This window comes from Canis lupus, chromosome 27 (assembly GCF_003254725.2).
Source record: "Canis lupus dingo isolate Sandy chromosome 27, ASM325472v2, whole genome shotgun sequence".
In the NCBI taxonomy this organism is placed as follows: Eukaryota; Metazoa; Chordata; class Mammalia; order Carnivora; family Canidae; genus Canis; species Canis lupus.
The window spans coordinates 5619695-5689438 of record NC_064269.1 but is presented as its reverse complement, the minus strand read 5'-3'; the positions used below and the strand labels follow the sequence as shown (position 1 = coordinate 5689438).

General features: G+C 47.6%; 3 protein-coding genes and 1 long non-coding RNA gene across 9 annotated transcripts; 2 read left to right on the top strand and 2 right to left on the bottom strand.

Annotated features, from left to right (window-relative positions):
• The first annotated feature begins 28848 nt into the window (after positions 1 to 28848).
• CCDC65 (coiled-coil domain containing 65) lies at positions 28849 to 40381 on the top strand. Its single transcript, XM_025477475.3, has 8 exons — positions 28849 to 29197; positions 29773 to 29940; positions 34965 to 35134; positions 35661 to 35799; positions 36934 to 37128; positions 37735 to 37953; positions 38324 to 38476; positions 38587 to 40381. The coding sequence occupies exons 1-8, from the start codon at positions 29066 to 29068 to the stop codon at positions 38902 to 38904; spliced, it is 1494 nt and encodes a 497-aa protein (XP_025333260.1). The 5' UTR covers positions 28849 to 29065; the 3' UTR covers positions 38905 to 40381.
• FKBP11 (FKBP prolyl isomerase 11) lies at positions 39341 to 42285 on the bottom strand. The gene is made up of 6 exons (XM_025477476.2): positions 42061 to 42285; positions 41862 to 41927; positions 41560 to 41647; positions 41249 to 41282; positions 40819 to 40889; positions 39341 to 39579 (listed from the first exon to the last, which is right to left on the bottom strand). Exons 1-6 carry the CDS (start codon positions 42199 to 42201, stop codon positions 39362 to 39364), a joined length of 618 nt encoding a protein of 205 aa, XP_025333261.1. The 5' UTR covers positions 42202 to 42285; the 3' UTR covers positions 39341 to 39361.
• A 45-nt stretch (positions 42286 to 42330) lies between these two features.
• LOC112678277 (uncharacterized) lies at positions 42331 to 47127 on the top strand. Its single transcript, XR_003147484.3, has 4 exons — positions 42331 to 42504; positions 44112 to 44273; positions 46096 to 46188; positions 46782 to 47127. It is a non-coding gene; the product is annotated as an uncharacterized LOC112678277 (long non-coding RNA).
• A 2579-nt stretch (positions 47128 to 49706) lies between these two features.
• Positions 49707 to 69311, bottom strand: ARF3 (ADP ribosylation factor 3). 6 transcript variants are annotated; one of them, XM_025477478.3, is made up of 6 exons: positions 69005 to 69204; positions 68508 to 68613; positions 54670 to 54911; positions 53754 to 53864; positions 53397 to 53521; positions 49707 to 52649 (listed from the first exon to the last, which is right to left on the bottom strand). In XM_025477478.3, the coding sequence occupies exons 3-6, from the start codon at positions 54815 to 54817 to the stop codon at positions 52488 to 52490; spliced, it is 546 nt and encodes a 181-aa protein (XP_025333263.1). In that variant the 5' UTR covers positions 54818 to 54911; positions 68508 to 68613; positions 69005 to 69204; the 3' UTR covers positions 49707 to 52487. The 6 variants fall into 6 exon arrangements, with proteins under 6 accessions (XP_025333263.1, XP_025333262.1, XP_048958826.1 ...); XM_025477477.3 differs by lacking the exon at positions 68508 to 68613 and having other exon boundaries at positions 69005 to 69155; XM_049102869.1 differs by lacking the exons at positions 68508 to 68613; positions 69005 to 69204 and adding an exon at positions 65539 to 65595.
• Between the last annotated feature and the right edge of the window lie 433 nt (positions 69312 to 69744).

Below are 69744 nucleotides of genomic sequence, written 5' to 3'. Positions count from 1 at the left end.
AGAAAGGAACGAGTGAGTTGGCAACTGGGGTTGAGAGAAAAAGGAGAACAGAGCAAACAAAGTCCCTGTCTGTTTGGCCAGATAACTTCTCACCCCATGCCTGGCAGGAGCTGCTTAAGGGTGTTTGTTCTGCTGCCTGGGTTCAGCTTCCTGGGTGAATCAGGCACAGGTCCAGCTCCAGGCCGATACCTACTAATACCAACACACTCTGTGTGTCACCTGGTTAAAGTCCAGACTGGAAGACTGGGCCTGGGACTTTTGGGACTAGCAGGCTGGAGGGCAACCCAAGGTTGAGAGGAGCTACGTAACTGCCTCCCAGCCCTGTCCCTCAGAGCCCTTGCATGTTAAGGAGCCTCTCCAGTAGACAGAGCCATGGGATATACACAGCTTGAATAGCCCACTGATTGTTCAGAAATGAAGACAGTCTAAATCAGGCTTCCTGGGGATCAGGGATTGGAGTAAAGCTGATTTGGGGCATGAGAGCACCCCAGAGTTTATCTTTAGGTCTCTTCTCCTTGTCAAACTCCACACGTCTGGAGCATGCCCTGGGTCTTCTCCCATCCGAGCTTTACCTTCATTGCTGCCCCAGCCAGGGATATTTCCCTTGATATAAAGGATGTTTAAAAACCTTTCCCAGGGGATGCCTGGGTGGTTCAATGGGTTGGGCGTCTGCCTTCAGCTCAGGTCATGATCTCGGAATTCTGGGATTGAGCCCCACATCAGGCTCCCTGCTCAGTGGGGAGCCTGCTCCTCCTTCTTCCACTGCAGTTCCCCCTGCCTGTGCTCTAAACAAACTAATTAATTAATTAATATTAATTAAAAAACCTTTCCCAGACCCAAAGGGACAGGCCTCTAAGAATGAGATTCCCAATGCTCACTATAGACAGGACAATGGAAGGTATTTTGAGACTATCGCCCAGCCCATGTGCTTCTGGTCAAATCCTGTGGCCTCCAAGTCCAAGTTACTTGGCTGAGGGCTCTGGGACTAAGTGCACGGTCCTCTACCCATCTCCTGAGGTGCCCCTTTCAGGGATCAAGGATCACCTAAGCGAACCTCCAGAGTAGTTAAGAGTTATCCAGGTGCTATCATAGACTCTACTCCCAGGCTCTCTGGAACTTTTTTTCCCACTTCATCCCTGAGGCCTCATGCTCAGCCTTCAGATGATATTCTCTCTGTAGAGTTTGTCCTCTTCTTGTCCTTTGTCAGCAGGCTGACAGCCTCTCCAAACTGTCCATACGCATGGTTTGGGAGAGTTCCAGGAACAGCTGTATGATCATAGACTGCCTCAACCTGGAGTCCTTTCCCTCAGCCTGACCTTTTCCTCCTCTTCTTCACCTTCAGTCTTATCTGGACTCCGTTCTGGAGGGCTCCGTGGGGTTCCTATACATCCTTTTAACCTTTAACTTGGTTCCCTCCAATGGCAGCCCCAAAGGCTTTAGCCCTCTCTCTCTCCCATGTTCCCACCAGCCTCCCCCCCATAAACTCTCTCCACCAGCCACCCCAAAGAAACTGGTCCTGCTATTCCAACAGCTTCCTTTGGCTTCTAACAAGATTGCTATTCTTGAGCTCCTCTGAGATAGAAGTTCTGGGAGCAGGTGCTAACACTGGCTCTTCTTCCCTGGGTGGCTGCATCTCAGGACAGGGCAGCAGAAACCCTAGCTGGGAGACAAAGCAGCCCCCATCATGGCTGATGCTCAAGATGTGCCCAAAGAGATTTTATGGGTCATGTGATTAGGAGTTGTGGTGGAGAAAGTGATGTGTGTGAGTGTTAGGTCAGAAGGCAGCGTGGCAACCTGAACAGAGGATGGAGCCAAAGTTCAGCAGGTGTGGATGTTGGACCCTGCTCTGCCCTTAACAAGCTGCTAGGACCATTTGTATAAGTCACTTCCCTCTCCTGGATCATTCCTTGAATGCAATGTGAGGAGTCTGGACTAGAGGAGGGGTTCTTAGCCTTTATCTTTCTTTCTTTCTTCCTTTCTTTCTTTCTTTCTTTCTTTCTTTCTTTCTTTCTTTCTTTCTTTCTTTCTGTCAGATTCCCTGCACTAAGTTTGTTTAAACCTCTTCCAAGGGTCTGTATTTAAAAATCCATAGACAGAATAATAAACTTACAAGGCAGCTCTTTCTTATCCGGGCCAGAAAAGTTTAAGACAAGCTTATATTTGAAAACTTTATCTTAAGGTGGAAGAAGCCAGGCACAAAGGACCGCATATTGTCTGATTCCATTTGTGTGAAATGTTCCGAATGGATGGACTGAAGAATCAGAAAGTAGGTAAGTGGCTGCCTGGGGCTGTCAGGACCGGGGGAATGGGGAGTGATCGCCAATGGATTCCAGGTTTCTTTGAGAGGTGATGAAAATCTTCTAAATCTGATCAGGTGACGGTTGTACAATTCTGTGAATATACTAAAACCCACTGAATTGTATAGTTTAACTTGGCGAATTATATGGCATGTGAATCATATCTCGATAAATCTGTTACTTTAAAAAAATAAAGTGGGACTCCTGGGTGGCTCAATGATTGAGCATCTGCCTTTGACTCAGGGCGGGATCCCCAGGTTCTAGGATCGAGTCCTACATCGGGCTCCCCGCAGGGAGTCTACTTCTCCCTCTGCCTGTCTCTGCCTCTCTCTCTGTGTCTCCCATGAGTAAATAAAATATATTTTTTGAATAAATAAAATCTTTAAAAAAATAAAAAAATAAAATCTTTAAAATAAATAAAGAAAGAAAGAAATAGGTTATAATTCCAAATCTTATTTCTATAGTCCCATTTAGCTTATTTTTTTTTAACTTTTTTTTGTGTCTGTGGAAATGTTCAAACACTTAAAAAGGGAGAAAGGATAATACAATGAACCTCTACGCACCTGTCACCCAGCATCAATAATTATCAACATACTCTTGCTCCATCTATGCCTCCCTACCCACTCCCGTTCCGTACACCTCTTGTACTGGATGATTTTCAAACATGTTAGACATTGTATCATTTAATTCAGTACTCACCTCTAAAGGGAGTGTATTAACATAACCATAATACCATGATCACAACCAAAAATAAATAATAACTCCTTAGTATCATCAAATATCCAGCCAGTGTTAACATTTTCCCAACTGCGTCATACATTGATATAATCTAAAACAAGGTCCACATGTTGAATTTGGTTGATATGGCTCTTAAATGTCTTTTATTTCATAGGTTCATCCTCCTTTTTTTCTTGTGACTTATTTGTTGAAGAAACCAAGTTTTTTTTTTAAGATTTTATTTTTTTTTAATTTTTATTTTTATTTATTTATGATAGTCACACACAGAGAGAGAGAGAGGCAGAGACATAGGCAGAGGGAGAAGCAGGCTCCATGCACCAGGAGCCCGACGTGGGATTCGATCCCGGGTCTCCAGGATCATGCCCTGGGCCAAAGGCAGGCGCTAAACCGCTGCGCCACCCAGGAATCCCCAGATTTTATTTATTTATACCCAAGAGACACACACAGAGAGGCAGAGACACAGACAGAGAAGCAGGCTCCCTGTGGGGAACCTGGTGTGGAACTCGATCCCAGGACCCCAGGATCAGGACCTGCACTGGAGGCAGACGCTCAATCACTGAGCCACCCAGGTGCCCCAAACCAAGTTGTTTATTCAACAGTGTCTTCCATATTTTGGATTTTGCTGACTGCATCTTCATGCTGTTTACATGTAGTAAAAGCTCCTTTACAAATTAAATCTTACGTAGAATCCCAAAACACACAAAAAAGACGAAAATTCAAAGTGCTCTGGTTGAATCAGAATGAAGGACTTGGAGTAGGGCTCAGTCAGCCTCCCCACCCCTCTTGGAGTATTTCCCAGGAGCAAACTACAGGGAACACAGTTTTAAAACCACTAGCCTGGATAGTGTGTGTGTGTGTGTGTGTGTGTGTGTGTGTGTGTGTGTACACCGTGTTGAAAGCTCGGAACTGCCCTATCTTTTTTTGGCTCTGATTACTCTGATAAATTCTTTATCTGGGACAGTGACATAATACACAAAGGTGTTTAGGGTGATGACAAATTCAAATTCACTCAGATCCCTACCAGAGGGTACACAAGCCCAATCTTTCTCTGCTCTAGGGATTGTTACAAAGAGCTCTCAGGCAACCTGCTCCCTGCATCCCCTACGAGTCTGGCAAGACAAGGCCCTTTCTCCCCTTCCCTTAATAGGACTCAGGTGCGGGGTGCCTGGGTGGCTCAGTGGTTGAGCATTTGCCTTTTGCTCAGGTCATGATCCTGGGGTCCTGGGATCGAGTCCCATATCAGGCTCCCTGCATGGAGCCTGCTTCTCCCTCTGCCTATGTCTCTGTGTCTCTCTCTCTGTGTCTTTCATGAATAAATAAATAGAATCTAAAAAAAAAAAAAAAAAAAGTCTTTAAAAAAAAAAATAAATAAATATTACATAAAGTGTGAACCTACATGTTGCTCTTGATTGTCAACGACCTCCAGCCAAAGACCAGCAACAGTGTTAGTGGAACAAAATTTGGTGCAAGGATTCCTTTCAACAAGAAGAACACACACCGAGGTGGAGCTGTGGGCATGCAGGGAAAGGGTGATAGAAAGGACTTGGTATTTGGACTTACATTTACTGATGGAGGGAGAGATCAAGGAAGTGAGTGAGAGTCTGTTGTCAGAAGGCTGGGGAATTCTGTGATTGGGAAACTTAATAAATCTTACGAGATGGGAGGGGTACAACTGGGCCAAGAGTGGGATGGGTGGGAGAGAACGCAACCACTGCCACTGGCTAGGATGAGGGGTGTTTGTTCATATTTGTGGCTTGGACAACGTTCTTGTTTTTGTCTGGGTTTGAATGTAACTGCAGGGAAGTCTTGTTCTTGATCCATCATGGTCAGAGAGTGGCCTGGCTTGATGTTGGTATTCTGTGAAATTGTTTGAGTTCCACAGGAGAAAACCAAAGCCTAGCAGTGCGTGCCAGGCCCATTCCTGGGGCTTTTCTCCTTCTCATGCTCTCTACTCCCCTTCCTGGGAGCTGCATGTTGTTACAGGAATCTGCTGAGACAGTAGATGGAGAAACAAAAGTAAAGAGAATTTCCCGAGAAAACTTCCTGGAGGAACTAGCACCGAGTCATGATGTAAAACAAGAAGAGGATGCTGAGAGGAGGCCAGGGGATAGGGAATGTTCTAGGGGAATGGAATGGATTGGAAGCAAGAGATGGAGGCCTGGAAAGAGGACCTGTGAATGCAGGTGTATGTGTGTGTGAGTAAAGATATACACAGGAGGAGAAGAGACACGCGTGCTCACACACACACACACACACACACACACAGCTCTGTGAGCTGGACTGAGATTGAGGAGGAAAGTATGGCAATGGCAGAGGGTAGGGCAGCAGGGAAAACAGGGGAAGAAGCCTGTGTTCCGTCTGAACACGAGAGCAGGATGTAGCCGGAGGAAGTTCAGCACAGTCACACCTGGAGCAGATATTTGGGGCAGGAGACTGGTGAGACCAGTCTGCAGGTCTGCCTGCCTTCTCTTGCCACCACCGGGGCTTGGGCAGGACCAGGTGGCTCCTTGCTGGGTGAGTGGGAGGGAGGCCTTGTGTGGGGGCAAATCCTAAGAGAAGAAAACACCTCAGAAACATGGGAGTGAGCGGGACAAGGATGTGGACCCCAAGCCAGAGCTACTTCCAAGTCCAGCCACTTGTTCATCCTCTTAGGTGGCAATTCCTTCCCCCTCCTCTGCCTTCCCTGGTCCTCCTTCTTACAGCCTCCCTGGGGAGCCTCTCCTGGTTGTTCTTGATCAGGCAAAGATGGACATAACTCCCCCCTACCTCGCCCCACATCTCTTGCCTGTGAAAGTGAGGCAAATGTGTTTTGGCAGGACAATGGCTATAAGGAAACGGTTTCTCTGTTTCTAAATGACTAGATTGAAAACAAACACAAGAAACTACATAGACCATGTCCATCCTCTGCTTAAGTCTTCCTAGGAGATCAGATCCACTTTTAATAAAATCCAAGTTCTTATCCTGGCTTCTAGAGCCATACATGACCTGCCCTTGACCTGCCCTTGCCCCCAGCTGGCCTCGTCCCCTGCCGTCTGTCTTGCTCTCTCCCACTGTGCTCCAGCCACACTGAACTTGCTTTGATTCCTCCAAAAATGGCTTTCCAACTCTGTCAAGTCACGGTCAGAAATAACATGTTAATCACAACCCAAAACCTATATACACGCTTTGCATACATACACGTGTACTTACATATACGGACAGATGGCACACAGGCACACGTACGCGCTTCCATTTACGTCGAAATTAAAGTTTTCCAAAGCATTTACTTTTACTAAGTACGATTAAGTTCAGGCCTATTACTGTTCTCCCTCTGCCAGGAATGCCCTTCTTCTTGACTGTCCCAACTGGCACCTCTTCATCCCCTAGATCTCAGGTTTAGGGTCATCTGCCCAGAGAAGTCACTTGGCTAAAGTAGCCACCCAATCATTCTCTTCCATGTTCTCTGGCTTTTGTCACTATGACATTTTCTGGTTGATGTTCTTTGTTGACCGATATTTTTTTTATAATATATATATATATTTTATTGGAATTTGATCTGCCAACATACAGTAAAACACCCAGTGGTCATCCCATCAAGTGCCCCCCTCAGTGCCCATCACCCAGTCACCTCAACCCCCCGCCCACCTCCCTTTCCACCACCCCTTGTTTGTTTTCCAGATATTTTTTAAGACTTTTTAAAATTTATTTGGGAGGGGAGCACAACCAGAGGGGAGGGGCAGAGGGAGAGGGAGAAGCAGGCTCCCCATTGTGCAGGGAACCCAACACGGGGCTCCATCCCAGGACCCTGAGACCATGACCTGAGCTAAAGGCAGATGCTTAACCGCTTAGCCGACTGAGCCACCCAGGCGCCCCGATATTTCTTTTACTGATAGTCTTTCTCCTCCGCTCTGATAAAGTGGACCCCGTGGGGGCCGGGCCTTTCCGGTGTGGTTCCCTGCTGTTTGCCTGGAGCCTAGAACATTGCCTGGAGCCCAGCCAGTGCTCAGTAACTGTAGACCTGAAGGAATGACTCTAACCAAGGTTCATTCTCCCTTTGGGTGCCAGTATTGTCATCTACAACATTCGAGGTTGGGCCTGCCCTCTGAGAGCCCTTCTGGTTGTCCCCACAGTCAGTTTTCAGGGATACACCAGAGAATGCACTCTAGACAGCCAGAGTCCAGCAGCAGGCGGCCCAGACACAGTCAGGCAGTCACCTGTTTCCCCGCAGTCCTGTGTCCCACTGAGGACCTCCTTCTGGGCTGGCGAAAGTCAAGGGTAGAAGCCCTGGCACTGAGCAAATGACAGGAAGGCAGAGCTGGAGGCAGCCAGACTAAATGAGAACAGCCTCGTTGGCTGCTGTGCTCTGCCCCCCTCCTCCCCCCCCCCCCCCCCCCCCGCATCGTCTCCCTCAGCCCTCAGTCCTCGAGGGTAGAAGAGGTGGTACAGAGGATCCTTAGCATTCTGGCTCGGGAGTCAGCCAGGCCAGATCCAAAGGCTCATTCCAACACTCCCAGGATAAGCACAGGTGGCGACTGCATGGCCACATGGCCTGCCTGGATCTGAGTCCTGACCCTCATAATCACTCACTAGCCGTGTGACCTCGGACAGGTTACCCAACCTCTCACTGAGCTTTCTGAGTGTTGCAAGGCATTGCTGGCCTCACCGCATGGATTTCCCAGCCCTTCCTAGGGGGTACACATCTTAAGCAAAGTGGGAATCTCCACTCAGCCCGCCGCCCACCTGCTCTCATGCTGCTGCCAGCCTCCGGGGCACAGCTTGCAGGCTGAGAGCCCGGCCTCTGCACTCGGGAGGTTGAGGTCCTGTATCCAGGGCCTGGCTTCTTGCTAACTCGTGACCCTGAACAAGCCTTGACCTCTGGGAGCCTCAGCCTTGCACCCGCTGACCCACAACCTTGGACAAGCCTTGACCTCTGGGAGCCTCAGCTTTCTCAGCCAGGACTTCGGATTTCCTGGGCCGGCAGTTTCATGACAGCTAGGACATTCTTCTGCTGGCCAGCCTCAGTCTCCCCAACCCTCCCACTTCCTCTTCCCCGAGGGAGAGTCAGAATTGTCTGAGAGCCCTGAACGCTGTTCCTAGGAAGCCTTCGGCTTTGGTTTCCTGCAGGCTGAGAAAGTCCCTTCCTCTGTCTCCCCAGGCTACTCCTCAGCCCTTCTCACATCTCTCCTTGGCACCTCCCTGTGTCACCTGCGTCTTCTGACACCGGCGGCGCCGAGTCCACGTCCTGGCTCTGGCTGCCAGGGGAATCGAATTGAGGGGAAATAGGGCTGCAAAATAGCCCTGCGTCCCGGGGGTCCCTCAGGTCCAGGGAGTAAGAGCTCCAAGGCCGAGGCCTTTGCCCCTGCAGGGCCCCGTGGTCAGGGCTCTCCTGGCACTTCTGCACCGAGACCTCCCCCGGGCTGGACGAGGCTGGCACTGTCTTCGTGATGATGAAGCCTCAACATAACTGGGGGGAGGGGATGCCAGGCCTGCTCCTCTGCGTCCCCAGCTCCTCCTCTGAACCCAGCGGGACACACAGTGGGACAAGCCAAGGGCTGCCTGGATAGAGTTGCCGCTTTCGAAAGGAGAAAAAAAAAATGTAACAGTGGGGGAAGTTTCCAGGAGGGAAACAAGATAAAAATATAACAAGGATAAAAGCCCCAGAGACACGGAGGGTTCAGAATTGTGTTACAATCTGCACCTATCGGTGCTGGATGGGAGAGGCCGAGGGACGAGGCAGGGGTGGGGTAAGGCTGGGAATTTTCAGCAGAAGGTAGGGATGTAGCAGCGGGGGGGGGGGGGGGGGGGGGGGGGGGGGGAGGCCGAGTCCAGAGCGGTCAAGGGAAAGAAGGGCCCGCCCTCAGGCCTGTGAGGGACCCAACTGATCAGGAAGGTGCTAGTGTGTGAACTGTGTTTATTTTTTCCTAAGTCTAAAAATACAGTGAAAAGGAAGCACACACACACAAACTAAACTAACCAGAAATGGGGAAAAGTGGTCATGGCCACAGCTGAGAAGCCAAAGGCAGGAATTTCAGGAACTGGGATCTGAGTGACCGGAGCATGGAAATTCCACCCGGTGACGAGGCTCCTGAAAGCTGCCAGTTTCCCATCAGAGTCCTGAGCACTTTCCAGCAGCCTGGGGTGGGGTGGAGCGGGGAGGGGAGCGGGCGGGGGGGTGGGGTGGGGGGGGTGGGGGTGGTTAATGCCTCCTGGGTTAGAGACCCGTCACCTTGAAGGGGATCTGAGTGTGGAGTGGATGAGCTACGGGGTCTTCCATTTCACCCTCATAGTAAGAACAACTCTAAACAACAGCCCCTCACTAAGCGCTCACCAGGTGCCAACAATCTCATAAAGCATTATTGTCCCCCCTTTCAGATGAGGACTTGGGGGGCACAGAGAGGTTAAGTAACTTGCCCCCGTCGCACAGCTGGCAAATGGCAGAGCTAGGGACCACTCTGAGCTCAGATCTCTTCTGTGGATCTGATGGAAGCTGTGGACCCAGTACCCAAGGAAAAGCTTGCAGTGAACTTAGTACAGCCTTTACAGCCTTTTACATTCAATTTCGGGGAGTTCAAAGAGCCCTCAAACTCATCCCACGGCAAAGCGATTGGATAGTAGGGCCAATGTTGAAGTATCACCCACCCCATCCCCAACCAGTAAACAAAGCTATAGGATATATGGGTGAGGGTGCCCACCCCCCCCAAAGCCCCCTGTTATCCTGGGACTTGGGGTTTGCCCTCGCTGGCTCAAGAGGTCTCCCCAGCCTGCTCCGGTGTGGGGTGGGGACAGGGGTGGCAGGTGGGAGGGGGCGGGCTGGGAAAGCTATAACAGGCTTGCCAGATGCCAGGATTGTGCTACACCGGAGGACAATGCTTCTCCTCACCCCCTCAGGGTATCCTTTTCGGGTAGAGATTTGGAACTGCCTGGACTAGAAGAGATGAAGGCCTCCTCCCTTAATTAAATGCCCAGGGGTTGCTATGGAAACCAGAGCTTCCAAATCCTGGCCAGACAATGGGGAGAGGAGCTGCCTCCAGCCTAGACAAGTGAGGCTTTAGGGGCCTTGCTGGGGACAAGAATGGGGACCAGGGGGTGAGAAAAGGGGGTGCCAGCCAGGAGCTCAGTCTCTCCTCTCCCTGGGACTGTGGGAAGGGGCCTCTCAGAACCAAGGGGTCTGCCCAGGACCAGGACTGGGAGGGCCAAGGCTCCTGGAAAGGGAAGGCAGTGGGGGTGGGGCAGCCCGAGCAGGCACTGCCCAGAACTGAACACCTCCTTTGTTCCCAGAGGAGGGAGCCAGCCAAGTTGGTAAACAAAGGGAAGAGGCCAGAGGGCAGACAGCTAAGTGATAAGGCCTGGAACCGCAAAAAGCTGAGTAAGGGAGCCCGACAGAGGGAGGGGGATCTCGAGTCCCGCTGACCAGTGGAAGCACAAGTTGTCACCCTGACACAGTCAGTAGAGCCATGTGGGACCCACAAAGAGACACACTCTCCAGAAACGGTGTGTTGCTGGAGCCTGGGTCTCTGGTGACACACAGACCCCCTCAACTCCTTTGTCCCCCCTAACTCTTCTCCAGATCCCCCTTTCCAAGCCGTCCTTTGGGATGTCTCTTTAGGGCAGGCAGAGGATTGTCTACACTGTAATCAGCTTGGACTCCCACATATGGGAAGGGGCATGTTGGCTTCAGGGACTTTAGCTTGTCACCTCAGTGGAGGGGAAAGACCCCCATTTTGAAAACATTACATACCTACCCCTCATCAGCATTCATGTGCCGGGCACTGTGCTGAAGCCAACCAACACTCTCTCTCTAATGCCTCCTCCAACTCTGTTGGGTAAAAACTAGTCTCTTCTGGGAGCCTGGGTGGCTCAGCGGTTGAGTGTCTGCCTTCGGCTCAGGGCGTGATTCCGGGGTCCTGGGTTCGAGTCCCACATCAGGCTCCCCTCAGGGAGCCTGCTTCTCCCTCTGCCTATGTTTCTGCCTCTCTGTGTCTCTCATGAATAAATAAATAAATAAAATCTTAACACACACACACACACACACACACACACACACACACCAAAAACTAGTGTCTTCCTTAGAGAGAGGAACCTGAGGGGGAAGTTCAATAAAGCAGCAGGTCTCACAACCATTAAATGTAGAGCTGAAACTGAAACCCAGGTTTGACTAAAGCCTGTGCTGTGTGCCTTTTACCACTTACCCCATCTTTGCTCCAAAAACCTCTTGGAAACTTCTCTGAGCAAGCCCACTCTGTTCTCATCCCTTCACTCTCCCACTCGGTGTTACCTAAATACTTCTACAGAAGCAGTTTCCAAACCGTAAGCTGGTTATCTAAAGGGTTTATATATAACTTGGCTGTTTGGAACCCAAACACATTTTTTTTCCCAGAGAAAAAGTACTAAATGGGTCCAGAAAGACCGTTTGACCCAGAATGGAGCTGACAATGGTACATCTAGTTCAGGACTAGCCTGGGGCCCCAACCATCACTAATAGCATTGTTTCCTGGAGAAATACATCCCCAGTTACATTGGTGAAAAAGAAACAGTTCTCTTTTCTCACTTTCTCCCCCTGTTCTCTCCCTTATCCTGCTGGACTTGTATTCCAGTTGGGGGTGGCTGGGGAGGATGATAATAAATGAGGCTACATCCTGTGTGCTGACCAAGGGGGTGTTTCTACCAGGGTAGAGAAGGGCTAAGAAACCAAGTCTACCAAAACTGAAAGAACTGTTTAGGCTACAGAGAAGGATTGAGGGCAGAGGAGGTGAGCATGTGGCTCTCTGCAACTGTGTAGAAGACTACTTTAATTTCATATGGCTCCAAAGGGCCAAACTAGAACTGAGAAGTAACAGGAAGTCCAATTTTTCTTTGATAACGAAGAAATCTCTTCAAAAGTGGAATTGGCCTCTGGGTAAAATAGTGAGTTCTCTGTCACTGGGAGTATTCAAGAAGAAGGTAGATGACCACCTACTGGGCGTAAGGTAGAGGGCGAGAAGCATCAGGCAAGAGGATCTCTGAGATCTCTCTAAGTTCATAAACTCATTAAGCAAAACGTTATGGAGTAGCTCTATGTGCCCAGCGCTGTGCCAGGAACAAGGTTTACAGTGGAGAATAAGATGGGGTCCTTGCCCTCGAGGGGGTGGTGTTTGTGTGTGCTTTTGGGGGGGGTTGTTCAGGGCAAGAACAAGTAAGAAGGCCCTGGGGCAGAAAGAACAGTGTGGTGAGAAAGTTGTGAGTGAGGGGAGAAGGAAAGAGAGGAAGTTGACGAGAGAAGCGAGCTCCATCGCCTAGGCCACAGTAGGAGTCTCCATTTGGCCCAGTCCCTCGACCTTACCTCTCTCTTTCTTTCTCTTTTTTAAGATTTTATTTATTTATTCATGAGAGACGCACAGAGAGAGGCAGAGACATAGGCAGAGGGAGAAGCAGGCTCCCCATGGGGAACCCAGTGCTGGACTCCATCCCAGGACCCCGGGATCACACCCTGAGCCAAAGGCAGAAGCTCAACCACTGAGCCACTCAGGTGTCCCCTGGCCTTATCTCTTAACTTGTCACCCCTCCCTCTCCAGTCCTGGGTCCCTAGGCCTTGGTCTCCTGCAGCTCTCCCCAGGGGCAAAGCCCCACCGTTCCCCATAGCGCCCCCCACTGCCCTTGGCCCTCCCCCACAGTGGGCGCTCCTTGTAATTTCTAGGTGTCCTTGGAGCTGGAGCTGCAACGGTGGCATTCTCACCTGTCTTAGGTGGAAGCCCAGGCTCAATGCTTAACCCTTGCAATTGCCTTTCTTCTCAAGAGGTAGCAACAGTTTAATGATGAGGAGCACAGACTCTGGAGCCAGCCTTGCTGATTCAGACGGTGGCTCTCTGTCACTTATTTGATCTTGCCAAGTTACTTAACTGCTCTGTGCCTCAGTTTCTCCATGTGTGAAATGAGGATGATGCTCATGCCTATCTCCTAGGCCTGTTATGAGTTATTATTTATTAAGTGTTTCGGACAGTGCCTGGCATGTAAAAAGCACAATATGAGAGTTTGTTAAATAAAATAAATCACTGTTGGGGCACCTGGGAGGCTCAGTGGTTGAGCGTCTGTCTTTGGTTCAGGTGGTGATCCCGCAGGTCCTGGGATGGAGTCCTGCATTGGGCTCCCTGCAGGGAGTCTGCTTCTCCCTCTGCCTGTGTCTCTGCCTCCCTCCCTGTGTCTCTCATGAATAAATAAAATATTTTTAAAATAAATTTAAAAAATCACTGGTAATATATCATTGCAACATCTGCTTCCCTGTCTCATCCCATGTTCTCTCAGTGTGCCCCCCACTGCCCCCACCCAGCCCCACGCCAGACTTCCAACAGCCAGGGGACAAGCCTACTGCTCTCTCTCCTCCTCTGCTTTTCTAGCCATAGCTGCCTCTGGCCACAGCTTTGGTACTTTAAACAGAAGGCAAAGCTCAGTTCAGTTCCGCCCAGCTCTGGTCACGTGAAGAATAAAAGGTGTTCCTAATGGTAGGCCACAGGCAAATCAAGGTGCACTCCTGACGCCTCCTTGCCTTTCCCCATCCAGCTGTTTTCAGAAGCTGAGGGTATTCTGGGTACACTGAATATATCACTGAGCCCCATTTCCTGGGCCCTGGGCCTGATCCCCAACACTGAATTTATTTTATTTTTTTAAGATTTTATTTATGTGAGACAGAGCAGAGAGAGACAGAGAGAGCATGAGTGGGGGTGAGGGAGAGGGAGAAGCCAAGCAGGGAGCCGGACATGGGGCCTCAATTCCAGGACCCTGGAATCATGACCTGAGCCGTAGGCAGATGTTTAGCTGACTGAGCCACCCAGGTGCCCCTATTTTATTCTATTTTTAAAAGCCTTTATTCATTTGAGAGAGAGAATGTGCAAGTGAGAGAGTACAAGTGGGGGGAGAGGGAGAAGCAGACTCCCCGCTGAGCAGGGAGCCCCATTCAGGGCTCAATCCTGGGATCCTGGGATCATGACCTGAGCCTGAGCTGGAGGCAGGTGCTTAACCGACTGAGCCATCCAGACGCCACCCACCACCCCGCCACCCCGCCCCCGCCAAGATTGAATTTAAAGCTCTTCCTCCCTGCTCCCCTATAACCTTCAGTTCATTCCCAGTGTGGAACTGACACTTCCACATCATCACTGCCGGCTTTCTTGTGTGTGTCTTTGAGGGCAGCAACTGCCCCCACTTCTCTGTTGCTCCCCAGGGCCCACCTAAACTGGCACTTCTCCCTCCAGCCCCATTTCTCTCCCCTTCTTGGCATCTCTGGGCCAGCCACATGGGCCTGCTGTCAGCTCCTCGGGATGGCTGTTCTTCCTCCCTCTCCTTCCTATCTCCCTGCCCAAAGTCTTCCTCCTCCAGTCTTTGCTGGCCAGCTCCTACTCCTTCAGGTCTCAGCTCACCCATCACTTCCTCCAGGAATCCTTCCATAAGGCCCCTGGTCTAGGCCAGTGGGGTCTCCCAGCACCTGGATTTCCCAGATATATATATATTAGTTTTATTTATTTATTCATGAGAGACACAGAGAGAGAGAGGCAGAGGGAGAAGCAGATCCCTGCGGAGGGCCCAATGTGGGACTTGATCCCAGGACCCCAGGATCACCCCCTGAGCCGAAGGCAGATGTTCAACCACAGAGCCACCCAGGTGCCCTTTCCTGCTACAGTTTAAGCATCTCTTTACTTACCTATGTTTCCGCTAGCCTGTCAAACTCAGCCAGGGTAGAGATCATATTTAACTAATTTGCTATTGGATCCTCAGTGCCCAGCACAGCGCCCATTATAGACACAAGTTTATGCCCTGGGGCCCATGGATGAGCTTCCAAGGGTTCACAAATCTCCTCAAATCATATGAAAATGTTTGTAGATTTGTAGTACGTTCTTCCTGGGAGAGAGTCTGTACTTTTTATCATAATCTCAAAGGACATGTAACACCCCTGTCCCCTCCCTACCCCCAAAGGTTAAGAACCACAGTGTAGGCGTCAGTAAACACTTGCCTTTGATTGAATTCATCCATCCATGAATATAGTCGTTGGTACTCAACGAACAGTTATTGAATGGGCGACTTTGGCTCCACCTCAGGGTTAGGGGGTCTTTAATATTTTCAACGGATCAGGTACAACCTCAGCAGAAACCTTTGCCAGTTCAGCCCCCTAACTCTGTGGCCTTAAACACTCCTCCCCCAGTGAGGCCCACGGTTTAGACCAAAGTCCCTGTGGCTCACATCCCCTGCCGGAACCCATCTCCAGTCCTGAGATCCACCTACTGCGCCTTTGCAGCCTGTCAGCTGAAAATAATCCTGGTGAGAGCAGGGGTGGCCGAGCAGAGGCAGGAGTCCTGCAGAAGCTTTGAATTGGGGAGACTCTGCCCCCTGCTGGCAGTCAGCGCGGGCTCAAAGAATGAGGTCAGAGCAGGAAAGAGGGGAGCCAGGTAAAGCAGGGGGGCTAGGGCAGGGGGTGCCCCCCACTGGGCAGTCTTTCCCAGCAAGACCAGGCTTTATTTTCCATGGAATACGGGCAGTAGCTTCTGCTTTGGAGCCCACACCGCTTCCCTTCCCAAAGGTCCTATCTTCTCCCAAATTAGGAGTTTAGGAAGGGCGGGGGCGCGGTGGGGGTGCAGGTTCTTCTAGAGCTCATGGGAGGTCCAGTCACTCCAGTCACTCGGCTTTCTCCAGGATCCAGCCCTTCTCCCCGAGCCTGGCTACTGCCGACAGGATCCTGAGCCAATTCTCTGCATCGCCTGCCTACACTTGGCGTGTGGTGTACCAGCCTCCCCACATCACCATGGCAACAGGAGCTTCTGCGTCCATCCCAGAGCTGATTTGTGAAACTACGAGAAGAATCCGGATTGGGGTGGGGGGTGGGGGGTGCATAGGAAGGCCAAAGAGATAACGTTCACAGGAACGGTGGCCACAGGGAGAGACATTAGGGTGGGGGAAGGATTGCTTGACAAGGAGGGTTATTAGAATAACTTGTAGCTTGTGAAGAGAGGGAGCTTCCTTGACAGGCCATAAATGCAGTCCCCTCCAGGGCTACTGGTCAGTCCAAACTGACCAACCCCTTCCCACAAGGTGTGGGGGGTGGGGAGTGTCCATTGTAGTGGTGAACTTGACTTACTTAACCTCCTAAGCATCATATTTCTCATCTGCAAATGTAAAATTAAAATAATAGCAACACTTACTTCACAGGGTTATTGCAAGAATCCAAGGAGGTGATACAACACTGGAAATAGTGCTCAGCACATAGCGAGTACCCAAAAATATGGTTATTGTTGTGCACGTATATTTATCATTTGTGTCTCTCATCTCTCTAGCTCAACGGGCAGCCCTTCAATAATAAACTTTAATACTTGACAATTTTCAAAGTGCTTTGATACACATTCTCTCATTTGTCCCACCTCGATCCTGAAAAAAAGAGATTATTACTCCCGCTTGACAAAGATGCAAATTCAGAGTTTAAACTTGTCTTGAGGCTCAGCTCTAACCTGATGCTGTCACTCAGGGTTCTAGAGAGCCTGAGTTCATCGCCTTATTCACTCATTGCCTTTCTGCATCTCTGTGCCCAGCACAGTGCCACGGAGAGTTGGTTCCTCACTCATCCCAGAGCAGGAGTCTCAGGGAAGAGCTAATTCTGAAATGTAGGCAGTGGGTTTGACCATGAAGGAAGCAGAAAACTCTTAATTGAATCCGCAATTTACTTTTTAAAAATATTTTATTTATTTATTCATGAGAGACACAGAGAGAGAGGCAGAGACATAGGGAGAGGGAAAGACAGGGGAGCCCGATGTGGGACTCGACCTGGGATCATGTCGTGAGCCAAAGGCAGACGCTCAACCACTGAGCCATCCAGACACCCCTGAATCCATAATTTAAAGCATTCCCACAAAAGGGGAGTGGCTGCTAATGGTTTGGGGTTCTTTTAGAGGTGGTGAAACTGTTCCAAAATTGATTGTGGTGATGACTGCACAACTCTGTGAACGTGCTAAAAACCACTAAATCGCAAATTCTAAGTGGGTGAATTGTTCTGTATGTGAACTACATCTCAATAATAAAGCTCTTATTTTTAAAATTCCCACAAATCAAATACCAGCCCCTCAAGTGGCACCAGTGAATTCCACCAAATATTTAAGGGAAAAATGCCAATTGAACACAAATTCTTCCAAATAATAGAGAGAAAGGCTACTCTCCCCAATTCCTCTTATAAGGCAAGCATGGCTTTGATATCAAAACTGATAAAGACATCTTAAGAAAGGGAAATTAGACTCATGATCATAGATGGAATGTCCTATAAGCAGAGTCTTCTATTTATTTATAGTTTAAACATTTATGCTAGCCATTTATAAAAAAATAATATTCATGATTATGTTCACCTCAGTCAAAAATGAAGTTATTTTAATATTTGAAAATCAGTGTAATTCACTGTATGAACCAAACATTGAGAAAAATGAAATAGGGCAGCCCCAGTGGCTCAGCGGTTTGGCGCCGCCTTCAGCCCAGGGTGTGATCCTGAAGTCCCAGGATCGAGTCCCACATCGGACTCCCTGCGTGGAGCCTGCTTCTCCCTCTGCCTGTGTCTCTGCCTCTCTCTGTGTGTCTCTAATGAATAAATAAACAAATCTTTAAAAAAATGAAATAATCATGTCCACATATATAGACACTTAATTTATGTAGAGCAATAGATGCAGAAAAAGTGTGGTAAAATTCAACATCCATTCATGATTTAAAACAGTCAAATTGGGGATCCCTGGGTGGCACAGCGGTTTGGCACCTGCCTTTGGCCCAGGGCGCGATTCTGGAGACCCCGGATCGAATCCCACATCGGGCTCCCGGTGCATGGAGCCTGCTTCTCCCTCTGCCTATGTCTCTGCCTCTCTCTCTCTCTCTGTGACTATCATAAATAAATAAAAATTAAAAAAAATAAAATAAATAAAATAAAACAGTCAAATCTGGGGCACCTGGCTCAGTGGTTGAACATCTGCCTGCAGCTCAAGGAGTGATCCTGGGGTCCTGGGATCAAGTCCCACATCGGGATCCTTTTCAGGGAGCCTGCCTCTCCCTCTGCCTATATCTCTGACCCTCTCTGTGTGTGTCTCTCATAAATAAATAAATAAAATCTTAAAAAAAATAAAACAGTCAAATCTAATAAAGTAAGGAATAAATGAAAAGTTTCTTTATTTGATACAGAATAATTTCAAAATCCCATGACCAAACATCACACACTTAGCACTGAAATGTTGGAAGTTTTCCCTTGGAAATCTACAACAAAATGCCCCCTACCATTTTTCTATTCAATTTTGCTTGATGTTGTCCTGGGGGTCTTAACCAATGCAGGAAGGCAAGAAAAAGGAATAAAATATTTGAAGAAAATAAGAAATAAACTTGTCATTATTCACAAATAATATAATTGTGATCTAGGAAATCTAGGGAAACCTACAAATAACTGATAAGAATTAAGAGGTTGGTTTAGCAATATTGCTGAATACAAGATCAATTTCCAAAAATTAATGTTTCATATATGTCAATATGTCAGCAACAAACAGAAGAAGTTATAAATGATATCATTTACATTTGAATTAGTAATATCAAATACCTAAGAATAACTCTAACAAAATGTGTTCATGACCTCTAACAGGAAACCCATATAATAATATTAAAAGAAATTTAAAAAAAAAGAAATTTAAAAAGACCTAAAGAAATAAAGGGATATATCATGTCCATGAATTGGAAGATTCAATATTATAAAGATGGAAATTATCTTTATTATCTAGATACTTATCTAGAGATTCACTGCAATCCCCCATAAAATCCCAACAGAGTTTTTAAATGGAAACTGACAAGCTGATTTATAAATTTATATAGAGACGCAAAGGGCCACGAATAACCAAGACACTCTTCAAGAAGAAGAAGAAGATGTGAGTTCTTGGTCTAACATATACAAAGACTTATAACAAGACTGTAAGATTAAGACAATGCAGTATTGGTACAGAAATAAACAGGCCAACAAAATAGAATAAATAACTGAAACACAAACCCACATGTATATGGACATTTGATTTATGACAAAGGAGACAGTGCAGAGTAGTGAGGAACTATCCCCAAGGCATATAGAAAATTACAATATACAAAAATCAACTCCAGGTGAATTATAGACATTAATGTAAAAGGCAGAACAATAAAGCCTCTAGAAAATAAGGCAGGAAACTATCTTGACAATCTTAAGATAGGGAAAGACATCTTTTTTTTAGGGTTTTATTTATTTACATGAGAGAGTGAGCGAGAGAGCAAGAGCGAGAGTGAGAGAGAGAGAGAAAGCGCACAAACAGGGAGAGGGGCAGAAGAGAGGGAGAAGCAGACTCCCCGCTGAGCAGGGCTTGATCTCAGGTAGAAGCTATAGCTGGCTTGATCCCAATCCAGGCTCAATCCTGGGCTTGATCCTGGGTGCACATTGGATCATGACCCAAGCAGAAGGCAGATGCTTAACCATCTGAGCCATCCAAGCACCCCAGGAAAGCCATCTTAAACAGTATACAAAAGGAAAAGTTAAGCTTATAGAAAAAGACTGATGCATTTGCTTACATTCAATTTTTAAAACATTCTCTTGGTTAAAAACAAGCAAAACAGGGCAGCCCAGGTGGCTCAGCAGATTAGCGCCTGCCTTCGGTCCAGGGTGTGATCCTAGAGACCCGGGATCGAGTCCCACGTTGGGCTCCCTGCACGGAGCCTGCTTCCCCCTCTGCCTCGGTCTCTGCCTCTCTCTCTGTGTGTCTCTCATGAATAAATAAATAAAACCTTTAAAAAATAATTTAAAAACCAAGCAAAACATAATTAAAATGTGAAAAGGAAAAGGATTAATAATATGGTATGTGAATTAAATATGGTAAAAAAGAGAAGAAAGTGCACTGAGAAATGTATAAAATTCTTGAATCACAATATTATACACCTGAACCTAATATAACACTGTGAGTTAACTATATTTGAATAAAAAAGGAAAAGAAAGTGAAAAGTTAATCCACAAAGTAGAACAAATTTGGAACCCACAGACTGATAAAGGACCTACTTCCAGCATATAAAATACAATATTACAAATCAATAAGACAAAGACATAAAACCTAATATAAAAATGAGCAAGAAATTTGAATGGATGCATCACAAAATAGGTTGCCCAAATGGCAAATAAACATTGGAAAGGGTGTTTGACTTCATTAATCATTAAGAAAATATACACCCACCAGAAACACTCAAATTAAAAAGGTTGAAAATATCAAGTGTGGGGAGGATGTGAAACAACGAGAACTCTCATACGCTGCTGGTGGGTGTATAAACTGACACAACCACTTTGGAAAATAGCTCAGTCTATTCTGATAAAGTTTGATATTTGCATAATCTGTGAACCGGTACTTGTATATACCCATAGAAATACATGCACATGTGCCCCCAAAGAACACGTATAAGAATATTCACAGTCTCATTATTCGAAACTTGAATTTCAAACTGGAAACTATCCAAAGGTCCACTGACAGTAGAATAGAAGTAACATACAAGTAATACAAGCTTGTTGATTTTATTCATATTTGCTTCAATAAAAGGCAATACCAAACCACAGTTTGTTGACTACAGATCTTGGGACTTCTCGGTCCCCATAAACACAGGAGTCAATTTCTTATAATAGATCTATCTATCTATCTATCATCTATTTATCTATCTTACCCATCTTTTATTTGTTCTGTTTCTCTGGAGAACCCTGACTACTACAGGTTTAGTTGGTACTAGGAGTGGTTCTAGATAGGCAGAACTTTAAAGATGAGTTTTCTGAATTGGTTCAGGGGTTTCTGTAGTTGACTCTCTAATCTAATTAGATATAAAGACATTAATGATTCTATTTCCAGTGATAAAGAGAGCACTGATTGTCCATGGCATGATCTGGCAATAGAGGCGTGCAAAATACTACTACTGGATGTTCCTAATCAACCACTTATAAGAAGCATAATCTTTAAAAAAGAAAAGAAAAGACCTCTCTACTCCCTGTGGTATTGGCTTCCTACCCACCCCCTAATCCCCCATCCCTCTACTTCCCTCTAAGGGAATTAATTTTGCATTGCCTGAGTAAACAGTATTAGCCTTCCCCGAGGCAGTTGCCATGCAAGACAAGGCCTATTCTCCTCGGGACCCACACCCACCACCCCTCTTTGCTTTATTATTATTTTTTAAGATTTTATTTATTTATTCGTAAGAGATGCGGAGAGAGGCAGAGACATAGGAAGAGAGAAGCAGGCTCCCTGCAAGAAGTCTGATGCGGGACTTGATTCCAGGACCCCAGGATCTCAACCTGAGCCAAAGGCAGGTGTTTAACCACTGAGCCACCCAGGTGCCCCCATCTTTGTTTTAGACTTATAACTAGACTCAAGTCCCAGCAGACCCTTAAAGGTGAAGTGCAAAACGTGAACTGTGAGGAGGTGTACTACACTCCAAAAGAACTATTTGAGTATTCTAGGGCAGCCAGGGTGGCTCAATGGTTTAGCGCTGCCTTCGGCCTAGGGTGTGACCTGGAGACCGGGGATCGAGTCCCACGTTGGGCTCCCTGTATGGAGCTTGCTTCTCCCTCTGCCTGTGTCTCTGCCTCTCTCTCTCTCTCTGTGTTTCTCATGAATAAATAAATACAATTTTTAAAAATAGATAAATACAATATTTAAAAAAGAACTATTTGAGTATTCTAATTTATATTGACAGAAATTTAGAGAATATGTGTAAAAAAAGAGAATATTAATGGTGTGGGTAATGATGGAAGAAATATAAAGTTGAATCTAGCTGAATTTATTGATATGAACTCATTAAGCACAGATTCTACAATTAATATTGCATCCTGGGGGGTTAGAAAGGACTTTAACAGTTTGATTGGTTGGCCGAAACATGGACCAAAAGGTGACCCACATTGAGCAAGCTGGAAATGCCAGACCTGACTTGGTTTCATGTGGAGAAAGAGGTTCAAAGGATTAGGGGAACTGGAATGTTAGAGTGGATTTGTCATAAGATCTACTCACACACACTGGGAGGAGGATTCAGACAACATGACTGGGGGGCGGGTGGTATGAGGGGAGTTTCAGCATCTTTATAGAACTTTGTTATTGCTCTTCTCTATATGCAGTGGGAACTGCAGTCACTGAATTGGTAAAACTGAATGCAATGGAAGTAATTGGATCCCAGGTGGTAGACTCAACCACGAAAGGCAAGGTGGGAGTAGTTACCATAATGGACAGCAGAGTCAAAGCAGAAATTAGAATAGTCTGATGTGGGGCACCTCGTGAGCTCAGTCAGAAGAGCATGTGACTCTTGATCTCAGGGTGGTGAGTTTGAGCCCTGTGTTGGGTATAGTGATTAAATAAATAAATAAACAAACTTAAAAAAATAAAAAACCCACAACAGTGTGACTTACAAAGACTTACGACATTGGCTAGTTGATCATGGTGAGATAGAAATGAGATAGATAAGAAGCCTACTAAATTCTCACTTGATCTAGACAAACAGAAAAGTTCTAGGTCAAGTGAACAAGATTCTACCCTGAATCATAAAAACAGGGTTTCCAGACTTGAGCCAGTTTATAGACCAGCACCCCCTGAATGAAGGGGAGGTTGGATCCTCTTGAGGATCCCAGTACATTGCCAAAGATTCATACTATTAATCTTTCTCCTAGCCCCTCACCCCGTCCCCCCCTCCAAAAAAAACAATGGCCTTTTATCAGGGTTAACTGTACACTGGTGGAACAGAAATCATCAGACTTTTGGGGGACTACTGGACATTGGCTGTGAACAGACACAAATTCCAGAAGACCCAAATGTCACTGCAGGCCACCAGTCAGAGTAGGGGCTTATGAAGGTCAGGTGACCATGGAGTTTTAGCTCAAGTCCATCTCGCAGTGGGACAATGAGTCCTTAAACCCATCTTTGGTTCACTTCCCAGCTCTGGATATGTAACTGGAATAGATGCACTCAGCAGCTGCCAGCATCCCCACGTTGGTTCTCTGACCTATGGATTATAGGGAAAGACCAAGTGGAAGTGACTAGAACTACCTTTTCTTAGGAAAATAGTAAAATAAAAGCAATACCACACTCCTGGAGGGATTGCAGAAATTACTGCCATCCAGGATTTGAAAGAAGCAGGGGTGGTGATTCCTACCATGTTCCTACTCAACTTTTGGTCTGTGCAGAAGACAGATGGGTCTTGGAGAATGACAGTGGATTATTATAAACTTTACCAGGTGGCCACTCCAAGTGCAGCTGTTGTACCAGATGTGGTTTCATTGCTTGAACAAATTAACATGTCCTCTGGTACCTGGTATACATCTGCTGATCCAGCAAATGCGTTTTTCTCCATCCCTGGCAATAAGGACTACCAGTTGCTTTCAGCTGGCAAGGCCAGCAATACACCTTCACTCTCTTACCTCCAGGGTGTATCAACTTTCCAGCCCTATGTCATAATTTAGTTCACAAGAATCTTGATCATCTTTTGTCGAGAAAGACAATCTGACACCTGTAGTCTTTCCACCTCTGCTCAGCTACGTAAGAATGGACTGTGGGCCTGGAACACTTTTTATTTTTTTAAGATTTTATTTATGTGGCAGAGAAAGCGAAAGAGCACAAGTATAGGGGGAGCAGCAGGCAGAGAGAGAAGGCGAAGCAGCTCCCCAGTGAGCAGAGACCCCAATGCTGGGCTCAATCTCAGGACCCTGGTATCATGACCTGAGCCAAAGGCAGATGCTTCACTCACTGAGCCACTCAGGTGTCCCCTAGAAAACTTTCTTACCAAGAGATAAAGTGCCCACACAGCCTGTGCTGGATTTACTACTTTGTGTGGGAATATCTTTGCTTGTTTCAGGCTCAATGGGTGCTCCTTTGTTCTGCTTAAACGTGAGCAACAGTAGCCCTCAGACATGCCCCCGGCTATGTCAGACTCCACGGGTAAGGGGGAGAGATCCTTCTACTGTGGTACAAGAGGGGTGCATGTTGATCAACTGCCCTGTCTATTGGCTTCCAGGAAGCACCTGCTGGCCATGGGGGACCAATGTCCATGATTGAAGTTGATCCTGTTCTATCTCTTCTCTATGCAGAGAAAGCATTGCTTCATCGAGTGCTTGACTGCACTGTATTTTCCTTGGTAACTCTGACATCCAGATGCTGTGGGCAGAAGTGTTTGACCTTCTATTTCTGGTGACCGGCATTGTGATGATCTTTGCTCTCCTCCATGTAGTTGGAGCCTTCCCCTGACACTGGTAACAAGTGCATAATGTTCTGCTTAACACCCTTCCCTTCCACAAGATACCACACTTGTCCGTTACATTGATGACATTATACTGATTGGATCTAGTGAGCAAGAAGTAGCAACCACTCTAGACTTATTGGTAAGACATTTGTATGTCTGGGGTGCTAAATAAATCTGACCACAGTTCTGAGGCCTTCTAGCTCAGTGAAATTTCCAGAGATCTAGTGGTGTGGGGTATGTCAAGATATCCCTTCTCAGGTAAAGGATAACTCTGGATCTAGCCCCTTTTATAACCAAAAAGAAGCACAACACCTTACTGAGCCACTTTGGATGTTGGAGGCAACATAGTCCTCATTTGGTTCTGTTATTCTGGGCCATTTACAACTGCTAGTTTTTTTTTAAGATTTTATTTATTTATGAGAGACACAGAGAGAGAGAGAGACAGGGAGAGAGAGGCAGAGTCACAGGCAGAGGGAGAAGCAGGCTCCATGCAGGGAGCCCGATGTGGGACTCGATCCTGGGACTCCAGGATCACGCCCCGATTTGAAAGCAGACGCTTAGCCCCTGAGCCACCCAGGCATCCCAAAGCTGCTAGTTTTGAATGGGACCCAGAGCAGGAGAAGGCTCTGCAACATGTCAGGCTGCTATGCAAGCTGCTCGCCACTTGCACCACTTGATCTAGTAGGGTGCTGGAAGTAGCATGTCAGACAGGGGTGCTGTTTGAAGATTTCCCCTAGAAGGGGAATCGCAGCGCAGGCCCTTAGGGTTTTGGAGCAAAGCCTTGGCATTCTCCACAGATAACGACTCTTTTTCAAAACATCTCTTGGCTTGCTACTGGGCCTTACTAGAGACTGAGTGCTTAACAATGGACCACCAAATTACTTTATGGCCTGAGCTGTCTATTGTGAACTGGGTGTTATGTGACCCACAAACCCATGGAAGTTGGGCTTGCAAAACAGCATCCTATCAGGAAATGAAAGAAGAAAAAACTCAGGCCTGGCTTACAGATTATACTGCATAATATGCAGGCACCACCCAAAAGCGAACAGCTGTAGTACTACAGCCCCTTTTAGGGACATCCCTGAAGGACAGTGGTGAAGGGAAATTCTCCCAGTGGGCAGACCTCTGAGCAGTGCACCTGTTGTTCACTTCGCTTGGAAGGAGAAATGGCCAGATGCGAAATTATGTACCAATTCATGGGCTGTGGCCAAGGTTTAGCTGGATGGTCAGGGACTTGGAAGAAACACGATTGGAAAATTGGTGAAAAGGAAATTTGAGAGGGTATGTAGATAGATCTCTCTGAATGAGCAAAAATAAACAAATCCATGAGGATATTGGGTCTTCTGTGAATGTTTACAAAGGGCAATCTCAGCAGAAGATTCTAATAATCAAGTGGATAGGATAATCCATACTGTGGATACCAGCGAGCCTTTTCACCCAGCCACTCCTGTCATCACCCAATGGGCTAATGAACAAAGCGGACTTGGTGGCAAGGATGGAGGGTATGCATAAGCTCAGCAACACAGACTTTCACTCACCAAGGCTGACCTGGCTATGGCAATCACTGAGCGCTTGGTCGGCCAGCAGCAGAGATCAACACTGGGCCTCTGATGCAGTGTCATTCTCTTGGCTGAACAGGTTGATCGCACTGAACCACTGCAACAGTGGAGGTTTTGTTCTTACCAGAATAGATATTTACTCTGGATACAGATTTGCCTTCTCTGCCTATAATGCTGCTTACCAAAACTACCATTCACAGACTTACAGAATGCTTTATCCACTCTCATCGTATTCCATACAGCATTGCTTTTTTTTTTTTTTTTTCAGCATTGCTTTTGATCAAGGAAGTCACTTCATAGCAAACGAAGTGTGGCAGTGGGCCCATGCTCATGGGCTTCTCTGTTCTTATCATGTCCCTACCATCCTGAAACAGCTGGTTTGAAGAATAGTAGAAGACTCAGTTATAGTACCAGCTAGGTTGCTATGCCCTGTAGAGCTGGGGCAATTATCCAGAAGGCTGTAAGTGCTCTGGATCAGAGTCCAATATATGGTACTATTTTTCTGATAGTCAGGATTCATAGGTCTAGGAATCAACGGGGGAGTGGATGGGACCAATAACTATTATCCCTAGTGATCCACTAACAGAATTTTTTTTTGCCTGTGTCCCTATAACCTTATGCTCTGCCGGCCTAGAGGTCTTAGCTCCAAAGGAGGAATACTTCCACCAGGTGACACAATGAGTCCATTGAACCGGAAGTTAAGACTGTTACCTAGCCACTTAGGGCTCCTCATGCCTCTGAGTCAACAAGCAAAGTGAGTCACTGTGCTGGCTGGGACTGATCCTGACTACCAAGGGGAAATTGGACTACTGCTCCACAGTGGAGGTAAGGAAAAGAATGTCTGGGATAGGGGATCCCCGGGTGGCTCAGAGGTTTAGCACCACCTTCAGCCCAGGGCGTGATCCTGGAGTCCTGAGATTGAGTCCTGGGACGAGTCCCACGTCAGACTCCCTGGGTGGAGCTTGCTTCTCCCTCTGCCTGTGTCTCTACCTCTCTCTGTGTGTCTCTCATGAATAAATAAATAAAATCTCAAAAAAAAAGAATGTCTGGGATATAGGAGATCCCTCACATTGTCTCTTAATATTACTAATGGCCCAGCTCCTTTAGGAATGGGTCTGAGAACAATGACCAGCAGAGGTGCTTGCTGAAGGCAAAGAATACAGAATGGATAGTGGAAGAAGGTAGTTATAAGTTGTCAGCTACAACTACGTGACCAGTTACAGAAATGTAATTTCTTTTTTTAAAAAGATCTTAATTGGGGATCCCTGGGTGGCTCAGCGGTTTAGCGCCTGCCTTTGGCCCAGGGCCTGATCCTAGAGACCTGGGATCGAGTCCCACGTCGGGCTCCCTGCATGGAGCCTGCTTCTCCCTCTGCCTGTATCTCTGCCTCTCTCTCTCTCTCTCTCTCTCTCTCTATGTCTCTCATGAATAAATAAATCTTAAAAAAAAATAAAGATCTTATTTATTTGAGAGAGAGAGTGAGAGAAAAAGAGCACCAGAGTGGAGAGAGTCAGAGGGAGAAGCAGATTCCGATTCCCCTCTGAGCTTGATCCCAAGAGTCCAATCCCAAGAGTCCAATCCCAAAAGTCCGGGATCATGACCTGAGCCAAAGGCAGATACTTAACCAATTGAGCCACTCAGGCACTCCCAGAATGTAATTTCTGTAATCACAGAACTATAATTGTCATAGCAGTTCCTCCTTCTTTTGCTATGAATATGTGTGTATATAAAAATATCTTTGTTTTCTTTCCTCTTATTTCCTTATCATCCTTAGTATCCTATGACTTTATATCATAGTATTTAAGTATTATATCTTGTTATTGTCTTTATTTAGAGATTAAATATGGTTTAAGAAGATGTGAATTGAGAAGAGGTAGACTTGTGATGCTTAATTTTATGTGTTAACTTGACTGAGCCACAAGGGTCCAGACATTTGGTCAAATATTGTTCTGGGTATGTCTTGAAGATATTTCTGGATGAAATTAACATTTGAATCCATACACTGAATAAAGATTGCCCTCTCTACTGTGGCTGGGTTTCAACCAATTAGTTAAAGGCCTCAATAGGGGAAAAAAGGCTGAGCAAGAGCGAATTCTTTCTGCTTGACTGCTGAGCTAGAACACTGATCTTTTCTGGCCTTTGGACTCAGACTGAAATATCAGATGTGTGTACATAACCCAACAGGGTTTTGTTTCTCTGGAGAACCCTAGTACAAGCATTATATCTCACATTTAAAACAACATTATGGTGGCACATTTTGCATATCATATAATTCACCCCTTTCAAGTATACAATTAAGTGATTTTAAAACCAGATTAAGTTGTCCAACATAAATCAATTTTATTTATTTATTTATTTATTTATTTATTTATTTATTTATTTATGTATATATAAGAGACAGTGTTGGGGGGGGAGAGAGAGAGGGAGAGAATCTTAAGCAGACTTTATGCCCAGCATGGGCATTCGTTTTCATATTTCTTAGATTGACAGGTAAGGGTGAAATTGATGGCTCACACAGTACATTATGTTCGACATTTTAAGAAACTGCCAAACTGTTTTCCAAAGAGGCCGCACCATTTTACCTTCCCACCAGCAATGTGTAAGGGGTCCCATTTCTTCACATTCTCTCCAAAACTTCTCATTATCTGTATGCTAAAATATGGACGTTCTGTGAAAAATAAATCCCCCAAGAAGGCTTAAAAATGTTCAGGGAGGAGGCTTTTGAGAGGTGAAACCATGCTCTTGGGATCCCTGGGTGGCTCAGCGGTTGAGTGCCTGCCTTGGGCCCAGGGTACGATCCCAGAGTCCTGGGATCGAGTCCCGCATCGGGCTTCCTGCATGGAGCCTGCTTCTCCCTCTGTCTGTGTCTCTCTCTTTCTTTCTGTGTCTCTCGTGAATAAATAAATAAAACCCTTAAAAAACAAACAAAAACCCCACGCTCTCTCCAAAACTGAGTGCGGTCCTCCGGGCAGCAGAGGGCGCCCCAAGCCAGGGTCTCTCCTCCCAGCCGGCCACAGCGCTAGCTTAGCGACATCCCCGTTGCTAGGAGACGTAGACGCGTCTTTTGGCTCCAGACCCCAGCCTCGTCGCTATCTCAGGCGCTCTCTGTCGTGCGAGGACAAGGATCTAAGGTCCCACTGCCATCCAGAGGCACTTCCAGGAGGCCCTTTTCTGGGCTGGGGTTGTTTTCCTCTTACTTGCTCTAAAGCTGGCCAAAGCCGACCGAGCATCCCCGCCTAGATCCACCCCCCCCACTCAGCTATGCCTAAGAAAGGGAAAAAGGCCAAGATGCCCCTGTCCGACGAGGAGCAGCTCCTTCTGTTTCAGCAGAAGATGCTGGCAGAGGAGGAGATGGCCAAGAAGAAAGAGAGGCTCCTGAGCCAGTTCTTGAAGGTGATGGCTTTCTGCATTACTCTCTGCCCAACCCCACCCCACTCCCTGCACTGGTCCTGTCGCCTTGACCCTCTCATTGTGGCAGCCTGTTTCCACGCTGGCCTCCCCTCCTCCGGAAATCTTGAGACCCAAGTATGCTTAGATTTCTGGCAAGATTGTTTGGGGGAGGAGGCAGGTCTTTGTGAAGCACGTAGGGGGGAAAGTGGTCTAGAGGTTGAGGGTCCCAACTGAGCCCCAGAGGGGATAGCAGGTGTTGTCAGCTGTCCAAGCTCTCTGAAATTCTGGTACACTCCCTGGAGACAGGTCATTACAAACAACATCCTGCTCTGATGTCTTCACCTGAAGGAAATTCACCCCTGCCCTCCCTGAAGTGCCATCAGGCTGTTCCTGTCTCACTTCAGACCCTCCCAAAAAACAAGAACAGGAACTCCCTGAGTGTTAGTCATCGGGAACTTTGGTCTTTCTGAAAAGACAAAGGGTAAGGGGTCAGTGGCAACGTGTGATCTTGTTTCTTTTACCATAACAAGGCTTTAGGAGGCCCTGACCTCCTGGGGTGTATTTATTCCTTCACACAGGACAAGCTGGCCAAGGAGGAGCACAACAGTGTTCTGAACCTTAACAAGATTAACACACAGTGGAGAACGGTCCTTAGAGAAGTCAAGACCAGAGAGCTTCACAAGGACATCGAGATCCTCAGCCAAACATTTGAACGAGTGGTGGACTGCAAAGACAGTGTCATCAAGGTACGCACTCCTGCCAAGGAAACACTTGAACCTGGCTGCCTTTTCTTTTTTTTTTTTTTTTAGAGAGGGAGGGAGGGGCAGAAGGAAAGGGAGAGAGAGAAACTTAAGCAGGCTCCATGCCCAGAGTGGGGTGGAACCTGGTGGGACTTGATCTCACAACCCTGAGACCATGACCTGAGCCAAAATCAAGAGGCAGACACTTAACCAACTGAGCCACCCAGGCACCCAGAATTTTTTAATCTTAAAGCCCTTACAAGATGCAGGCTGTAATGAAGCAGGCATTAGTAATACCAGTTTTCACTGAAATGAAAAATGGACTACTGGGCTGTTCTCCCTCTCCCCCGCCTCAGTGTAACCATTTTCCTTGGTCATCTACTGCTTGAAACCAGCACTACACAATATTAGAGTTGTAAGGCACAGCAGACATCACCCAATGACCTGAACTTAGTCTCACGTCTTCATTGCAATGTGAGAGAACTCAGTTCCAGAGAAGGTACTGGCTTGCCCAACGTCACACAGCCAGTCAGCAAGAGAGCTGGAACCAGAGCATGAGTTTCTTGATTCCGACTCCAGTGCTTTATTTAACCAAACTCCGGTTGGCCCCTTTGGTTCAAGTTCAGTGGCCTTGGATGAGTCAGGTCTCCATGGGTAAGAGCAGTTCTGGATCTCTAACCCACTCAATCAGCCATCCTTATGCTCTTGGGAGATTGAGTCCACACCACTTTTTTTTCTAAGGTATTTTGCTATATCCCTTCTTTTATCCTCCTTTCAACCTCTGTTTACTGACTCCCCCTTAGTCTTTTCTATCATAAAACAACAGCAGAAATCCCATAGTAACAGCAGAATATACATTGTCAGCCTGGCATGCCCCCTCTTGAAAATTCACATCTCTCCTCTACAGCCTAACTCATGGGAGGAAAAATTCAGTAGATGGCCAAGTGTCAAGTGATACATATTAAGAGTCCCCAGATTTGTGAAAACCACTATACAGTAGAATTCCTCACCCTACCAGTTATGTCTTATGGCTTTTTTTAAAAAGATTTATTTATTTATTTATCATAGACAGAGACAGAGAGGCAGAGACACAGGAGGAGGGAGAAGCAGGCTCCATGCCGGGAGCTTGATGTGGGACTCAATCCCGGGACTCCAGGATCGCGCCCTGGGCCTTGGCCCTAAACTGCTGAGCAACCCAGGGATCCCCTGTCTTATGGCTTTTTTTTTTTTAACAAGTCATTTTTATTTTATTTTTTTGAAAGAATGATTTATTTTTTTTTAAGATTTATTTATTTATTTATTTATGATAGACAAAGAGAGAGAGGCAGAGACACTGGAGGAGGGAGAAGCAGGCTCCATGCAGGGAGCCCCACGTGGGACATGATCCTAGGTCTCCAGGACCAGGCCCCGGGCTGCAGGCGGCGCTAAACCGCTTCGCCACTGGGGCTGCCCTGTCTTATGGCTTTTTAAGTGACTTCTGCACACCCTTATTGGCAGTTATCAAACACTTGCCGAGAAGAGAACCCGCAGTGTTCATTTAGGGATGCTGAGCAGTGGTCAGGCTCACCCTGACCAATCAGCTTCCAGCTTTGTAGCTAATGATTACAGTCGGTGCCTTAGGTAAATCACACACTGCTAATTAAGCACCTTCAGGGGCGCTCCTGAACAACTGAAATGTATTAAATGTGCAAATGTTAGTGGTCTTCACTTGCTATCTCCACTTCTTCACTTCCTATTTATCCTGTATCCCACATCTGATTTCCACTCTTCCCTAGGAAGTTGTTCTGGTAAAGACTACCAGGCCCGAATCATGGATACTTTTCATTATTTAGTCTTCATCTAACCCGACTGCTATGTGGCACTGGCATTTTTTAAAGATTTTATTTATTTATTTGAGAGAGAGAGAGAGAGAACACAAAGGCAGAGAGGGGCAGAGGGAGAGGACCAAGCAGACTCCCTGCTGAGTACAGAGTGTGATGTGGGAACCAATTCCAGGACCCCAAGATCGACCCAAACGGAAGTCAGATGCTCAGCCAACTGAGCCACCCAGTGCCCCTGGGGCCCTAACATTCTTGGTCATCCCTTCCTTGAAACTCCCCTTTGGTTTCCATGACACCATTCTTTCCTGGCTTTTCTCCTGCCTCTGGGATATATATCCAATCCCCTTGGTGAATTTATCTTCTTCTTTCCATCACCTGAACTTTAGCATTTGCAACGTTTCTGAATCTGGCCATCTCACCCTTTAACCAGGTGGTGAGGGCCTAAACAATCGTGCTCACTACCCTGACTTTACTTTTTTAAAGATTTTTATTTGAGGATCCCTGGTAGCTCAGTGGTTTAGTGCCTGCCTTCGGCACAGGGCATGATCCTAGAGTCCTGGGATCGAGTCCCACATCAGGCTCCCTGCATAGAGCCGGCTTAAGATTCTCTCTCTCTTTTATTTATTTTTTCATGAGAGACACAGAAAGAGAGAGAGAGGCAGAGACACAGGCAGAGGGAGAAGCAGGCTCTCCAAGGGGAGCCTGATGCGGGACTTGATTCCAGGACTCCGGGAACTTGATTCACAACCTGAGCCAAAGGCAGATGCTCAACCACTGAGCCACTCAGGTGCCCTTGACTTTTTTTTTTTTTTTTTAAGATTTTATTTATTTATTTAGAGCAAGCGAGCATGAATTGGGAAGAGAGGGAGAGAATCTCAAGCAGCCTCCTGCTCCGATGGAGCCCAATAGAGCCCGATGGAGGGCTCAATCCCATGACCCTGAGATCACGACCCCAGCTGAAACCAAGAGTCAGCTGCTCAACTGACTGAGCCACCCAGGAGCCCCTCATTGTCCTGACTTTAAATACCAGTTTTATATTAATGACGTCCAGGTCTATAATACCAGCCTGGATTTGGGATCCCTGGTGGCGCAGCGGTTTAGCGCCTGCCTTTGGCCCAGGGCACAATCCTGGAGACCCGGGATCGAATCCCACGTCAGGCTCCCGGTGCATGGAGTCTGCTTCTCCCTCTGCCTATGTCTCTGCCTCTCTGTCTCTCTGTGACTATCGTAAATAAATAAAAAGTTTTTTTAAAAAGAGTCTTTTATAAAAAAAAAAATACCAGCCTGGATTTCTTTCATGAGTTCCATGTCATTCTATTTAAGATTCCTAGATATCTGTTCCTGGCTGTTGCATTGTCCCCCCAACCAAACTCAGGAGTTCCCCCTTCCCAGGTCAGACCCAAACCAATTCTTCCACACTCTGGTCTTCCTTACTCTGTATTCGGGTGGCCAGTGCTCGCTTCAGCAGCACAAATACTAAAATCAGGTGGCCAGTGCCATTCACCAAACCACCCAACACAGAAATCTGGGAATTTTCCTAGGTTTTGCCTCCATCCTTGCCTTCTGTTACTAAGCTTTGTATAAATCTTCTGCCTATGTGTTTCTCAAAGCCATACCCTGCTCTCCTTCCCCACTGTCCTGCTGCAGCTGAGACCTGGGCATCTTTTCTCATATGGACTGCTCCAAGAGTCTCCTGTCTTCCAGCCTTCATGCCCAGCTACCTTGAGATGACCGTCAATACAACTGCCAGGATTATCTTTTTGAAACAAAAAGCTGAAAAAAAAAAAAAAAAGAAACAAAAAGCTGATCCTGTTATTTCACTGCTTAAATTTTAGTGGCTCCCTTCTTCCACGGGAAAAAAAAAAGCAAACCCCAGGGAAAGACGGTCAAAGATGGTCAAGATGGTTCACGCAGCCAGCCTTGTTTCTTACCTGTGTTTTTGCATATGCTGTTCCCTCTATCTGGAATTCTCTTTTCCCCATCTCTTCAGTCTTCTTGGCAAACTCTCACTGCTTCAGGAGTGCTACAAATGACATCTGTCCTGTGAAGCTTTTCCCAGTGCTCTTAGGCAGAGAGAGGCACTCAGTCTTTCATATCCTATTGTCACTGGTAAATCATTAATCTCATAGCAATTTCCATGTTATACTGTAATTTTCTGTTTATATAACTCCTTTCCTACTGCAAGACTGCAAGCTCCTTTTTTTTTTAAGATTTTATTTATTTATTCATGAGAGCCAGAGAGAGAGAGAGAGAGAGAGAGAGAGAAGCAGAGACATAGGCAGAGGGAGAAGCAGGCTCCATGCAGGGAGCCTGAAGTGGGACTCGATTCCGGGACTCCGGGATCACGCCCTGAGCCAAAGACAGATGTTCAACCACTGAGCCAGCCAGGCATCCAGGACTGCAAACTCCTTTGGGGGCAATGAGCATGTCTTTTCATCCCTGGATCCTTGGCAGTCAGCACAGTGCTGGGACATGACAGGTTTAGTAAACATTGGCTGAGTGAATGAAGAGGTTTCCATTATCAGCACCTATTTCCAAAGATCCTGTTTCATACCAAACATACAAGGTAAAAGCTAGCTCTGCCTAGAGGTTGTGGTAGTTTACAGTGAGTGGCTCAAGGTCCCTGGATCATGTAGGCATTCACTAAATCCTTTTTGTTTCATTCACTTTTTTTTAAAAGATTTTATTTTCAAGTTATCTCCAAAACAATGTGGGGTTCAAACTCACAACGCTGAGATCAAGAGTCACATTGCAGAAGATTGTAGGACAGCAGATATGGTTATGCCCCTCTTTGGAAGGTATAATCTGCCACAGTGAGACACTTTTCTTGGTTCCTGAGTTCTTTTGGCATGACCCTATTGGTCCTTCATAGCTGCTTTGCCATCTAGTACAAGATACCCTAGGTTCTACTTGTTTATTTTCTGCCTTAGACTTGGAGCAGCCATTTCCCCAAGAATCCCCGATTCCTTTTAGTGGCAGCCTCATCAGTGTAAATGTCTGTTGTCCATAGGATCCTGCCTGGCTACATGGGGTTCTCTGATGCCACTCTTACTTTCCAGTCATGAGTGGGAGAACCAGCACTCCTGGAGCCAAAGAGCTGGCATCAGGAACTAGGGGAAAATGCCTTTCATGCCATCCAGCTGAACACGTCTGTATTTTCTCACACTGATGCCATTCAGCCAAAATGGTAACTCTCTGTTTCCTACCCAGTCTTTAGCCAGGGACCTGTCAGAAGCAGAGGAGCAGTACGCCCATGCCCTGCGCAGCCACCTGCACAGCATTGACCAGCTCTTAGCCCTGCAGAGATGCCGCCTCAACCTCCTAGAGGAAAGTTACAACACAGAGCTGGAAGCCTTAACCAAAGAGTTTGAGACAGAAAGGTATGGGGGCCTAAGAGGAGATGAGGGATTGAGTCCAGGCGAGTACCCAGAGCCCGTGTCAAGGAGCTACCTCTGAACAGGTGGCCAGCAACCTGGAGCATCCCACCTTGTTCATGACATGACCCCCAGCAGAGAACATCCAGAGTTTCTTCTAAATTAATGCAGGCTGAAGCTTGTGGCTTTAGCCTCCCTGTGCCCACGCCAGCTCTCTGTCTGTAACACCCTCACCACCTACCTTCAGGTCTCAAAATCTAACCCATCTGCCAGGGGACAGGGAGGAGAGGGAGACTTCTTACTGAAACCTTTTGCACTTTTCAGCCTTTTGTACATGTGAATGCAATACCTATTAATCTTATTCCCTCTTTCTGACCCTAAAAAGAATAGAGTCTATGCTCTCTCTCTGATCCTTCAGTACCTTGGAGTCTGTACCACTCATATCATTTGTTATTATGCACTGCTTGGAGTTGTCATTGTTGGTCCGTACACTTTATCCCTCAGAGCAGGGACAGTGTCTTATCTCCCACAGGAAGACAATCATTGACCAACATGAAAAAGAGATTCACTACCTACAAGATGTCTTCATGGCCATGGAGCAGAACTATATAGATTCTGAGTATGAAAGTAAGCTGGAGTTCCAGAGCATGTGGGATGATCTCAAAAACAAGGTATGAAGGGAGAGTAGCTGGGCAAGAGCTGGGAGAGAGGGAGAGAAAAATGGTCAAGGCCGCTGGAAGTCCTAGAGACACCTAATGAGCACAACCAAGAAAATGCCTATGCCCCTAATGCATTTTGTAATTTTGTAGAAACTGGTCGGGAAAGAACCATTCTGAAATGCCAAGAAAATGCATTTTAGAGTTAAAAGGCACCACGGAGCTCATTTGGCTTCACCCCTGTGATTTGTAGATGAAGAAACTAAGGCCCAAAGGAGTAAAATGAACTGCCAAAGTTATGCTGCTGCTTTGGGGTAGAACCAGGAGAATCCAGGTCTGTCCTTAGCCCAGAGTGATTTCCACCATCCTGGAGGCTACAAACTTAGCTTTCCTGCAGACCTAGGTTTGGGCATGGGGCTCTTTTTCTTTTTTTCTCCACAGTGTTCTGTAAAATTTTATTTATTTTTATTTTATTTTTTAAAGATTTTATTTATTTATTCATGAGACACAGAGAGAGGCACAGGGAGGAGAAGCAAGCTATGTGCAAGGAGCCCAATGTGGGACTCGATCCCAGGACTCTGGGATCACACCCTGAGCCAAAGGCAGATGCCCAACCACTGAGCCACCCAGGTGTCCTTTTTGTAAATTTTTATGTTTTTTAATTTAAAAAATTTTTTTTTATTTTTTCCTTTTTGTAAGTTTTTAAAATAAGCTTCTTACATTTAAAAATTGGGAGATTTCAGGGGTGGTGCTTGGATGGCTCAGTCTGTAGAGCATGCAACTCTGATCCCAGGGTCATGAGTTCAAGCCCCACATGGAGCCTAATTAATTTTTAAAATGTTTTTTAAATAAAAATTAAAATGGGGAGATTTCACATAAAAATCCAAAATTTTAGCTTCTTTTGAAAAAAAAAAGAAAAAAAAACCCTCTACCCCAAACACCTGTGGAGCATTTCTTCTCTGGTTTACCACAGGCTCCCTCTAGCTTACAGCACTTACATTATCCACCTGGTCTTTGCAGATATTTTCATTGGTGACCTCTGCCCTGTACTAGGTTGTAAACAGTTCAAGAGCATGAGGTTGCTAGAGGCAGTAAAAGGGTCCTAATACAGTAATTCTAAGCACTGGCTATTTTGGGGCCACTTCCTAGAATTTAGAAAAGAAGCATTTTCTCAGACTGCAACTGGAGAATATAGTAGATCTGTGGAGAAGGTTCCAGGAAGCACTCAAGAATTACACTGATGCCACAGAAGACCAAAAGATTGCCTTTGAGACTCTGAAGGTAAAAGATGAGAAGAGCTCCAAAGAGATTGAAGCACAGATGAAAAAAATTCAGAGACTACAGGTTAGTCCAGCCAATTGGAAATACTCTGCTTTAACTGTTCCATTATCTCTTGGTCATCTTCTCCCAATTTCTACTGGACCCTGTCAGTGGCTGGGGAAAGACAATATCCTTGGATTTCAGTCCCCATATTGTCCTTTTACCTGTCTCACTGAAGACTGGCAGCTAGTCAGTCAAATGTTTCCTCTAATCTACTCTGTTCCTGGGCAGCCCGAGTGGCTCAGCGGTTTAGTACCACCTTCAGCCCAGGGTGTGATCCTGGAGTCCCGGGATCGAGTCCCACATGGGGCTCCCTGCATGGAGCCTGCTTCTCCCTCTGCCTGTGTCTCTGCCTCTCTGTCTCTCATGAATAAATAAAATCAAATCTTTTTTTTTCCTCTATTTTTTTAAAGATTTTTTATTTATTCATAGAGACACACACAGAGAGAGAGAGAGAGGCAGAGACACAGGCAGAGGGAGAAGCAGGCTCCATGCAGGAAGCCCGATGTGGGACTCGATCCCGGGTCTCCAGGATCACACCCCAGGCTGCAGGCGGCGCTAAACCGCTGTGCCATGGGGGCTGCCCTAAAATCTTTATAATAATAATAATAATCTACTCTGTTCCTCCAGGACGCCATAATTATTTTAAAAAATAAGATTCTGGTGCACAGCCGTGAGAGTGAAGACCAAAACCAGTACATTCGTAAGGACAAGGAATTGATCCTTGCTCAACTGCGAAAACTTAAGGCCCAAAGGACCCAGGCCCGGGAACTATCGCAGGAAAACTTAGTCAAACTCACCGTGGAAAGTAATGCCGCCCTCAAGGCCCTGAGAAAGATCGTTGATAAGGTAACAGGGGAGAAGGCAGTCAAAACAAAACCAAGGAACTTGGCTCCCTGCGATGTGAAAGGGGTTTGAGAGAGGTAGAGGGCCTTTCTCCTGCTTCCCGCCTCCGTGGATACCCAGACTACCTTTTTCATTCCATGTTCCCTCCTCTCTCACATTTTAAATGAAATGAATTAATAATGAATTTGCTAAGAATGTAAAATACTTAGGACTAGTGCTTGGAGCCTAGTAAGCACTCTGTGTTAAATGTATTCATTATTCTTATCTCACATTTGGATGAATAGGTTCCCTGGGTTTAAGCAGGGGAACCAACTCCACTATTTCCCCTCCGTACCCCCTTTCCTAATAAAAGGTCTCTTCCTGCTTCTGATAGGGTGAAAAGATCCTGAAACTTGCTGAAATATGTAGGAAATTTGAAACAGAGGAAGAAAAAGTGCTGCCTTTCTATTCATCAGTATTGACTCCTGAGGAGCAGGAGAAGATAGAAGAAATCTACCCAGAGGAGCTTACTGAGGAGCTCGCAAAGGTAAAGTTCCCAGGGCCCAGAGTCTATCACCCAAGGCTGGGGAAGACGGGGAACAGGGCTGCGTTTGCTAAGCCTCAATACATACCTTCTCCCTTTACCTCAACTCCCAGGTGATAGTGAACTACACAGGGATGGAGAATTTCTGGAAAAGGTACAACAAAGTGAAACTGGAGCAGCTGAGCCTCCAATATAGACATGCCCAGTTGTTAGAAATCAATGGGAAGTTGCGGGAGATGCTGAAGCAGTACTTGGATGGCATCTCAGTGAGTGACAAAGTGCTGAGCCAGCTCAACCCACTCTTTATCATCAACCATCGAAGTAACTTACCCCAGCCTTTGTCGACACCTACCACCCAGCCAGGTGATAAACCACCTCCAACCACTTACAATATCATTGAAGCAGCCCATGTGATCTCCCACATCCTGTGATAGGAGAATCTTTTCAAACCCCAATTTCTTGAGAGACCCGAGGACTATTAAAAATTTCCATGAGGATCGTGAGCTCCTTCTATGTTTGCCATATGGCAGTCTACTTGGAAGATACTAGGAACACAGTGGCCCCAGAGTGGAGACAATGGCTAGGCAATTATCAGGAGGCTCACTGTTCAATGAAGCACTGCTTCCTAGAGTCTGGGCATTATGAAGATCAAAACCCATAACTTCAGGACATAAGAGTCCCTATGGGAAGATTCAAGAGCAGGTCCTTGGCAATAAGGACAAGAAGAGGCAGGGGAAGGGGTGATCCAAAGCCTCCAACCACCCCAATGTCAGGCAGCATCCAACTCAGAATGCCTTTTTCCCCAGCCCTTTGCCTCATTCCCACTTACAGAAGTAGCCTCAGAAAGTATCAGGTGAAGAATGCAAAGACATTTAAAAAAATTATTTATTATTTTTTTTTGCTCTTGTTTCGTTTCTCTTCCTTGAGCTTCTTTTTGGAGACTTTAGGTCTGCTGGCCTTTTTGTATAGGTGATACCCAATGAGGCCCAGCAGGGCTGGCACCATGGCCATGCCTACCAGAGGCAAAATGCCCTTCACCAGCTTTTGCCAGTAGTTGGCTCGGATCAGTGCAATCAGCTCCACATCAAACTGCAGCACTGCATCCGCTGGAGGCAGAGAGGAGGGGAGAGTTAGAATCTCTGTATTTTATCCAGGGCTCAGAATCTAAATGAAAGGAGGGCAGGCCACACTACAGCAACAACTGTGAAGCTGGCTAGATTTAAGCGTGTTGAGTTCCTTTAGACAGAAGCAGAGAAAGGTTATGAGCATAGTCCATGGATAATAGTTATGTTTGCCCCATGTCTACAAGTGTGGCTTGCGTTCAGCTGCAAGTCTTTGACAGGACAGGGAAACTTTCTGTGGATACATACAGGCTGCTCTCCATTTAAAAGTGAGAGAATTTCTACGCAATTCAAATCCAATCCAAATAGCCACATTGATAGAATCTTTGCAGGGCTGAAATTAACTGGATTTAACCTAGACAATTTAAAATGTCACCAACTACACCAACTAACGAGCATATGCAGTGTGACTGTTAGAAAACACAGATGTTTCAACATAAGAGCTGGAGAGGAAGAAGGACGTGGCTTAAGGAGCGGGTGAATGAACAGGAGTGAGTCAGCGGAGAAATGCAAACACTGGAAATGGGGAGATAACAGTGCTTTGGGTAAAAAGAGTTTTTCTTTAGTCCCATGACCCTCTTTCGGGTTCTTCTTCTAAGCTGGAACTAAGATAAGATCTTTTATCCTATTGCTCTGAAGTACAAAACATTTTAGCTAACAGAACATTTGTTATAACCCAGAGCAAAGAGATATGCATCTTAGGAAATCTGTCCAATGACCTGTTGACAGCTTTTAAAGTTATAGAGTTATAGAGTGGGCTCTATAAACAGTTGTTTTTTTGTTTGGCTTTGGTGTGAATTACTTGTCTGCGATTATTTTTACTGCCTCTTCCCTGGTGGAGACTGAAAGAAGGGGTGGGGATGTGGTGAGAAGCCGTGCCAACTGCACAAATGACACAGGTTGGAGTTGTGGAGAAAAGGCAGGAAAAGTCTAGAGTTCTGAGAAGGAGCATAGGCAACAGACCCAAGTGGTTCAAGCAGGTGTCTTCTCCCTCAAAAGCCGCTCTCTGCCAGAGGGCAAGCCAGGTAGCCTTATCAGGTTGTATGTCTCTAGTCTCTGTTGGTGAGCTGAAGAGGAAAGAAGCAGCCATGCAGGAGGCCCCAGCCACCCCTGTCCTTTTCAGCAAACTGGGTTTGGACTTTCTCAAGCTCCAAAGTGTGTAGTGTCTGGTAGCTCTTAGGGACCGGGTATTTTGATTGCCTCAGAGAGTCCTAGTCAGATTACCTGGGATAGATGGTGGAAATCCCCGTTTTCCATAGGCCAAGTGAGAAGGAATGATTGCCCTTCGCTTCTCTCTGAGGGAGGGAATGCACATCACAGCTAGAGGTGGGACCAGGTGGGCCAGTGGCCTCAGTCCATCTGAAGCCCATTCCCCACATATTCACCCTAATACACGCACTTTCCCACCTGAGCACCAGACAGGACGACCAGGAAAGGCCTCTGTCCCCGTACATGCCTCAACGCCTCCAACAAAACCCACAGCCAGACGGGCCCAGCAGTTTTGGATGCCCTTAGGGGTCCCAATGACCTGGACCTGCTCAGTGCCAAGCCTTTATCATAACATTCTCCTCCCTCCTCTAGGAGCAAGGATAGCAAAGTAAGCCTCCAGCCATGCAAAGGGGGTACCCAGGCCCACCCCTGCCCAGATACTCACCCCACACACATGTCTAGAAGGCTCTGCTCCAGACCTTGAGAAAGAAGATACAACTGAACAGGAAGCTCCCTACATTCCCCAAATCCCAGGACAGGCGGATCAAAGTCTCCCCACGACCCTCAACTGAGCACCCCACTTCTCAGATCCTTGGTTGCCAGTGGGGTGTGGGGCAAAAGGAGTGTCAGAAGTGGGGTTCGAACCTCAGGAGGTGGCCGGTGGAGGCCTGGGGGGGCACTTCCAAGGTGGCTTAGGGACTGAAGAGGCTAGGGGCTTGGGCTGGGAAGAGAGAGTGGGAGGCGCGGGTCACACACCTGGGATCACCTGCTTCTGGCCAAGTTCTATAACCAGAGGGTCCCTGGTCAGGGAAGTGTCAATAATGCGTCCGTCCACCAGGCTGCCCTGTGGGGAGAGAGCAGCGGGACGCGCACCTAGCGGGCCGGCTCTGCCCCCGCCGGGCCGCGGCCGAACCGGCGGAGCAGCGGCAGCCCCTCCCCCCGCCACGTGCTCCGCGACCCGGGCCCCCGCCCCGCCCCCCGCCACGTGTCCCCGCCAAGGCTGACGTGTGCCCGCGGGGCGCCGCCCCCTCGCGGCCCGCCCCGCCCGGGCCCCTCACCGTGTAGTGTATGTGCAGCGTGTCTCCGAAAGCAGCGGGCTCCGCGCAGGGCTCGGGGGGCTGCACCTGGGGCGGGACCTCGGCGTCACGCAGGCGCCTCCGGGGACCCCGGCCCCCGCCCCGGCCCCGCTCGGGGTTCGCCGGCCCCCGCCGCTCCCTCCCGAGGCCCAGCGGCCGCAGCCCCGGGCTCGCTCCTCACCAGGGTCTCCACTTGCAGGGTCCGGACGGGACTTTCGGTTTCAAACTCCGCCTCGGCCCGGCCGACCGCGCCGCCGAGCAGCAGCAGCAGCAGCAGCAGCAGCAGCCGCCGGCGCCGGGGGGCCGAGGGGCGCGGGCTCATGACTGCGCGGGGGGCCGGCTCGGGCTGCGCGGGCGGCGGCCGGGACGGCGGTGCCCTCGGCGCCCAGGCGGGACTGGACGGGACGGGGCGGGCCGCGGCGCGCCAGCTCCTCCTCCAGCCGCCCTTCCTCCACCCTGTCCCCACCTCCTGGAGGGAGGAGGCGCGGGAGCCCTCCCTGCCCTCTGAGCCCCGCTGTTGGCCGGTCGGCCCCAGAGCGAGGCGCTGCGTCACTTAAGTGCACCCACCTACGGTTACCTACTGTGTGCCAGTCACTTGTGTGGGATCCTCAAAACCACCCGACAGGTAGGCGCAATTGTTTCCATTTTACAGATGAGGAGCTGGGTGCTCGGGTCACGTAACCGGCCCAAGGTCTCCTAGCCGGGTGACGACAGACAACATTCAGGATTGCCCGAGTCCAGGCTGTTTGCTTTCTGCTCTTTCCTATTTAGATCGTCTCTTCACACCTGTCCTGGCAGTGTCCGGATGGCTCATCCCACCCAGTTTTAAGACCCCACAGTTGTTGTTGTTGTTAAGATTTTATTTATTCGAGAAACAGAGAGAGGCAGAGACACAGGCAGAGGGAGAGGCAGGCTCCATGCAGAGAGCCCGACGTGGGACCCGATCCCGGGTCTCCAGGATCACGCCCTGGGCCAAGGCAGCGCTAAACCGCTGAGCCCCGGGGGCTGCCCAAGACCCCACAGTTTTAAAGATGGCATCTCTCTCCCACCTCCAGCCCTTCACCTTGAATTTCTGGAGGTCATATGCCCAAAAGGAGGCAGGGAGCTGTCCTGTCTCCCTGTTCTTTGGAAAGCTAATTTCTAAGAGCCAGGAGCTGTTTTTCTGTAAGGATGGGGGAATCCCTGATCTTTTCCTGACACCAATGTATCCCTCCCCCCTTACCAGCAAGCTTGTCAAAAGGGCAACTACCTATAACCCTTTTATGTATGTGCAAGGATCTAGTTTTTATTTTTATTTATTTTGCCCAATGTGGGGCTTGATCTCACAACCCCAATCCAGTTTCATGCTCCACAGATTGAGCCAGTCAGATATCCCAAGGGGTTTTAAATTATTTCAGGCAATACAACCAGTCCCCTTCTGCATGATTTAAACCCTCACTGGCCACTCAGGCCATGGCAACTGAATTCTGCTCCCTCCAAAAGTCATCAGTGAGCTCAGTCACCAAATTCTTGGGTCATTTCTTGGTCCCTTGTCCTTTTTAGCATCTCTCTGGTATTTGATACCATTGAGCTCTGAATGCCCTCCCAACTCTGGATACAACTGCCTGAGTATCTCCACTTGAATGTTTGACCGGCACCTCAAAACAATACACCCAATGTGTACTCTCCTTTTTCTCATCCATCCCATCTGTAAGAATCTAGACTTCCCTCCCAATTTTGTTTCAGTTAGTGGTTCTGCTGTTAGCATTCTCCTAGATTCTCTGCTCATCCCCCACATTAACCAGTGTCCTTTGGATTCTCCTTCCACCACCTCTCCAAGCTTTCTTTCCATTCCCAAGGCTACTACCCTAACTAAGCCCTCATTACCTCTCTCTTTGGAGTTAAGGAAAAAGTCCTCTCAGCAGGAGGGAGTTTCTAGGGATGGCGGAATGCTCTATATCTTGATATCCATGTGGGTTACATGGGTGTATGCATGTGTCAGAACTTATCAAACTATATGAGAAGATCTGCACATAGCACTGCATGCAAATTATACCTCAAATTTAAAAATAAGAAACACAAAACTACGTTTCCAAGTCTTCCTTAAAGCTGGGTAAGTCCATGTGACTAAGTTCAGGCCAGTAAAACATAAACAGGAGTATTGGAAATATTGTCCGGTCTTCCAGCAAGGCTCCTTAAAGGGAATTAATTCAGCTTAGAAATGTGTCATTGTGTGCTCACTCTTCTCCCCAGGCTCCTTCCCTTCCTTCTTTCTACTGCCTGGAATGTAGATGAGATGAATTACACTCTAGCAGCCACATCAGACCATGAGGTGGCCATGAGGATGAAACTATGTGTGAAGGCCGTGAAGCAAAAAGTCATCTAAGCCCTGCTGACCACCAGACACTTTCTGAGGTAGAAATCAATTTTTTTTTTAAAGTAGAGAAAGAGCACTCTAAGCCCCTCATCTCCAGGCTCTCCCTGTTTTAGCCCATTCTGTACACTGCTGCTATCTGCTCAACTTCCATCATGGAGCCTACAGCCCCACATTGCCCAGTGAATAAAATTCAGACTCCATGAATGACATGCCAGCTGAAAGCTTTCACCATCTGGTCCTAATCTGCCTTTCCAAACTTGGCTTTTATTCTATTAAACTGAAAGCCTTTTAATGACAGCAACCTCATCTTTCTCATTTCTATATTTTCATTGCTTAGTATGGTGTTTGATACATAGATGGGTCAATAAACATTTATGAATTGAACCAAATCTCCTTCCTGCTCATCATAGACTGATCTGGCATCAGATGAACCTGCATCATGTGTTTCCATCTCTGTGCCCTGGCTCATGCTCTTCCTTCACCTGTCAAGCTTCCTCCAAACCAAGCTTAAATATCACTTCCTCTGTAAAGTCCTGATTCCCTTAATTAGAAGTCACTTCTCTTATTTCTGAACTTCCAGCATACACTGGGGGCCGCTATTATATTTTCCCTTGTGTTGCAATTATTTGTGTATGCCCCACTTCTCCTGATCTCTGCAGAGCCAGCTGACTGATGGCAAGGACAAGGTTATGATCATGCCTGGAGTTCCCTAGGTACTAGCTGCACAATATGCCCCATATAGCAGATTTGAGACAAATATGTTTCATGTTGAATATTATGCTATGCAATGCTTTCAATATAATTAAAAATAACTATATTGGGGTGCACAGTTGGTAAAGGATTCAACTCTTGGTTTCAACTCGGGTCACAATCTTGAGTTGTGAGATCAAACTCTGAGTCAGGCTCTGTGCTCAGCATGGAGTCTGCTTGAGATTCTCTCTTTGCCCTTCCTGCTTCTCTCTAAAATAAAAATACATCTGTAAAAAATATATATAACTATACTAACTTGGAAAATATCCAAGACAAATATATATATCCTTATGTTAAAAAAAAGCAAGAATAATAGATGTGAAATGAGTACATTTATATTTTAACCTCTTCCCAAATATGTGGAGGTATTCATAATTAGGAAAGAAACTAACAGAAGGAGGCACACCAAATAGCCAAGAGTCGTTACTTTGGGAATGGGACTGAGAAAAGTAGAGGGGAACAGGTTCCACATGTTGCTCTGCATATTTATGTATTTTTGGATATTTTGCAATGAAAATTACTTTGGTTACAAAAATAAATTTTAAAATGAAATATTAAATGAATGAATACAACATATAACATACAAGGGAATGTGTGGGAGGTGTTGGATGACTTGTGCTAATGAAATGAAAGGAGCCAGCCAGGGAGAAAAAAACAAAAACAAAAAACAAGAGTCCTTGTGATTAGAGAGGTCATCGGCAGCCTTGTAGATCTTAAAGTGGTATTTTTAAAAAATGGAGAAAGAGGATAAAGGCAGCAGGCTGGATATTTGGGAAAAATGAGTGGACTGGTTTGGCTAAAATAATGGATTCAGGCAGAGGAGTAGAGAGAGGTAGTTAGAGAGGGAAGCAAAAGCTGGTTGTGGAGAGCTTGAATGTCAAACGAAGGGGGGGAACCCACTGAGGGTATCTGAGCAAAGCAATGACAGTGTACACTGCGCTGATGCGTGCGCTGATCGGAACAGTGGCATGAAGGTGGAAGGCTACTGCCCACCAGTCCAGGTCTGAAGCTTTGTCGGGGATCAGAATGGGAAAGGGGAGTGGGGGTGGAGTTTGGCGGGGGGAGAATAGTGGGAATGGGGCAAAACTAAGACAACACTATCACCCACAGAGGGCAGCACAAGCCCACCAGGACCCAGAAAGGAACAGGAAGGAAGGAGCTTTCTCCTTGGATCAAAGTTAGGAACCTGAAGGACAGAGAAAGGTGAGATGGTTCTGGGAAAGGTAGGGAAGCGGGCACAATCCTGACTGGAGTCACAACTTTGAAATCAGAGGGCCGGGCAACCCCGGTGGCTCAGTGGTTTAGCGCCACCTTCAGTCCAGGGCGTGATCCTGGAGATTTGGGATGGAGTCCCACGTCGGGCTCCCTGCATGGAGCCTGCTTCTCTCTCTGCCTGTGTCTCTGCCTCTCTCTGTGTCTCTAATGAATAAATAAATAAAATCTTAAAAAAAAAAAAAAGAAATCAGAGGGCCACTCCTGGAAAGGCCTCCACCTTCACAGGTGTCTCTGTCAGCAAGTAGAAGAAACTACCATGGCCCCCTGGACTCATGGGGTACCCACAGGATCCGGTTTGGTTAAGGACAATGATGTTTATTCATTTATCAAGGCTCAGTGCCTATTATGTGCCAGACAGTAAGCAGGGCACTGCTTTTTAAATATTTTTAATATGTTTATTTTTAACAGACTGTTAATAAACAAAAAGCCTCTGAGTCAGCATATATAAATCTGGATTCAAAATCTAATGCCATATTTTCAAGGGCATGTATATCTAGGATGACAAAATGTTTTCTTTTTAGGTGTGGTTATACACTCATCGAAAACCAAAGCAGTGCCCCCCTCCCCCACTTCCTTCAAGGCTGTTCTAGCTGGGGAGGTATCATCCCATCAATAGAAGATCTGGCATAGGCAAAAACTGATCTCTTACCTACTACCTAAAGAGCACCTCTCGGGCAGCCCTGGTGGCGCAGAGGTTTAGCGCCGCCTTCAGCCCAGGGCATGATCCTGGAGACCCTGGATTGGGTCCCACATCACATCAGGCTCTCTGCGTGGTGCCTGCTTCTCCCTCTGCCTGTGTCTCTGCCTCTCTTTCTCTCTCTCTGTGTCTCTATGAATAAATAAATAAAAAACCTTAAAAAAAATAAAGAGCACCTCTCTTTCCTATATTCAGAACTCAGAAAGAAGCTAACATCTAAGTCCCTGTGGCTCAGCACCCTAAGGTAACCCCTCTAACCCTTATAAGGCCTTGTATTCAATTCTCTCCTAGGACAACGAGTGATGAAGGGGTGGAAGTTGGGGGGTGGGGACAGTGGACAAGTTCATTCTCAAACCTTCTGCCTGGCCCAGAGTGACTGACTGGACCTCCTCAGAGACAGCTTTCAACGTGTCTGGTTAGGAGGAAGGGTGATAGGAGGAAGGGTGCATGGGTAACACCGGTCAGCTCTAGGTCTAGATAGCCAGAATTCTGGCTGGAATGTTATCCTCTATTCCACCAGATTTGTTCCTAACCTAGAGCCCAGATACCCCCTTCTGCAGCTCATGGCCAAAGTGACACACACAAGCAGACACTCACCTTCAAGCCGTGATGGTGAACGGTCCTGACCCAAGTTCCTCACTTCCAGACCTTCAGCCACTGCATTGCTCCCTTTTCCAAAGTTTGGATTTCCTCAGAGTTAACCTCCTCTTCCCTTTGCTCAGGAACTTGGGGGTCATTCTTACCTAATCCCAGCAACCACGGCCAGGAAACCCAATTAGATTGAAAAATCTGTAGAGGAAGGAAGGCCTCTGGATCCTATCACTCCCCAGTGTGCCAGCAAAATACTCTATCCCTCCAGTTACCAGGTTGGAAAGTAGAGGGCTGGACTTTGGCCCTCCTCTCTCCATGCCCTTCAGAACTGGAAAAGCAGCGTTCTTAGTAGTATGCCTGCCTGCCCAAAGACACCATTCTGTGCACCAAGCAGCAGCAAAGGGGTATCCCCTACACAGTTACACAATTCAGCAGCAAAGGGGTATCCCTTACACAACTCTCACTACCCCATGTGCTGCACTATGGGTATCCCAAAGGATATCAGAGCATCCCAGACAAGGATTTCCAAGTTTCTCCAACAGGACAGTGGTTTGACTTCCTTCTTAGCACACGTCTGGAAACATAAAAGGTACCAAGTAGATACCTGTCAATGTTCTGCTCTGACCAATCTAGGCACTTGGACTGGAAGTGGTACAGTGACTCCTCAGAGCCTTCAGACCTTGTATCTCTAGTCTGGAAACTCCTACATACCACACTCATTTTCCCCATCACTGTCCCTAAACTCTGGAATGAAGGGAGCAGGTCTGTCCTCCATCCTACCCAGATCAATCCAAGGCCTTCCAATGGCCTTTCCAGGCTCCTGTCAGAAACTCCCTTGCCCAAATTATTCTGAAGTAGATCCTGGGCCCAAGTGTTCTGCCAAACTATGACTGAAGAGCTATTTACATTATAGACAGATTAGGCTGCTATTTGTTCTAAGAGCTGGATGCCGAACATTTATCTACCAGGTTAAGTCCCCCGTCCCACCAAAAGCAGCTGGAAAGTTTAAGCAACTGCCACAAGAGGGCTCCCCCCACCTCTTTCCTGGCATATTAAATGGAGTACTGAGGGACCAGAGGGACTTTGATCCCTCTTCAGGGATCAAAGGACACCCACTGGCCTGCATCCAGCTAAAGTCCTCTCCATTATCATTATCTTATGAGGGCTATAGTTCTAGAAGGATTATGCTTATAAATGTACAAACAGAACACTTGGGAAAGGTGCTCTTATCAGTAACGTTGGTCACCAAGCAGGACTTTTGAGGAGCATGGAGGTAACTGAATACAAATGACTTACTTCACACTGGTACTTGGGGCTTTCAAACTTCTTGTATGCCTAAATCCTGCCCCTTTCCCACATCAGGATAGGAAGGTCTCTGTCCCCAAAGCTTAAGAAAGTGCTAAGAGTGGGGAAGGTCTGCGTAGCTCACCCAGACCTCCTCCACCAAAGAAAGGGGGAGCACCATCTCTTTCTTTGCCTGGAGCCAGACAGTAGTAGCAAGAGAGGAAAAGAGTAGTGGCAGGGGAGGGCTGGGGCAGGGCAGAGGCTTGTCCTTTCCCTCAAAACATTGTGGAATCTCTCCGGATGAGGCCTGGCTTCCTGACAACAGGGAACCATATGCCTGAAGCAGAGGTGATATAGGGCTACAGCTGTAAGGAGGATCAAGTTCACTATACTATACAGACCTTTATCTTCTGTGTTTACTCACTGCCAAGGTCCAGAACTAGACGAGACTCCAATCTACAGATGAAGCACCTGACTGCACAGGCTGGGGAGATCTGAGGATGGAGGGAGTATGGGTCACTCCACATTCAGGGCCCTCTAGTCACTAAAGTCTCTAATGCCTACCAACAGGTGATACATAAGGCTAAGTGGAGGATGAAATCCTTTACAACTAAAAGCAAAGCCAGGAAGCCCTTATACTCTGGTGCCCAATTCACTTAGGCTCCCCTCCAGAGTATGATGGAAAGTAGTAAGCAGTGTAGAGGTAATCCTAAGTTTCTCCATAGCCTCCCTCTCCCTCTGTCAAGTGTACCCTTCACCCCTCTGCTGAGAGAAGGAGCAGTCTAGAGAGAGGGACCAGAGACAGAAGTACCCTCACCATTAAAATACTGTCCCATGGCTGCTGCACATCAAAGATGAAGGTCTGCTCCAAAGCTGCATAAAACAAGTTTAATTTCCAACCAGGGTCACAGTCATCGCGTATCCCACATTTTGAGCAAGGAGAGAGAAGGTGAGTTATTAAACATGTACAGTCTACATTCCAGAGGAGAACAAAAAGAAGAGAAAAACCAGTTCAGAACTGCAGTTACCACTGTAACACCACAAAACAAACTCTGGAGGGGAGAGTGGCAGAGGGGAATCTCTAGAGGGGGAAGAAAAGGGCTGTAACAAAGGAAAGCGTAAAATTAAATCTACCAGAGGAGAGTGTGGGAGGGAGCAGGCAACAATGGAATGAGAAACCCAATCCAAAAAGAGCTTTCAGGTGAATGGGAATGTAGAAAGGACCACCCCTGCCAAGGGCCTAGCAGCCAGGGATACTCCCAACATCACTTACTGCCCCCTGCTGGATGGATCCTTGAGCAGCACCAAGGCAACCTCCAAGGCTGCTTCCTAACACCGCAGGCCCCCTGGTCTCTGGAGCCCCCCAAAACAAGGTAGGGGTGGGCCTAAAATAAGAAACCTAATTGGGATTGCCATCTGACTAGGGAGGGTCAGACTGGGAGGCAGGAGAAAAGGCAAAATCCTCAGCTACTGCAAAGACCGAGTGTGGGGAATCCCTAAGTAAGAAGGAAACAAGAAAAGGGGAGACAGGCAACAGCAGTGAATGAGCTGAGAAGGCAAAGGAGAGGGTTCAGGAAAGGGAGGCAACAGGAGCAGAAGCAAAAAAAATGAGGAAACAGGCAGAGGCAAACGAAAGTGGTGGAGGGAAGCAAATGTGGGGTCAGGGGAGTAAATACATGTTAAAATGAAACAGAAGCTCCAGCACACCTCTCCCCTCACCCCTGCCACACACACACACACACACACACACACACACACACACACAGGCCTAGAGGTCAGGAGACCTGCACACTCCCACTGCATCTTGTGTAAATAGTACATCACTAAGGAACTGGCACTGAGGGAGACACCCCTGGAACCTCTCTTTCACAGTTCAACCTGGGGTAGGGTGGGGGTACTGATCTGCTTGTTGTAGACAAGAGTGGCAGGAAGCCTGGCCCCATGGGGTGGGGCTTGGGACAGTCCTTCTGGGAAGGGGTCCCTCAGCCATGCTGTGGGGAGCCTGGGCCCTGATCTTAGCAGAAAGGTTATGGGCGGCCGTTTTGGAGCTCAGGGCGCAGCCAGCACACACAGGAGCCCACCGAAAAGCCACGGCTTCACAGAAACCGCAAAGTCAGGACCCGGGCCAGGACCTCAGGGACAAGTGCTCCCTGTAAACAGGGAGACGCAGTAGCAGCAGCTTCTGAACAACTACATAATAATGGTGGGAGGACCCTGAAGACCACCACATCCCACCAGCACCAACAACTACTTCAGAGTTCAATTTCCTCCACTCCAACCCTCAAATTGATTTATGGGAAGTGGGTGAGACGGGCAGGGGAAAACTGTTGGGACGGAGTGGGGAGGGACAGCAGGATAGTCTGAGGGTCTAGAAACAGAATAGAAAATTTTCAGCCTTCAGCACATCCTGGACTAGAAAAAGAGAAGTGGAGAATAAGGGAATTGAAACTGAGGTCTGCTATGTCACCCCCACTCCCCTTGCTCCCCATGAAACCACCCAGCCAGCCCTGGTCAGGCCAGCAGGACTACTAGGGTGGGGAAACTTCTGACAAAGAACAGATGAACCACCCAGTCCTCGAGATCAGAAGACGAGGGGGAGTATGGGAAAGCGGGGATAGACTGACCCGTGCCTCACTTTCTCCTAACAACACAAGAGGATGAGGATGGAAGTCCTGAGGCCCACCCCCCAGTGCTCTGGATCCCAAACATACCCCCATGGTCTCGCTCTCCCCACCTTCGTCACAAGCTCCTGAGGAACAGATCTAAGGAGGAGGATCAGCTGAACACTGGGCCGGTAAGAGTGAGTGGGCTCTTCTCTCCCTCCCACTAACGAGGCAGGGCAAAATGGCATCTCCTCGGGAACAGTCATCTAGAGATAAACACCACCCCCTGCCCTGAATGGGGTGGAGAGAGGGGCACAAGGAAGATGGTGGTGGAAAATCCGTCATCCTTCCTATCATCCAGAAAAACCTACCTGCAGCGCGGAGAGGAACCAGTGCAAGACTGGGGCAGCCTTCCCTCTATCTTCTTCCCTTTATCTCACCAACGCGGGAGGGGCAGATGGGAGGCTGGAGTGGGCAGTGACCTGGCCCCAGCCCCAGCTGCACTCCACCCCCACCCTTCTCCCTGGCCCCCGCATATATATCTCTCTATACATGTATATACACGCGCACACATGCACGCACACACAGAGAGGCCCGTGCAATTTCCATGTAGAACAGGGAGAGAGTGGCAAAGGAAAGGAAGACGGGGAGTGGGAGAGGGACCTGTGGGGAAAGGGAAGGGACTGAGATGCCAAGAGCACAGCAACCAGAGCCAAACGAAGCGAACGGAGAGAATACCCCACCCCACCTCCCAAACCCCAAAGGGTGAGGGGGGGGGTCACCCATGAAACCATAACAACCTTGTTTTTTGTTTTAAATCTGATAAATTGGAATGATTCATCATCAGAACAGCAACTGGGGACTGGTCATGGACAGGGGAGCAGAGGGGAAGCAGGAGAGGCAAGGCTCTTGTTGGGCATGCGGACATGATACCCAGGGCCCTGGCCACACTGGCAACGGGAAGGAAGGGGCAGGGTTGGGGCAGGGCTGGGGCAGGGAGACAGTAGGTATGTCAGGGGTGGGTAGGGTGGTCGGAAAGGGCTGCCTGGCTCTCACTTCTTGTTTTTGAGCTGATTGGCCAGCCAGTCCAGGCCTTCGTACAGCCCGTCCCCGCTGGTGGCACAGGTGGCCTGAATGTACCAGTTGCGGTGACGCAGGGAATGCAGGCCCAACTTGTCTGTGATCTCAGCAGCGTTCATAGCATTAGGCAAATCCTGGAGCACGAAGGAGACACACAAAAAGGAGGCTCAGGATCTTTCAAAAGCTTCTACAGCACCCATCTACCAAAGAGATGTGTCCCAGCACCCTCTCCTCTTCCTTCACTGTAGGAACCCAAACAAGGTTCTAAAGAGTTGCTTTGGATTTTTTATCCTAGAGCTAGAGACCCAAGTTGCTAAGGGTCATTCCACTGGAGAATCGCAAACCAAATATAGGGTTGGTAGGGAAGTGAAGAGGTGATTCTGACCGGGCACAGAATCAGGTCTGACTGTAGGAGTGAGGGCAGTTCCACTAGAGCAGACAACAGGGGAGAACGAAGGAATGAGTTTGGGGTATTTACCACACCAATCCTGGAGGACAGAAATGTTGCTAATTAAAGCAGGGCAGGGGGACAGGAGGAGGAGCATAAAGGAGCCAGCTAATCATACTTCCCATCGTTCCAAAATTGAGAACACAGGGACGCCCAGGTGGCTCAGGGGTTTAGCGCCTGCCTTCGGCCCAGGGCATGATCCTGGGGTCCTGGGATCGAGTCCCACATCGGGCTCCCTGCGTGGAGCCTGCTTTTCCTTCTCCTTCTGCCTGTGTCTCTGCCTCTCTCTGTGTGTCTCTCATGAATAAATAAAATCTTTAAAAAAAAAAATTGAGAATACAGTCACAGGGCTTCCCCCCTACAATGAGCCCCAACACCTATGATTTCCACGGCCAGGCTGACCTCTCTCAAATCCATGGGTGAGAAGTCTCACCTGTTTGTTTGCAAAGACAAGGAGCACTGCATCCCGGAGCTCATCCTCTGCCAGCATCCTCATCAGCTCCTCCCGGGCCTCATTTACTCGCTCCCGATCATTGCTGTCGACCACAAATATCAACCCTAGGGAGGCAGAGCATGGGGTGCATAAGACAGCAGCTGAACTCCCCCCCTCCATAGCCCCCACTGAAAGACAACACCTGCCATATACTCCCCAAATATTTGCTCCCTTTCCTCCTTTTCTCCCACCTCTAGGAGCTGCAGGGCAAAGACTGCCCACAACTGAAGATGACAGCCACACCACCTGCTCACACCCAACCAACCCATGTCAAGCTGGGCGATTCATATGCCATACCTTGGGTGTTCTGGAAGTAGTGTCTCCAGAGAGGTCGAATCTTGTCCTGGCCACCCACATCCCAAACTGTGAAGCTGATATTCTTGTATTCCACTGTCTCCACGTTGAACCCTTTGGAAAAAACAGACAATGGCCACTTGGCCTCAAACACTAGGCCTGCAAACAATACCCCACTGGTTTGCTTCTGTCTCCCCCAGCCTGGCTCTGAGTCTAGCATAGGAAAGAAAGCTAAGGCTTTCTCAGGCCTGGTATTCCCTGGTCTAACAGTCTAAAGGCCAAAAAGAAAACCTTAGAGAAAGAGTGGAAGCGAATGAGGAGGGCCAGTCAGAAGGTTCTCAACCCCCTTGGTAACATGAGCTAACCTTCTCCGCTCATTCTCTGCCTCTCCCTCCTGCAAAGAAATGACTCAGCCCCATTCCTGTACCTCAGCAGCAGTCTGCTGCCGCTAAGAAGTAGGGCCTAGGAAACACAGTGGAGAAAAAGCGAGCTGTAGTCCTGGAGCCCCAAATGCAGAACCAGTGGACAATGATGATCTGGAGCCCCAAATGTTCTCCCTCCCACAGGCAGGTCTTAACCAGGATCAGGGCCACTGAGGATCTAAACTGAAACAACTCCTGGCCTCTGGCAGGAACATCAAAGCCTTTCACCCGCTTTCCAAACAACACAGAGAACAAACCAGCTCAGTGCCTGAGGCAACTGTTCAGTGCCAGGCTGCGGAAGTTCCCGCATCAGAGAAGGCCCAAGTAGGTGGGCAAACGGCAGCCCCAGCACCTGCTAGTAAGCTAAATAACCATCCTTCCCTGAATCCCCTCAAGTTGCATGGACTTGCCTGGTGGCCAGGTGGGGGATCTAGGAATAGGCCCTTTGCCTGGCCCAGCAGTCGGCGTGAAAGCGGACATCTAAGCTGTGCCCTTACCAATGGTAGGGATGGTGGTAACGATCTCCCCCAGTTTCAGCTTATACAGGATGGTGGTCTTTCCTGCAGCATCCAGGCCCACCATCAGGATGCGCATCTCCTTCTTCCCAATCAGGCTTTTCAGAAGGTTTCCAAAGATATTACCCATGATCACCAGCAACCACTTTCTGAGGATAGGAGGGCTCAAGTGGGGGCAGTGGGAGTCTGGTTTTGGCTTGGTCCCGGGTATGGAGAACTTGATCCTAGGCAAAGAAACATAAACTCATTACCACCATCTGCTCGTCAGGATTTCATGTAAATGGGATTTGCCAAAGTCATAGCTGGAGTTCATTACATGCTGAGAGCCTGAGGGCACTATAAAGATCATGTCCCACTCAGACACATCCTGAGTCTTTGGGAGCAGAAACAGAGCAGTGAACATTCAAGACACCTGCTCTGCCATAATGTACCTGTGTGACTTTGGACGAGTTATTCCACTGTCCCTATCTGCCCCTATAAATAGAGGGAATTGAATTAGATGGCTTCGGCAGTCCCCTCATACTGCACAAGGCCTTGTAAAACCATGAGTACCCCTCCCTCTCCCAACCTTACCCTGAGACTCCTGGAAAGGCTGGGAAAGGAGGGAGTGGAATGAGGAGTGGCTCTTCGTGACTCCTAACAAGATTCAGGCTTGCCAGGTTCCCAAGGTCCATGTTCAAATCAAGAGACTCCCCTACTTCTTCTATATTTCTCCAATTCCACCTCCCTTCTGCACTCCAAAATCCATCAGGAAGAAATAAGCTGGAGGTGTGCGCTATTCATACAACGGGGCACCTAGGTTATCCCTCATTCCTAGGCTCGCAGTGGCCCATCTAAGGACAGCTTCTCCACATTCTCTACCTGCAATGAGGCAGTCACCTCATTCTCTGCCTCCTCCCTAACCCCCTTCGGTTTATCCTCCACATAGCAGCCAGACTGCTTTTAAAACCAAAATCAGAAAAATATAAAAAAAATAAAAAATAAAAATAAAACCAAAATCAGGTCATGCTGCCTCTCGGTTCAAAACCCTCTCTTGGCTTCCTATCTCCCTTTCAGTAAAACTCATGCCATACCGTGGCTTACAAGGTTCTGCATGATTCGCATTCCTGTTTCTCTACTATTCTCCCCTTACCTTATCCTACACTTCAATTCCCCAACACTTTCCTGCCTCAAAGCTTTTGTACTTGCTATTGGCTCTGCCCTGAATGCCCCTCTCTCAGATAACCTTCATGGAGTAGTCCCTCACTTCCTTCAGGTATCACGTGAATGTCACCTTATCAAAGAGGCCTTCCACAACCACATCTAATACACGCATGTTGCTCTTTACCCCATTTACCCCACTTCATTTTTCTTCATAGCATTTCTCACCATCGGACACCCTGCACATTTGTTTCTCACTGTACTGGTTTCCTCCTACTACAATGTCAGCTCCTTATCTATTTTGTTCACTGCCATGTTTCTGGTACCTTGCGTAGCGCCTGGTATGTAGCAGCTGAATAACTAAAACTCCCAGGGTCTGATACTGACCTTACTAAGCAGCTCACTTAGACTTATGCCTGGCACCTACTAGGATCTTAACTATCTGCTAAGAAAACGAAGACAGCAGTAAGAAGCATTAGAAAAGTATAAAATCCCTAACTTCTTACCACCCACTGCCTCCAAAAGACGGAATCCTAGAGTCACTCATTCCCTCTCTTCTTCCCTCCCTTTTTGATGGCATAGGACAGCCACAGAAATGCACCTCTGAGACAATGAAATAGGGGTTCAGAATCGCCCATGCCAGCCAGCTCTCTGTGCCTGCAGGAGACATGTGTCAGCGGGCAGCTTATTCAGCAATCACCATATGCCAGCTGCTGGCATCCTCTATATAGTCTGGGAACCAGAACACCCCCCCCCAAAAAAAAAAAAAAAACAGCAGGCAAAGGAAGGAACAGGTCAAGACAGAGTGCATCCAAACCCAAGAATGTGAAAGGTGGATGGGGAGGAATCAGATTTACAAGCTAAAGCATGGAGGTTTAGTGGGAGTTTAGCTGTTTTCTCAAAAAATATTTCAGTTTTGTTTATTTCCTACTCTCCTCAGTTTGCAGCAAATTCCAGACTAGTACAAAAGAGCTAGATCGACAGCCCCTGGAGACCAAAGTACTAGTTTGTCCAAAAAACAGAAACAATGAGTGCTTATGGAGTGTTTCATCTTCAAAGGCCTTCCCAGACATCCACTAATGAGCCAGGCGTGGTGCTCCTGGTAGGCTCCTCGGATGAGCCCTGCCCCTGACCCAGAGGGCTCACACCCCAGGGAGAGGACCTGGCTCAACCTTAGGGCTCAAATTGAGCCAAGTCGCCCACTAGCCATCCTCCCTGCCCATCCTGCCTCAACCCACCCAAGCAGACAGGTCCCGGAGGATCCCTAGGCAGGAAGGGACATCTGCCCAGCTACTAAGATCAAATTCCATCAACCCTGACAATCCGTGGTAATCAGACTTCTGGTTCTGCTACCTTCTCCTCCAGAAATATAAACCTTTCCCAAGTCTTCCTAGTCTTTATCTTGTTTCCTAGTCAGGTCTCCTCTTCTCCAGCTCCAAATGATACTTTGCTTTAAGGCTTTGGCCCAGGTTCTGAAATGAATTTATACCACACGTTTACCTGGTTGTCCTTCATGAATGAAGTGATTGCTGATTAAAGGATCACCAACCGTGAGTACAGCAGTGGCTGAAAAATACCCCTCACCCCAAAACACGCATACACTGTCCTTTAGTTTGCTTCTTTGCCAACCTAGCATGCTAACGTCTTGGTTCAAAAGCTGATCCCCCCCCGCAAAAAAAAGCTGATCCCAGTGTTACACTTATTTTACTGGCATGCCCCTGAATTATCTGAACTACTCATGTGGCACTTACTACCTTGTGGAGCTTTTTGCCTGTTTTAGATGTCTATACATTTACCGTCTCTCCAGTTTAACTATATTTTCCATGGGCAAGAACTATGCCTTTTATTTATTTTGGATCTGTCCCCACTCCCAGTGACAAGCCCACTATAGGAGTTCAACCAAGCACACGGGCTGATTTAAGTCTCTGAGGATATCCTTTTATCATTTCTTCTACTCTAGCACTACTTGGTAGCTCTGTGTAATGCACAGATGGTTTCTTAGATATCCTGTCAATTCTTGGCCATTTCCCACACCATATCTGGCCCCAAGACTGGTTTGGAAACACCGTCAAATGACTAGAAGACTAAAATCGGTGGAATTTTCTCTTGCTGTTTAATATACAATGGGGCTGATGGATAAATGATGAAATGTCCATGTAGTCACTGCACGTCCTCTTGGGGCAGCACAGCACCTTGAAATTAGTGCACACTGTGACTCCTCTAATATAATCAGGAGCTGGACTCAGATGAGCATTCCAAAGTGGGTGTTGGTTTTCTTGTCCTGGCTTTCTCTGCCCCTATTACTAGAGAACATGCTGCCTCTACCTGGAGGATGGTAGCAACTTTCAGCTTTGTGCCATGAACACAAACCTTGGGCTATATAGCTGATTTTCACTTTCACCCATAATGTATTCCTAGAAAAAGCTCTGGGAAGCAGAATGGCAAAAAATACATAAACCCTGGATTGTTTCCCTATGAACCGTACAGCCTATAGTTACTCTCTTTTACCACAGATGGCACTCCTGTGTCGACAGGGCAAAATGCCAGGGTTCCATGGGCTGTTAAAAACCAGGAATCAGCAGTTAAAACTGAAGGTGAGTGGCTTAGGATGAAAAATGGACAGCAACAATATCCCTATTATTAAACAAGTATATCTCAATATCCTATTTTACAGTCATAAACTTTGTTATCAGTGGTACAAATAACAAGAAAAGCTCTTTAAGTGTGTTCCAGTACAATCTGTGTGGAACCCTGCAGGAGCACACTGCCCGATTTAAGCATCATCTGAGGATATCCTTGCTGAGGACTACTTACTACCCCCCATCCTCCCACCCCCCCAGGAGAAGCAGGCTGTTGCTATAACTGACTGCTCAGCCATCCTGACTTGTGTGTATTGTAGGAAAATGCCTGCCTCACTCCAATGATTCTGAGAGTCACAGCTCAGTCTGCCACACACAACTCCCCGCACCTGACTCTGGTGGCTGACTCAGGCTTGCATTCTAGGACACCTACCTCTGAGGAGACACTTCTGATCGGACCACCTCCTCCTCTTCAGGCTGCATGGGTCTAGGGAAAGGAAGACCAAGGTCTCCCAAACCCTCTGCTGCTAGGCAGGGTGCACTAAAAGCAGCTTTGTTCCCAGATAATTTTCACATTGAGTTATCACTAATAGAGATGCTATTTTTAGCACAGCCAATGGAGCAGACCAATAAAATCTAAGGAAACAAAAGCAGGGTCTGCCTGTATTTAGTTTCCTTAGCACAGCTGGCTTGTGACCTCTCTAAACTTTCCAAGTTTTTGTCTCAAGAGCACTGTAATCACAAGCACACAAACTCCTAGATAAATATCTCAATGACTTCTGCTGGACTCAGAGATTTCCCATAGCCAAGAAATAGCTTCTGATGTCAGCTTCCATCCATTCACTAAGCACTTATTGGGTATACAGAACTAGGGATACAGAGAGGAAGACAACTTCTGTCTTCACGACACTCAGACAATGGGAGGCAAAGAGACTAGCAAGGAGAGAATTACAAAACAGTGCAAGGGTAAGGGTGGGATAAGCACCTAGTATTACAGGGACAGAAAGCTGGTGTAGTTAATCAAGACTTAAGGGCAAGGGACACCTGGGTGGCTCAGGGGTTGAGCATCTGCCTTCGGCTCAGGGCAGGCTCAGGGCATGATCCCGCGTCCAGGGATCGAGTCCCCCATTGGGCTCCCTGCAAGGAGCCCGCTTCTGCCTCTGTGTGTCTCTCATAAATAAATGAATAAAATCTTAAAAAAACAAAAAACAGAACAAAACTGAGGTCTAAAGGGCAATTCCCACACAGGATTCTCAGATCACCCCTGAGCGACTTGCAAAGGAAGAGGAGGAAGTAATCAAACAATAAAGAAGAGGGGGTCGGGGAGAGGGAACAGAGTGTCAAAAGCATAAAGACCTGAGTCAGAGACAGCACTTTTCACTAGCCAAAGCCCAGTGCATCTGGGAGTCAGCATATTTGAATGCCACACAGTGAGTAAAAGGAAATGACAACACATGAGGGATAAGCAGGGACTAGATCATGAAGGGCCTTAAAGGCCATACTGAGTAACATGATCAAGTATGTGCTTTAGAAGGACCTTCTTTACCTGGGTGGCTCAGTGGTTGAGCATCTGCCTTCAGCTCAGGGCACGATCCCAGGGTCCTGGGATGGAGTCCCACATGGGGCTCCCCACAGGAAACTTGCTTCTCCCTCTGCCTATCTCTCTCTCTCTCTCGAATAAATAAATAAACAAATAAATAAATAAATCATTCTGGCAGTCATGTAGGGTAAATTAAAAGGTGGAAAAGACTTGAGGGGGGATCCCTGGGTGGCGCAGCGGTTTGGCGCCTGCCTTTGGCCCAGGGCGCGATCCTGGAGACCCGGGATCGAGTCCCACGTCGGGCTCCCGGTGCATGGAGCCTGCTTCTCCCTCTGCCTGTGTCTCTGCCTCTCTCTCTCTCTCACTGTGTGCCTATCATAAATAAAAAAAAAAAAAAAAAAAAAGACTTGAGGTAGAGAGATCATATGGTAGGTACAGTAATACAGCTAAGAAATCTAAAGTTCTTAACTAGAGGTGGCAATAAAAGGGAAAAATCAGGTTTGAAACATCAAAATAGTAAAATACACACGATTTGACAACTGATTAAATATAGGAAGGAAGAGTCCAAGAGTCAAACATGATTCCCAGGTTTCTGGCCTGTGTGATCTAGTGGCATTTCTTCAGCCAAGAAATACAAGAGGAACAGAACTGAGATTGAAGATATTTTTTTAGATTTAACTTTGATTTTGAGATGCTAGGGTATGAAGCTCAGAATAAAGTCTGGGCTAGATATGTGGAAATCATCTGCAGAGACAGTAACTGAAGCCATAAGAGAAACCAAGATCTAGGATGACAGCAGTTACTGGCTATCTACCCAAAGAGCCATTCTTCCCCCTCTTTCTTCTAACAGAACCCTTAATCTGTCCAGATGCTGGGGTCGGGGGTATAAAGATACCCTTTCCCAGTCCTACGGTACGAAAACTGCAGCCTAAGGGATGTAGGCATGCCATTTCCCTTGCCAGTGACCGAGTCACGAGTGGTCATGTACTAATTCTAGTCAATAAGATATGGAGAACGTCTGCTGGGAGTATCTGGGAAAGTTTTCCTCAATCTTAAAAAAAAAAAAAAAAAGAAGAAGAAGAAGAAGAAGACATATAGTAACATTCTCTTATCCAGCCTTTCCATGTTAATGTCAAAGAATGAGCTGCTGGAGTAATTCTGAGAACATGAAGAGACAAACCTAAGAGCTCTAGGAGGTCAGAGCAGAAAAATGAAGAAAGTTTGGGTCCTTAATAATGTAGAGATGGTGGATTAAAAAAACAAGTGTTCTAGCTCTAGATTTCTGTGTGTGTGTGTGTGTGTGTGTGTGTGTGTGTGTGTGTGTGTGTACAGGGGAATATACATAACACAATTCACCGTTTTGACCATTTTTAAGTGCACAGTTCAGTGGCATTAAGTACATTCACACTGGGCAGCCCTGGTGGCGCAGCGATTTAGCGCCGCCCGCAGCCTGGGGTGTGATCCTGGAGACCCAGGATCGAGTCCCGCGTCGGGCTTCCTGCATGGAGCCTGCTTCTCCCTCTGCTGTGTCTCTGCCTCTCTTTCGCTCTCTCGGAATAAATAAATATTTAAAAAAAAGAAAAGAAAAGAAAAGTACATTCACACTGTTGTGCAACCATCACCACCATCCATCTCCAGAACTTTTTAATCTTCCCAAACTGAAATTCTGTAACTGTTAACCTATAACTGCATTTCCCCTACCTCCAGCACCCGGCAACCATCATTCTACGTATGTCTCTATGAATCTGACTATTCTAGGTGCTTCATATACGTGGAATCATAGTTTTTGTCCTTTGGTGTCAGACTTATTTTACCTAGACTTCAAGCTATATGCTTTAATAAATCTATTTGTCTGGGACACCTGGCTGGCTCAGCAGTTGAGCACCTGCGTTCAGCTCAGGGTGTGATCTGGGAGTTCTGGGATCGAGTCCCGTTTCAGGCTCCCTGCATGGAGCCTGCTTCTCCCTCTGCCTGGATCTCTGCCTCACTCTCTCTCTCTCTCTGTGTGTGTCTCTCATGAATAAATAAATAAAATCTTTTTAAAAAAAGATAAAATAAATCTATTTGTCATTTAAGCCACAGATGTGTTTTCTATCTTTTGCAACTGATGGTACACTCTAACTGATATATCTAGGGAGAGTGCATACAGTGGGATAAGAGAAAGGCCAAAGGCAGAAACTTGGGGCACGTGGACATTTAAAGCAGAGGGCAAAAACAGAGGCCAGGAAAGAGAGTAAGAAGCAACCAGAGGGGCTGAAAGGACATCAAGACAGTAAGACATCACAGACACCAATGAGGAAAAAACATTTTTAAAAAAGTCAGGAGGGGACGCCTGGGTGGCTCAGTGGTTGAGTGTCTGCATTTGGCTCAGGGCGTGATCCCAGAGTCCCCAGATCGAGTCCCACATCGGGCTCCCTGCATGGAGCCTGCTTCTCCCTCTGCCTGGGTCTCTGCCTCTCTCTGTGTCTCTCTCATGAAACATAAATAAAATCTTAAAAAAAAAAAAAAAAAGGCAGGCGGGTCAAAGGCTGTAGAAAGGGCAAATTAGGGGATCCCTGGGTGGCTCAGCGGTTTAGCGCCTGCCTTTGGCCCAGGGGTGAGATCCTGGAGTCCTGGGATCGAGTCCCACGTCAGGCTCCCGGCATGGAGCCTACTTCTCCCTCTGCCTGTGTCTCTGCCTCTCTCTCTCTCTCTAGTCTATCATGAATAAATATAAGCTGGAAGGAAGGAAGGAAGGAAGGAAGGAAGGAAGGAAGGAAGGAAGGAAGGAAGGAAGGAAGGAAGGGCAAATTAAAATAAGGCCTGAGGCTACGTCAGTTAAGCAGCTGCCTTTCAGCTCAGGTCCCACCAGCTCAGTGGGGAGTCTACTTCTCCCTCTCCTTCTGCCCCTCTCCTCTGCTCATGCTCTCTCTCTCAAATAAATAAAATCTTTTAAAAATAAATATAAAATTAAAAAGGCCTAAAAGGACGCCTGGGTGGCTCAGTCGGTTAAGTCCGACTCTCATTTCCAGCTCAGGTCATGATCTCTGGGTCATGATCTCAAGGTTGTGAGACTGAGCTCTGCTGTGGTTCTGCGCTCAGTGTGGAGTCTGAGATTCTTTTCCCTTTCCTCTCCCTCTGCTCCCATCGCCTCCTTATGCCCCTCCTGTACTCTCTCTTTTTTTTTTTTTTTTTAATTTTTTTTTTTAATTTTTATTTATTTATGATAGTCACAGAGAGAGAGAGAGAGGCACAGAGACACAGGCAGAGGGAGAAGCAGGCTCCATGCACAGGGAGCCCGATGTGGGATTCGATCCCGGGTCTCCAGGATCGCGCCCTGGGCCAAAGGCAGGCGCCAAACCGCTGCGCCACCCAGGGATCCCCCTGTACTCTCTCTTAAATAAAATCTTAAAAAAAAAAAAAAGGTCTGAAAGATACCTACTAGGCAATCAATGATGATATTCTTACAAATTAAAACATATATAAGATTAGGTTCCACTTAACTCAATTATAACAGTGTTTAGGCTCAGACCAGAATCATTAAGCCAGTTTCCCTTCTAGTCTGACAAGAGGACTCCAGTACAGAAGAACCTGAAAGAAGGCCACATTATTAAGCAAAGAAAGATCCTAACTTGCCCTGTCTGATTAGAGACCTAAACACACCTGGGAAGAGCCTGGCTTTTCCATGACCAACCAACAAGTGAGTCAGAACAGAGAATCAGGTCTGTTTCAGAATACATGGCCAGATAAAAAAGTGACAAGATAAAAACTAGACTCATTTGTTTCTTTGGAACATTCCACAGCACTGTCCTCTAACCAAAGCTTTCAGCTTGCCCTATCATAGAATCTGACCAGCTTACAACTATTCCATCTCCTAATGTCCCATGGTTGCTCCAATGCCTACATCTACAGGCTTGGATATTCAGAACACTATGCTGTTTTTTTTTTTTTTTTAAGATTTTATTTACTTATTTGACAGAGAACAGACAGAGCAAGAGAAAGAGCAAGCGGGGGGCAGAGGGAGAGGGAGAGGCAGGCTCCTCGCTGAGCATGGAGCCCAACACAGGGCTCAATCTCAGGACCCCAGGATCATGACCTAAGCCAAAGGCAGACACTTAACTGACTTGAGCCACACATGTACCCCAACACTACACTTTCTTAATTACAAAATCACTAAAATTCCACAAGGAGCCTAAAGCCCTAATAAACCTTTGCCCCAATTTGGTCCCACTTCACAGGTCAAAATGGAGCTGCTGGGACACCTGGGTGGCACAGCAGTTGAGCGTCTGTCTTCAGCTCAGGGTGTGATCCCGGCATCAGGCTCCTTGCAGGGAGCCTGCTTCTCCCTCTGCTTGTGTCTCTGCCTTTCTCTATGTCTCTCATGAATAAATAAATAAAATCTTAAAAAAAAAATGGAGCTGCTGGTGAACAGATGACACAGGAAGCTACTGTGTAGACAAGGCCCACCATTACAGAGCAGTCTAAGGGTACAGAAAACAGGGAACTACCTAGCCTGTGGAATAAGAGTTATCTGTCATCCCTTAGTACCTCAAATGCTCTCCTACTCTAGGACTTACCATGGAATGTTTTATTCACATTTGTCTGTTTTGCTTTCCAGAACTGTGACTTTAACACATTATAAGTCTGACATACTGGATGGCTAGGCAGGGCTTAAGGCAGCTGGAGCCCAAGGGCCAGTCATCCTCAGGTTGTAAGTACTATGTCTGTCCATTACTATTTCCTGTGTCTGCCATGATGACAAAAAGTTGGAGGAGTACTTCACTAAACTCTAAGACCCTTGTCAGGAGGGACCATACCTTATTCATGTTTCACATCCCCAGCACCATGGCTACTCTATAATTAGTGACTAACATGCTTATTTTTGAGGAGTATGGTTCTACTGATGGTGGCAAAACATTTCAGGGGTTGAGGAAGACAGTATTCTATAGGTGATCCCTGATCCTTTTCCTATGCCTGACAAACTCGAGAAATGGTTGCTGTTTTCAGAACCCTACGGTTCAGTTCCTTGGATCAGATTCAAAGGCTTGGGTGAGGGTGGAAGGGGGGACCATGTGAAAGGCACTCATTATGCTCCTCCCCTATACACCACCACCAGAACAGCTCCATTTTTATCCATTTAATGTATTATTAGACTTCAAATAAGATTTTATATAAGTAACATTTAATTGCTTTTAACAGAAGACAAGCAGGGATGACTGGGTGGCTCAGTGGTTGATGTCTGCCTTCAGCTCAGGGCATGATCCCCGAGTCCTGGGATCAAGTCCCATGTCAGGCTCCCTGTGAGGAGCCTGCTTCTCCCTCTGCCCATGTCTCTGCCTCTCTGTGTGTCTCTCATGAATAAATAAATAAAATCTTAAAAAAAAAAAAAAAAAAAAAAAAGAAGAGGAGGAGGAGGAGGAAGAGGAGGAGGGGGTCAAAAATCACTGCAACAGAGAGCAAACGTTCTCCTACATCCTAAATCATGCTGAAGTCTAAACATCCATGTCTGATGCTCTAATGCAAAAGTTCATAAAGGAAGGGTTATACTAGGCTCTCAACAGTAATGGAAGAGCTAAAAGGTACAATGAGATCTGCTATACCCAATCATCTCACCTTTCTTCAGGAATATGGTGATAATGATGGATCCATGAAATCCCGAGCCATGTCCCTTCTGGTCCATATGGCACAGCAGGTCCTTTGTAGAAGTCCAATGCAAAGCTCTAAAATGTTCATAGAATCCCTACCTCAGCTCTTTCCTTCCTAGTCTATAACATGAGGCTTCAAACATCTGTGTGGAACTTCCAAATGCTCCCCATGTTTTTTTATTATTAAAAAGCTTTACTAGCACTCTACTTATTTCAACAGATGTTGAAAAGGTCTAGCAGAGAGAATTACACAGATATCACAACTCCGGACCTTAATACAGTACGTTCTGAAGCATACTCAGAGGCAGACATTTAAAGGAGCTATGACTAAATGAGAAGAGTGGCCTAGGAAATGGAGGATGCTGAAATACTGATTGAGACCTAAAATAAAGGGACCCAGGAATCTAAATCCCTGACCCGGGTCAATGAGAGTGCTCTTGTATAATAGAGTCAACTGTTACCTCAATAATGCTGATTTTTTCTAACATGAACACTCTTCTTGAGCCCCCACATCCTCACCCTGCATCCAAGTTGATGGTTCAGGGCCCCTGCCTCGCTCCCGCTTCACCTCCCACTCAGGCAGCAGGAGCTGCCTCTGTGAAGCTGTGCTGAAAAAAGATTTCATTGCTCATAAGCCTACGACCAGCAAAGAAAGTCATGGGAACAATTGTCCCTCTACACAGGCGGCAAGTTATTCTTTTGTCAACCTCCTCTCTTTGAAGGCAGCCCTGAGCGTTCATGTTATTATTACTATTATGATGATGATTATTAATAGCAACTAACATTTACTTGGGGCTTACTATGTGCTTTGTACTGTAGTAAGTACTTTACATATCATCTCATTTAATTCTCATGCCTGTACTATGAAGTAGGCATTATCATGCTCTTTACTGATGAGGAAAATGAAGCTAAGGAAGGACAAGTAATTTCACCAAAATTATACAACTAGTATACAATTAGTACAACTAGTAGAGGAAGGATTTGAACCCAATTTTGTCTGATTCCAAGGTCCACACCATACCATACTGCCTCTAAATTGACCTGCAACAGAAATGGTGAGGAGAGCTAAACACGGTGATATGCTTTGAGTCTCGGGCTGCTTGGCATCCATTTCTAAAGGTTTATGGGGAAGCAAATTTCCACAATTTCCCTGTTATTTACTCAGCTTTAACAAACCTGGTTTTAAAGAAGTTCCTCCTTCTAAGCAACAGATCCCACCCACTATCCTCTGAGTCCATTTCCTCTTATCATGACTCCGGTGGAAAAGAGAGCAGCAGAGATGAGCACACACAATATGATCCTCTGTGCACTTGAGACTTCATTTCCACTCTTTCCAGCCTGCCGTCACCCCTCCTTTTATACTTGCATTCAGTTTAATAATAGCAGCTACCATACCCTGGCACCATTTCTGTGCCAGGCACCACATACATACATTGGCGCTCTCCTCTATAATCTCCAGAATTCCAATTTTGACAATACTGTGAAGGACTTAACGTCTAATGGAGACCCCTTTGCCCACAATGGGGAAGCAGGAGATCTGGGATTTCAGATAAATAATGACTTTGTGTTCTAGTAATACCTTTCTTTTTGGGTCTTAGTTTCCATTATCCGGGCCTGTTTTGTACTTCTCAGGAAGGTGGAGAGACCAAGACTTCTTAATTACAATGCCCAAGGGGCTCTGTACCCTCACTCAGCTATCTCCAAGCACTCTCCCTGACAGCCAACCCATTTCTTTCCTTAAACTGTAGTCAGAAAGCTTGTGGACTTCTATCCATTCACATCCTCTATTCATCCTGAGTGCCTACTGTTTGCAGAGACACTGTGGGAGACAGATCATGAAATCCAATCCCTGCAATCAAAATGTTTCATCTCTTTGGAAAGACAAGATCTACACGTAAAAATTTTGACGATGCAAGGTAGTAATTCTATGCCGGGAGGCAGGAGGCATGTAAATACGTGATACACTGGGGCCCTGCCCAGCTAAACCCAAGGTCAGTGATTCATTCTGGGAAAAGGTGACCTCCTTGGATCAGCTTCTTTCTTAAAATGAGCTTTCAGAGACACGTTATTCAAACTCAGGCCTAATGTGCAACAACCAATTCAATGCTCCACTCCAGTCACATTTAGTGGAGACACTTACCCCAAGAAGCTCAAGACAAAATGGCAGCAAAGATGGTCACCACCTGATTCAGGACAGGAGAGAAAAGTATGCAGAGACTAGATTCTGTCCTGTTGCACTGACCCAAGCAATCAGACTCCTGCAGCAGATCTCCTACTCATAAAACTTTCATGCCACAGACCAGGGGTGACCCAATCCAACAGCATCAGAGGCAGGTTTTGAGTTACGCTTCTCCCTCCACTGGATGACCTCACTATTTCTTCTCACTCCTGACCACATACCACACTCCTCCTGGCCTGGCCAGAGGGAGACAGGCAGTAATGCAACCCAGAAAGAAGGGAACTCCCCCAAAAAACAGGAGCTACCACTTTGCTATTCAAGCGGCCGGGTTTAATAAGGGAACTCCACCTCCCCCTCCTTCCCTCAACCACTGGTGTAAAGCAATGGCTCCATTTTCTGTTCCGGGAATCCTGGTACTTCCTAAAGAAAGAGAGCGGATTGGAAGACACAAACTCAAAGCCAAGCGACAAGCTGCACCCTCCTCCTGGGAGACCGCCCCCGCTTTGCCTGGGGGAGGAAGGCACCACCGCTTCTCTCCCGGCGAGATCTGATCCCCCCCCCACCCCCTTCTGCTGCTGCTGCTCCTCCAGCTCCCCACCTGCTGCCCTCTTCTCAACGTGCGGTTCCCAAGACCCAAAGCGCAACCTCTACGGGAACAGCGCCCCTGGGGGTGGGGGTGGGGGTGGGGGTGGGGGTGGAGGGTGGGGGGTGGCCCACTAGCTTCCCCCGGCCAACTGATCCCTAAACCCCTTACGCACTTCTGCCCCACGAAGGGAGTACAGGGTGTCACCGCAGCAAGGCTCTGGTCTTCTAGTACTAAGGTGGAGCAGGAGGGAGGGGACGAAAAAGCGGCGTTCTCTAGCCCTTTAACAGGAAAAGGATACAGAACAGTCATCACCGCCCCCGCACCACCTCTCCGGACTGTTTTCCTCCACCGCGACCCCGACCCCGACCCCTCTCGGGAGCCCACCTCCTACAGGCGAGGGGGACCTAACTGCAGCCCGGGTCGCCCCCGGCCTGCCAGGCGGAGCACCCATTCGCGTGCGCCCCCCACCCCCACCCCCGCCCCAGCTCCGCGTCCTTCAAATGTGGGGGCAGGCGAGAGACCGGCCCGGCGCCCCCTCCCCGAGCTCCCGGGTGGGAAGCACCACGCCGCCTCAGGCCCGGCAGGCCGGGGGGCGGGGGTCTGCCTCCCCGGCCCCCACCCCGAGCCTCTCCTCCGCGGGGACCCGCCTTCCTCTCCCCAGGCCCTCACCTGTTCCTGCTCCCAGCTCCGCCGCCGCAGCCGCCGCCTCCGCCCCCGCAGGTTCCGCTCGGCGCTGGTTCCGTTCCCTCCGACTCCCCCCGGCCGATTCCGGCACGGCTGCTCCCCTGGCCGCGCTCCCCGGCTCCCTCCTTCCTTCCCTCCACCTAGCACCGGAAGCCGCGACGGCGACAGGAGCTGTGCGGCGCACCCCCACCCCCAGACCGGGATACTTCCCACCTCCCCGATCGCGCGAGAGCTGCGTGGTGGCGAGCGGCAGCTCTCGCGAGAGGGCCGTCACCATGGCAGCGGCTGCAGCAGAGGCAGCCGGGTGTCGGAGCCCGAGCGGGGCGGGGGCCGGCGTGGGGGCTGCAGGCGGCGGGAAGTGGGGATGCGGCCGTGGGGACTGAGGTGGGAATCCCGAGCCCCGGGGCCATGCCTGGAATTTAAGGACTGGAGCTGCGTGCTGGCCGCCCTGCAAGGGGGCTGGGCGGAGAGGCAAAGCCAGAAGCTGGTCGGAGTGAACAGCCCTTGTGGTGGCCCACCCTCTTCTCCCGGACCGCATCTTTTATTTCTTGACCATGGCCAGCTGCATCCCCCTGAGAGCCCTCGCTGCATCACTGCTGCTACTCAGCACTCCCGACCTAAGGCTAGGTTACTCAAGGGTCTGAATCAGGAGCTCCTTTTCCGTGGAGAAGGGGAGAGAGAGTAATGCCTTTAAGAGACTGCAGGAAACAGCTGGACTCTGGTCC

Excerpts from the sequence above, each read along its gene's own strand:
- FKBP11 (XM_025477476.2), bottom strand. The coding sequence starts at position 42,201 with ATGAGCCCGCGCCCCTCGGCCCCCCGGCGCCGGCGGCTGCTGCTGCTG. Across the intron at positions 41,283-41,559 it reads CCAGAAGCAGGTGATCCCAG|GTCTGGAGCAGAGCCTTCTA; the intron begins GTGTGTGACCCG and ends TTCTTTCTCAAG. Across the intron at positions 40,890-41,248 it reads CTTCTAGACATGTGTGTGGG|AGAGAAGCGAAGGGCAATCA; the intron begins GTGAGTATCTGG and ends TCCCTCCCTCAG.
- ARF3 (XM_035707206.2), bottom strand. The coding sequence starts at position 69,296 with ATGGTGACGGCCCTCTCGCGAGAGCTGCCGCTCGCCACCACGCAGCTC. Across the intron at positions 68,614-69,004 it reads GGAGCTGGGAGCAGGAACAG|GGCTAGAGAACGCCGCTTTT; the intron begins GTGAGGGCCTGG and ends TTCCTGTTAAAG. Across the intron at positions 68,170-68,507 it reads ACTCCCTTCGTGGGGCAGAA|GAAGTACCAGGATTCCCGGA; the intron begins GTGCGTAAGGGG and ends CTCTTTCTTTAG.
- CCDC65 (XM_025477475.3), top strand. The coding sequence starts at position 29,066 with ATGCCTAAGAAAGGGAAAAAGGCCAAGATGCCCCTGTCCGACGAGGAG. Across the intron at positions 35,800-36,933 it reads GGGATGATCTCAAAAACAAG|AATTTAGAAAAGAAGCATTT; the intron begins GTATGAAGGGAG and ends GCCACTTCCTAG. Across the intron at positions 37,129-37,734 it reads AAAAAATTCAGAGACTACAG|GACGCCATAATTATTTTAAA; the intron begins GTTAGTCCAGCC and ends CTGTTCCTCCAG.